We start from the raw sequence: 72,089 nt of genomic DNA on the forward strand, positions 1-72,089 counted from the left end.
CTGAAAAGCCTAAATGTCAACAAAATTATTAATAGAAAAGAATGGAATTCTCTGGATCACCGGAGATGGCCATGTTTGCGAAATGTATTAAATAGAATTAAATAGAACATGATATCTTACGAGATGGTTCTAGAATATCCAAAAGATATAAATACCCGTGATTTGGATTCAAGATGGCAGTTTTTGGAAGTTTTTAGTCAGAAGTCAAGCAGTTTATTATGAAAGTTAGTAGATTAGTTAGTGAAGTCAATTGTTCACAGTTTTAGTAAGTCAGTCAAGCAGTTTAATAAGAAATATGAAAGTTAGTTGGAGATAGTCCAATTGTTTAATATAGTGAGTTAAATGAAGATTAAAAATTATGCATATATTTAATGCACATTTATAATTATACACAAATAATTATTGAAGATTATAAAAGTATATTAGAAGAATATTGGATGGACATTGGAAGGAATTAAAATTATATTATGATTGGAGATTAGTATAAATCAACTTATAATAATTGGATATTGGTATATTGAAAAGAAGAATAAATATAAATGGTGTTTGCTGGTGGTGTATAAATGCTGGTGAAGAAAACTATATCTTAAATTGGTAGAATAGAAGCTGATAATTGGAAAAAGTAATTTAAAAAAAAAACAAGGATAACTGAAGTACGAAGACATTCAGTGGTGATTAGAATCTATATAGTGGAAAACAGTTCATTCAGGCATTCAGTGAAAGAAAGGTACAAAATTTTGTTAATATAATTTAGTTAGTGTCATAACAATTTCAATTTTGAAGATAGTTTGTTTAAATTTTAGATTGTCTATAGAATTTAATTAGTTTTATAAGAATATCAATTTAGAGATAGTTTATTTTAAATTTACATTGGCTAGGTTAGATATATATATGTGTTTCATAATAGTTATAATAAAGATAATTTAAAAAAGTACTTACAAACTAATTCTTTGAGAACCGCGATAAAAACCCTATATTATTAAAAATACTCATTGCTCATCATTCAAACAAAAAACACATCATAACAATATATATATATATATATATATATATATATATATATATATATAATATATATATATATATATGTATATATATAATATATATATATACATATATATATATATATATATATATATATATATATATATATATTTACATATATATATATATATATATATATATATATATATATATAATATACTACATGCTCTATTAAAATACCTAAAATATTCTTTTCTACCTATTTTACCCAACTATACTTACTCTTTCGAAATTTCAGAAAGTGAAGTGAATCAAATATAATTCCCAAATATATTATTAATCGTATCAATAGACTGAAAACTAAGTAGCGCCTCATATATTTCTTATCATGGTTTGTAGAATAAAGTACTGAAAATATTAATGTTTTTAAACTATAATAAAATGGCTTGTCCTTTCTTATGTCGTACATACTTAAAGGATAACTAAAATATAATATTTTATACGATTAGTAGAATATCTACCAAAATTAAAAGGAATATTAAATCACACTAGGTTAAATATTTGTTTGAAGTTTTTTATGGCCTCCTTATACGAAACTTATTATTTGTAGACATTTAATATATTCATATTATTAAAATGGAAGATGTGTTTACCCTAAAACAAGGAAAAATTAATAACCTCGACTTGATGATACCAAACGATTTTGTTTTATTGAACGTAGTATGCCAAATAATTAATTTTTTATTATACTAACAGATATTTAAATAATATAACGTGTTGCAGAAACAAAAAAAGTTTACTTCTAGGAGAAACCACAGAAAAATTAAACAGATGGTTTAAACTTCGGTACAAGATCTGTAATTCTATAATTTGTATTTAATACAGAACAACAAGTAGAGAACGAAACAAGAACTTTTCTTTGTTTAGCAATCACTTTTATGCTGCCTTATTCTTTGTTTTAACCACTGCGATGTTTGCCCTATATACTGTCTATTATATTATAGATAATAAAGTTGGTAAATAAGATGACTTTGATTTAGGAGCAGTGTCTAGTCTTTAAGCTTTAAGAATAAGCTGATATTGGATATTATGCTATTATATTTAGCTAATTTGATTTTAGGAATCTCACTTAGCTTAACTAACAATATAATTAAACACTTTTTTTATATAGTTATACAAAATTTAAAACTGAAAGCACCAAGTAAATGAAATCAAGTTTAAACCGTTTACTATCAGTTATCGATAAAATCTTTGGTCTTATTTTACTTTAAAATATTGTTTTTTAATTGTAAATAAGGCCCTTATGACATGGTGGGCGCTCATTTTTGTATAATGAGAATTACAACTAGCGTAAAGGTGTGCCATAAATCTTGTTACTTTCTTCATGCACGTTGCAGTACGTTCTCGTAGGTCTACAGTAGAAGCCACAGTTAGAATGCAGTGCAGGTAAGGTAGGCAATGTATTTCTTATGGGAGAACGGCCGACCACGTTGCCGGTTTGCCTCGAGCGGCACATCAGGACCGGATTTAAGAATCATAGCACTGGAATATATATGCACACAAGAATTGCCTAAATTTGTTTAAAAAATTGTATAAAAGACTATCATTATTGTTTCTAACTATAGCATGATTTACATCGATGTATAAATAAGAAAGTTATATTGCCGAGCTGAATAATAACATGAAGAAAAATATTATAAGAAAAGTAAAATATATGGAAAACTTATTGTCGATAGCTTATCTATATTTATCAATTTTCAATAGCTTCCATTGTAAACGCATTCTTTAGGAAATAAAGATCATTAGCCTAATAGCACACGTACGTCCAATGGACGTTCATAGTACGTCCCTCACGGACTTTAGGGACGTCCCTCGAACGTCCGCTTTGGTCCCAAGTACGTCCATTTAACGTCCTATATCGGTCCGAATGTCGCTGCGCCGAACGTCCTATGGAAGCCCATTTTACGTCCCGAGCGGACGTAAAATGGACGTACCGGGACGTTAATTGGACCTTAATCGAACGTCCGTAATACGTCCGGAGGACTTACTAGATGGACTTTTTTGATGTTTTCGGACGTCTATTTTAGCGCTAAGGATGTAAATTAGATGTCAACGCCATTATATAAAGTACTAAAAGTGGTGTCATCCTGTGCATATTAGGAATGTATTTTGGGAAATAAAACGTATATGTTTAATGGAACTTACATTTATTATTACATTTATTTATTATTAACAAACGGGAAAAATCCACTGTCAAAATTATACAAAAATGCAACATTATAGGAATATAAAATCATTTTGAGTAATAAAACATACATGTTTAAAGGACCTTACATTTATTATTACATATATTTATATTTATTCATTAATAACAAATGGAATGAAATGGAACCAATTCACTGTTAAAATTATACAAAAATGCAACATTATAGAAATATACACAAAATTACAGATAAAAATAAAATATACATGAATAAAATAAATAAGTACACATTTATAAAAAGTATCATTTTGCACTTTAGTGCTTCAAATAGTACCTAAAGCTATTGATACAAAAGATTCAGACCATACCTATTCTTGAACCATAATTAGTTCTGCGGTAAGGAACATGGAAATGTGAATTCTGACGCAGTGAATGAGGGGGAATATGAAAACAAACTAGATGAAGCAATTCAGGAGATTGGTTATTTTATAAAAAACCTTAAAAATAAAGATTGAAAGGTAACTCTTTTGGTAAGAGAATCCAGATTTAAGAAATTGTACATACCAGAATAAGAATATGGTCTACACAATTTACAAAAACAGTAGATGCTTGTAGAAAAGTCGTATAAATCTAATCGACATAAAAAATGTTTTTTAATGCTATTATAACATAATCAGTGTAAATTAGTAGAAGATGAACAACTAGACAGTAAACCATGCTGACCAGTATAAAGCTGATTCTTCAGATTTACTGTCAAAAAATTGATTAGTAAAGCCTCGAAAATTTTAGGAATAGCAGAAAGAATTATAATGGAATGATAATTAGGAATCAATGAGTTAAGGATAAAATCAATAAATAAATTGTGATGAAAAGTGACCCTGTCAGAGATATATTAAAAATAAGCCATAGAGGCCTACATAAAAAGAATACAGAATTCCTTAAAAATAAGTTGAGATATTGAAGCAGTCACAACTGCTAACATATAATTAATTAATATAATTTATTATTAAAATCCTAAAACCCCTCAGAATTCCGTTTATGAAACGTTTATGGGCAATAGACGATACGATGCGCAAGTGTAATCAACTAAAGTGGTCAAGAGTCGCTCGTCTAAAGTCAGTTTTGGCCAGCAACTCACACAGAGAGGTTTATTTCTCCAAGCCTTTACCGGCACTTTTCGTCTTAAAATCGGGTAGAAAATCTGGGATTGGATTTAATATTTTCCCCGAACATCAAGGGAGAAATTGGAACAACATAATATGATAAAGAATCTTGATTGAAAAACCCGGCTTCCAAATCTGCCGAAATGATTATTTAAAACCCGGCTTCCAAATCTGCCGAAATGATTATTTAAAACCCAGGTGAGCAATTAAATCATTTAGTTTTATAGGCCTATCATTTTATTGATATTTTCATTTTCTTTTGAAATATTAACAGTGTAAAATCCGAATTTTCTCATATGTATCATGTGGCCTTGAGCTTAGATCGTAAATTTATCGGACACCTAATTAGGGTTTTTCTGTTTTTTTTTTGTATACCTACTCGGTATAAAAACTTTCATGCCTAATTTACTAGATATTCTTTAAATGCGCAGACGCAATAAATAGACAGGATGACAGTCAGCTGATGAAATAAAACGTTTGTTTATTGTGGTAATTCGATGTAAGAGTATGTGTTGACAGTCATCTTTGGGTGCCTTGATGTTTCTCTAAATGTTATTTTTTGTAGATTTCACCCGATTAGGATAACGATTAATATTAGGATTAGTTTAACCAAACACCTACTTCAAAGCATTGGTAACCAGGAACCGATTGTCTCCAGAACCACAGCGTTCTCCTTCATTCGCTTTTTTCGGAGCCCCAAGGACCGTCAGAATCTTAAGGGGACTTAACCAGGACAGCTGTAGTGTTGTGACAGACATTAACATAAAGTTTCATAGGGTTAAGGTTTTTTCTTGTAACTTACAACTTTGTATATGCATATACCAAGGTTAGTACTTATTACAGTTTGTGTATCATCTATAAGAAGTTAGGTAAATGGTTATTAATTAATTAATTAGATTCATTGTTAGGGAAGGGGTTCATGATTTTTGTATAGCGGTTTTTAAAAAGGAAAGGGAAGAAATTTATGTATCAGGGTTTTTAAAATTATATATATATCTTTCTGAGTCTGTTGGCCATACTCATCACACTTGATCACTTTAGATATCTCCCAGCATCTATGTGTAAGCATAACACTTACACATAGATCTGGTGTTTAGCTGCTTCGACACATATTAGTCATATATTTGTTAGGTAAGGTAGTTTCTTTTGTATAACCGTCACGGTTTTTTTTAGTATTTATATTCCCTACCTTACCTATCTAGGATTTAACTTTAGTAACTAACCTTAGTGTTAAGATTTCGCTTCTCCCATGGACTTAAATTATATATTTACTAATACACTTTTTCGTTTGGCCCAGTAGTGGGTATATTTCATTTTGTCGTGGCTTTTTGGTCCTCGTATACCGTAGCCCCACTACTGTAATTATATTTTCTATATATATGTGTATATATATATATATATATATATATATATATATATATATATATATATATATATATAGGTGAGTTTTGTTAGCTGTTAATATTATAAATATATTTGTTACAAGTAGTTTTGATTTTATTTCAGTTCCTGCTTACAGTTATAATATAGCAGAACAAGGTCAATAGTGTCTTTTTCGTTTTTTTTTTAAATTATTACAGGTTATTATATCAATAGTACTTTATTCCTTGTTGTTCATAACTTCATTTATTTTTTCGGAAATTTTTCCTTCAGAAATTAGCTGGCGCCCATTTCAGTATTTTCCTAGGCATTTCCGAATATTCTCTTATCTTACCCCTTTTATAGTTCTAGATTTTCAGGTGCATTATTATATTGTATTCTTTTGGTTAAAAGATCTCTTTTCTCCTTATCTCAAAGCCAAATTCTAGTGTAGTGAGGCTAGCCCGAATTCTTGCTTGAGGTTTTGTGTCTCTGTGTTCTTTTGAGCTAAGCCATTCTTTTTATTATAACTTCTTTGCTAGTTCTTCTCTAATTTATCATCTCCTTCTCCATATACCCCTCACCTAAATTTTATTTAGGTTTCAATTATCTAGACCCAAACGTGGGGCCTCTTTTTTTTGCACGTACTTTTGGCTTTATATCTTTGGTTTTTTTTTCCTTCCACTTTAAGTTCTGGTTGTGTACCTTTGGTGTTGTATTTTAATTTTCAGCTGTGTTCTTTAACTTTTGGTTTCTTAACTGCAACATTGGTTTTTGTATTTCAATATTTAGTTTATCTACATTATCTATTAAATATACCCGTAGTACCCTTGTTTTGCTATATTGTGGGTAGACTGAATAAATTGTTTTTTTTTTTGATTAACTAAATATCCATATTGGATTAATAATAAATAACATAAGTATATATTAAAAAGGAAAATTATTTAAATATTTTAAATTTAACTATCTTAACACTATAAAAGTCCGGAGTAGCATCAAAGTAATTCACCACTGTCTGGAAGTAACATTTTTTGAAATTTCTAGGTTTCTCAGGGATTGTAGCCGTACCTTGCATCTGAGTTCACGACTGGATAAACAAGCAAACATTACTGGTAAAATAATTCAATTATAATAATAACCTGGAAACATAGAGTAAGTTAGACTTTACCTATTTTATCATAGTTTCCCTCATATATTTTCTGGTATATTTCCCAGTTGTACAAAATGTCTGCTTTCAAGGTAGAGCATCTGTTAGGTCCAGAATTAGAGTACGAGTTGAGAGTCCGTCACTTAAACGATCCATCTTTGACAACAGTGGAAAGGAAAAGGGTAGTGTTGCGTGGTGCATTAAAGCAAGCTGCAGCAAATCGGAGTTATGCTGTTCTGTCTGCTTCCCATCTTAATTTTAAGGACGAGATTGCTGAAATAGATGTTACTCTTGCAGATCTGGTGGTCAAAATTGGTTCTTTTGTTGGTTCTCCTAGTGATACTGCCTATGCTCGCTATACTTCTCGCTTAGGTCATGTTGCAGCTAGAGTCCATCTGTTAGAAGCTACACCAGAGGAAGAGGAGGAAGTGAAGAGGTCTCTTAATTTCAGGGTTCTGATTCTGGAAGGTGAACTTGATTGTAAAGTGATTCCACAGGCACAGTCAACTCCTCATAATGCTAGTGTTTCAGTAAATTCATTTCCTTTCGTTAAGTCTGCTCCTATTCATAAATGGGGTGTCCATTTTTCAGGTCAAGATAATGAAAATGTTGTTAGTTTCTTAGAGTAGGTAGAATGTCTGCGTATAGCGCGTGGTAACAACGAGGAAGAGTGTTACTCTTCTGCTGCCGATTTATTTAAGGATTCAGCCTTCACTTGGTATCTCAATAACCGAGGTAGTTTTGCTTCATGGCAAGAGTTAGTTGCCAAACAGATTTTTTTCCATATAACTCTGAGGACAATCTTCTTGATGAAATTAAGTCTCGAAAACAAGCTCAAGGAGAAGGTAACTATATTTGTAAATGAGATTGTTAGTTTGTGTAAACGGTTGGAGACTCCTTTGTCTAAGTCACATATCATAAGGATCATTAGAAAAAAATTGTTGCCATCGTATCATTCTAGTCTGGCACTTACAGATATTTCTTCAATTGCTGACTTAACGGAAAAGTGTAAGAAGTTAGAGGAAGTTTTGACATGGTCTTCTGATAACGTGTCTAGAGTCCCTATTCATCAGAATTTCAGAAATAATGACTCATCTTATTCTGATAGACCCAATTATTCACGGTCTAGTAATAGTAGAAATTTCAGAAATAACGACTCATCCTATTCTGGTAGGCCTAACTATTCTCGGTCTGGTAATGTCTCTTCTTTTAATTCGAAGCTTACCTGTTGGAATTGTTGTCAGTCAGGACATGGGTATTACGAATGTCCTGAGCCTAGAATTCGGTTCTGTTATGGTTGTGGACGTCAAGGTGTCCGTAAATTTGAGTGTGAATTCTGTTCGGGAAACGACAGAAGGGGTGGGTTGGCCCTGGCTCCTACTCCTCGTCAAAATACAGGGAATACAAACACTGTCCAAACTCCTCAAAACCAAGGAACCAGTTTCTCGAGTCTGGATGCCCAGGCTTCCACAAGCCAAACATCTCACGCTCTACCGAAAGACAAAAGACCACAGAACGGCAAATACCAACCGAAGAGAGGACAACGTTAGTTGAGCATGAACACCGTGATTCTTCTGTAGTTTCTTCAAGTAATCCCTTGTCTTCGTTTGTTGATTTAGATGTAAACTCATTGTTAGTTCGAAAAAACAAGGATAATCGTCCATATCTTGAAATATCTATCTTAGGACATTCTTGTTTAGCTTTACTGGACACAGGGTCCAATATCTCTATTTTAGGTTCTCTAGGTCTGGAATTTCTCCAGAATTCAAATGTAAATATAGGAATAGATCAAAGTTTGCAAGTGACTACAGCTGATGGTCAAGTTCAACCAATTTTAGGTCAATTCACTACTGAGATTTCTGTTAGTTTTTGTAAAAGAATGATTACATTCTTTGTTATTCCTTCAGTTAAGAATTCAGTCATCCTAGGTATGGATTTTCTGAAAACTTTTAATAGTGAATTAAATTTTACTGAATTTTCCTTATCTGTGTCTTCTTTTAATATCTCTTGTGTCAATGCTGTTAAAGATATGAGTCGACTTAATGCTCAGGAATTAGAGCAGTTAAATAGTGTCATCACATCATTCTCTTCTATCTCATCGAAAAATCAGTTAGGTCGAACTCATCTCATCAAACATCACATTGATGTTGGTTCGTCTAAGCCCTTCAGGCAATATCAATATCCCTTGCCTCAAGCCTGGCATGAAAGTCTAGTAAAGGAGGTAGATGAAATGCTTAAGTTAGGTATTATTGAGCCCAGTACTTCTTCTTTTTGTAGCCCTCTGTGGCTGACAAAAAAGAAAGATGGGACTTTTCGTGTCTGTTTTGATGGACGTAAACTTAACGGTATAACTATAAACAGAGATGCTTATCCTATACCTCGTATAGATATCATCCTAAGTAAATTACAGAATGCAAAATTTATTTCATCTATCGACTTAAAGAAGGCGTTTTTACAGATTCCTCTCAGCGAGGAGAGTAAAAAGCTTACTGCCTTTGCAGTAAATGGCAAAGGATTGTATCAGTTCACTACAATGCCTTTTGGTCTTGTGTCTGCTCCTCAGACTATGTGTCGATTAATGGATTTGGTAATAGGTCCTGCTTTAGACCCATTTTGTCAATACTATCTTGATGACATTCTTGTCATTACTCCTGATTTCGAAACTCATATCTCTGTATTGCAGCAGTTGTTTCAGCGTTTAAAAGACGCAAATTTGACTATTAATTTGGATAAAAGCAGCTTTTGTCGTGACTCTATTAAGTTTTTAGGATATGTTGTAGATTCTCAGGGTCTTCGTACTGATCCTGATAAGATGTCAGCGATTCGGGATTTTCCTGTGCCTAAAAATACCACTCAGGTCCGTCGATTGTTAGGAATGGTTGGTTATTATAAGAAGTTTGTTAAGTCTTATTCGTCCTTGTTGTCTCCTATCACAGATTTACTTCAAAATCGGAAAAAGGGACAAAATATTGTGTGGACTCCTGAGGCTAATGAATCTTTCATTAAAATCAAGGAGGCTCCCACAAATTCTCCTCTTATGGTAGCCCCAGATTTTACTAAGCCTTTTTATCTGATGACAGATTGTTCTAACACTGCATCTGGAGGTGTACTCTATCAAATGGTAGATGGAGAAGAACACCCTATAGCTTATACAAGCAAGAAATTAAATAAAGCCCAGAAAAATTATACTACAACTGAAAAAGAGTTGCTAGCTATAATTACTGGTATTGAACATTTCAGATATTTTCTTGAGGGTCGTTCTTTCACGGTCATAACTGACCATAGTAGTTTGGTGTGGTTACAGAGTATGAAGAACCCATCTCCTCGTTTGGCTAGGTGGATTTTAAAATTGGCACAATATGATTATAAGATTGTTCATCGTAAAGCTGCAGGTGTAGTAGTCGCTGATGCACTCTCTAGAACGTTCGATATTAATTTGTTAGATTTATCTTCCTTGCAACCAGATGACTGGTATCGAAAAATGTTGTATGATGTACAGAATGTACCAGGTAAATTTCCTGATTTTAAAGTTGAACATGGTGTTTTGTATAAACATGTCTTAAGTTCCATGGATGCCCTTACTGGAATGTCGGATTGGAAGATAGTCGTTCCAACTCCTAATAGAGCAGAGGTTTTGGCCACTTTTCATGACCATCCTACTGCAGCTCATTTTGGTTTTTACAAAACTTTCCGTCGTATATCGGAGCTCTATTACTGGCCGAAGATGCGTCAAACTATACGTAGCTATATCGCTAAATGCAAAATCTGTGCTACATGCAAACCGACAAACCTTCCCCAACCAGGTTTAATGGGTAGTTATCGACGGATTGATTTTCCATTTCAACTTATATCTTTAGATCTCATTGGTCCTTATCCTAGGTCTTATAAAGGTTCTCAGTATGCCTTAGTAGTTGTTGATTATTTTACAAAATTTCCTTTGGTTCATACTATGTCTAAGGCAACTACTTCATCCATTATTAAGTATCTTGAGATTGAGGTTTTCTTAATTTATGGTGTTCCACAGATCGTGACTTGCGATAATGGACCACAGTTCACAGCTAAGGCTTTTCGCGACCTCATGTCTAAATATAATGCCCAAAAGATCTGGTACAATGCGAACTATCATCCACAAGTCAATCATACCGAAAGAGTTAATAAATCAATCGTGACTGCTTTAAGGTCATATTCCTTTCCTGATCAAAGAGCTTGGGATACTCATATCCACTCTATAGTACAGGCTATCAGGACTTCTTCTCACGAAATAACCAAATGTCCTCCATCTTATTTGATGTTTGGTCGTCATGTTCCTCTTTCTGGTGATTATTTTGGTACAATTTCAGAAAATGCCAATAACTTTCCCACTATATCAGATAAATTACACCGTTTAGAAGATATTCAGCATCTTCCTGATATTTATGTGGATGTTCGCAGACGTTTGAAAGCATCTTATGCTAGAAATAAATGCCATTATGACTTGAGAAAGCGAGAGTTATCCTTCAGAATTGGAGATTCTGTGTTGAAAAGAAACTTTGTCAAATCTGATAAAGTGAACTTTCAATCAGCCAAGTTATGTCAGAAGTACATACCTTGCACAGTTAGTAAGGTCATTTCTCCTTAAATTTATGAGTTGAAGGAAACTTTCACTGGCAGGAAACTAGGAAGGTTTCATGTCAAAGACTTACTGGAGGACAAGACAGTAGGTCCACATAACTTGTCAGATAATTTGGATTCTTCATCTTCAAATGAAGATTAACTGGTCCCTTATCAATGCTGTACCAGTTTGGTTGTTTAAGATCGGTTTATCTATTTTATTTACCTGGCAAAACAATAAGATGTTGTGCTATTTTGCCTTCTATTTTTTTTATCTTATCTTAATGTTGGTTATTATCTTAGTTTATGGACTTGTTAATTGTGTTGTTTGTTTTCTCTTAAAAGTCTAACTGCATATCATAGGAGTACAGGATGGATATATGGGAATTTCCCCATCTTGAGTTCTGAGTTGAATAGATATTTACAGGGATAATTCGGAAAACATTCCAAATATTTTCTTTAATAGTGTTGTATGGTTTTGTGGACCATGGCCATAAAGCTTATGCATTCATATTCACTTATTGTGCCGGTGTTTTAGCGTGGGTTCAGGATTGATCACCCTGGATGTGTGCCCTCACTTGGCTCAGAAATATATCAATACATATTAGTTGTTCCTTGAGTGTCTCTTAGGTTGAAATTAGAATGTGTCATTTAGAATTGGATCGTTCTGATATTCAGCAGTAAGTAAGTCTGTTTAACTTGGTTTGTTATCTCCTATGTTGTTATCTTCTCAAGAATTTGAGTTTAACATATCTTAGTATCTTGAGTTTGTACCTGTCTACCTACCATTCGTACGGATTGGTAGATGTGAGTTTATCTTTACCTTGAGTGTATCTTTTTCTTTACCTTAATTGAGTTTATCTCGTACCTTTACCTTAATTTAGTTATCTTTACCTTTACCTGGATAAGTTTATTTCTTATCTATATCTTATGAATATATATCTTATCTTTATCTTGATTATGGAGTCCTAAAAATCTGTCCTTTACTGTTCTTGTCGTGAGTAAAGAATTGGACCACGTCAATAGTACAGTTTGGGTATTACAGTTAGGATCTCTTTTATCTTTCCTTCTACCAAGTGTATAGCTGGTAGAAGTGAGTTTTGTGCATATCCTCTACCATGAGTAGATCTGGACTTGCAATTATCTTTTACCTTTTGTGCATATTCTTTACTACGAGTTGGGATTGCAGTTAACTTACTTACTTTTTTTTTAGCATACCCTATACCATGAGTATATTGGGCTTGCTAGTATCTGGGCTTGCTAGTGCCTTTACCGATTGTGTGTTTTTCCTACCGCTGCTAAAGCAAGTAGATGTATTGAATTATCTTTTACCTTGAATTTTCGAATATGTTGCTGATATCCAGAACCATATCATATAGATGTTTAGGTTTGTAGTAATATAGTTTCAACTAGTCCTAATAAATTAATCCCTCATTGAACTCTTGAGTGATTAATAAAATCTGTTCGCTCTAGTGTCAACGTTGGGTAAACTTGACAGGAGTTTGTTTGAGTTTGTGTTGTGAATGGTTCTTGGTCGTATCTTTTAGAGGTTGTTAACACACCTCAGTAGTGTAGTTTATTTATAGTTTTACTAATACTTGGAAATATAGAATTTAAGTATTGTTGAAGGTTAATTTACTCTATATAAGGTTGAATTGAATTATATTGAATATATGGGTATTGAGATTGATATTGCTATAAGGTTATTGAATTATATTTAGAAAGTACCTAAGTGATTGGGTTATATGTTTTTTTTACTTTTCTTAATACTTTGTCTAAATAAATTAAATTATTTTAATTTTTTTGGTAAATTACACATTATTAAATAGATCACATGCTGTCTGTCTACTGTACGTCTGTCAGTGTCATTACTTTTATCCCATCTCCTGAGTAAACAGTGTGGCTGATAAGCTCAAAATCCTTGTGGTTGACACCACAACATTTCGGCTTCATCGTCTGGTTTGTCTTTAAGGCTAGATTGTCCTAGACAATAAAAAAAAAAGGAAACTTCTGGTAATTGGAAAGTTTTCCTTTTTTTTCTGGAGTTGAGGGAGGATGTAGCAGTCACAACTGCTAACATAAAATTAATTAATATAATTTATTATTAAAATCCTAAAACCCCTCAGAATCCCGTTTATGAAACGTTTATGGGCAATAGACGATACGATGCGCAAGTGTAATCAACTAAAGTGGTCAAGAGTCGCTCGTCTAAAGTCAGTTTTGGCCAGCAACTCACACAGAGAGGTTTATTTCTCCAAGCCTTTACCGGCACTTTTCGTCTTAAAATCGGGTAGAAAATCTGGGATTGGATTTAATATTTTCCCCGAACATCAAGGGAGAAATTGGAACAACATAATATGATAAAGAATCTTGATTGAAAAACCCGGTTTTCCAAATCTGCCGAAATGATTATTTAAAACCCGGCTTCCAAATCTGCCGAAATGATTATTTAAAACCCAGGTGAGCAATTAAATCATTTAGTTTTATAGGCCTATCATTTTATTGATATTTTCATTTTCTTTTGAAATATTAACAGTGTAAAATCAGAATTTTCTCATATGTATCATGTGGCCTTGAGCTTAGATCGTAAATTTATCGGACACCTAATTAGGGTTTTTCTGTTTTTTTTGTATACCTACTCGGTATAAAAACTTTCATGCCTAATTTACTAGATATTCTTTAAATGCGCAGACGCAATTTATAGACAGGATGACAGTCAGCTGATGAAATAAAACGTTTGTTTATTGTGGTAATTCGATGTAAGAGTATGTGTTGACAGTCATCTTTGGGTGCCTTGATGTTTCTCTAAATGTTATTTTTTGTAGATTTCACCCGATTAGGATAACGATTAATATTAGGATTAGTTTAACCAAACACCTACTTCAACCCATTGGTAACCAGGAACCGATTGTCTCCAGAACCACAGCGTTCTCCTTCATTCGCTTTTTTCGGAGCCCCAAGGACCGTCAGAGTCTTAAGGGGACTTAACCAGGACAGCTGTAGTGTTGTGACAGACATTAACATCAAGTTTCATAGGGTTAAGGTTTTTTCTTGTAACTTACAACTTTGTATATGCATATACCAAGGTTAGTACTTATTACAGTTTGTGTATCATCTATAAGAAGTTAGGTAAATGGTTATTAATTAATTAATTAGATTCATTGTTAGGGAAGGGGTTCATGATTTTTGTATAGCGGTTTTTAAAAAGGAAAGGGAAGAAATTTATGTATCAGGGTTTTTAAAATTATATATATATATATATATATATCTTTCCGAGTCTGTTGGCCATACTCATCACACTTGATCACTGTAGATATCTCCCAGCATCTATGTGTAAGCATAACACTTACACATAGATCTGGTGTTTAGCTGCTTCGACACATATTAGTCGTATATTTGTTAGGTAAGGTAGTTTCTTTTGTATAACCGTCACGGTTTTTTTTAGTATTTATATTCCCTACCTTACCTATCTAGGATTTAACTTTAGTAACTAACCTTAGTGTTAAGATTTCGCTTCTCCCATGGACTTAGATTATATATTTACTAATACACTTTTTCGTTTGGTCCAGTAGTGGGTATATTTCATTTTGTCGTGGCTTTTTGGTCCTCGTATACCGTAGCCCCACTACTGTAATTATATTTTCTATATATATGTGTATATATATATATATATATATATATATATGTATATATTATATCAATTATTATACTATTATATCAATAGTACTTTATTCCTTGTTGTTCATAACTTCATTTATTTTTTCGGAAATTTTTCCTTCAGAAATTAGCTGGCGCCCATTTCAGTATTTTCCTAGGCATTTCCGTATATTCTCTTATCTTACCCCTTTTATAGTTCTAGATTTTCAGGTGCATTATTATATTGTATTCTTTTGGTTAAAAGATCTCTTTTCCCCTTATCTCAAAGCCAAATTCTAGTGTAGTGAGGCTAGCCCGAATTCTTGCTTGAGGTTTTGTGTCTCTGCGTTCTTTTGAGCTAAGCCATTCTTTTTATTATAACTTCTTTGCTAGTTCTTCTCTAATTTATCATCTCCTTCTTCATATACCCCCCACCTAAATTTTATTTAGGTTTCAATATTCCGTCTGGACCAAGACCTTTATTGGTATTAAGACACTGTAAGCATGCTAGAATGTACAAATTTTAATAGTTAAAGAGTGAATATATGGCTGTGACTGATATAGGATCTTTGACTACACTTGTCTACACAGGAGAAAGAAGGATTGTGAATACTGCTAAAGAAATTGGCAAAATCGCTGAAACTGTGGCTCACTAAAAACAGAACCATTCAACTTCCCTTATCCCTTCCCATTCTGATTTCCCTTACAATTGTGTGGTCGGCAATTAAAAGCAGACAAGTCAATTGTTGAGTTTTAAAGTTGAAATCATAAAAAAGATCAATACTTAATATGGAACTTTGTCTGTTTTATTTCAGCAGTAGATAAATTTTTAGGAACCTATTTTTAATAAATAAAAATGTCTCAAAAATTGACTGTCCCTTTCTGTCCACCAACCACACAATTTAACCATTACAAAATTATCATATTTGCTAATGCAACATGCAAATTAAATATTATCTGCCCTCTCTTTAGATCTCCTCAGATATTTAATTATCAAGTTTCAATTTCCTTCCCCATGGCAACGCTGGTTTTGGAGTTTTTCCAAGCAGCATCTGAAAACAAAATTAATGTACATTCATAAATTAAACAAATTTCAGATGTAGTTCATTATACTTTGCTTATTGTGAATAAATCATCATTCAAAGGCGTAAAATTAAACACATGAATTTCAAGTGCTGTGGTTTTAATGAATCTCACCTGAACTAGAAAAATAACAACACAACCATTGGTATTTATTTCTAATAACCAAATGAGCAGTAATTACACTTTGATACTTAAAAAACAAAAATAACAGTGTATAAATAAAATATACGGCCAACAACAAACCTTCATCTCATATAGCTAGCTGTAGTTCTTAAAGCAATCTCATAGCCAGACCTGAACATTTGTGAGTTGGTAAATTTTGCCATCTAAATTACATATAAGACACAGTTAACGATATGCTTCATCAGCTGTATGTGGCCACTAAAGCGATAGTGTAAATTCTTAAATGTACCTTAAATTGATTTATGTTTACAAGTTACAAACCTTTTAAAATCAGAGCTATATGTGTGTCTTCAAAAGCTTTATATTGATTTTTCCCTAGCCAACTATATTTTCCTTGAATTTTATTGCAGATCAGCTTCTTAAGGCTTCTCCTAACAATTCGTTTATGGTCTCCTCACCAATTTTGGAAAGCTCATTATCCTAAAATATAAATCAACATGTAACAGTAATCTAACTACCCCACAAACTTGATCATCCATGCTTAATTATTTTAGCTTAAACTATCTAATAAAAAAACAGCCTCTGTTACAAAATCAATCAAACATTCATTTGCAACTTTTGGTTTCTCATAACCATGGTAAATGCCTATTAAATCTACAATTTTAGGATATATAAACAAATTACACTTTTTTTTGTGACGATAAAAATACCTTTAAAATTTGAATCATATGGATCAGAGTATTTGTTCTCTGGGTGAAGCAAGAAGGGTTCTAGCATCTGAAGGCAAATGAGAAAGATCAGGAACTTCGTTATGAATTTTTAATAAATCACCTAGTATTAAAGGACAAAGTCCAGTTGCATAACTTATTGGAAAAATTAAAAACATCTCGATAAGGTTCTCCAGAATTCTCGTTACAACCATATTTAGACCCTTCTTCAGTTTCATTGAAAGAAGAGCTTTGTAAATGATCACCAGAATGGTCGTCGACGTGGTAATTTGGATTATTTTAGGTACTTAACATGTTCATAAAAAGTTTAAATCGGATGTATTGTAACCTGAACTATTTGAACTGAAACTCTCATCAAAATGATCAGTTAGGGATTCCGAAGAAAGGTTTGAATATGGAATATCGGGGTTATTAATATTTTCAACAATATTATCTACGTTTTTCGTAACCATCCTCTGTTGATGACGCTTAGAAACAAATCGTTTTCTTTTAAACATAACTAATTTTAGGAAAAGAAAAATTACACTTACCTTTTTGTAATAAAATAAAAACCAATCTCGGAAGTAACCTAACAAATAGTACCAAACTTTTAACGATATACTAAAATATAACCAAAGCAAGCCCAAGCATAAAAAAAGTTGCTAATTCACACCATTTGCACTTTATACTGCTTAAATAGAATTCTTTTGTTTCTTTTAAGCATTAATAATATTAAAGAATATAGACGCTTAAGCGTCTATATTCTTTGATAATATTATTATTAAACTGTGCCATTTGTTTAAATAGGTATGACATGACAATGACAATTAATTTAATCATCAATGACATCAATCATCATTACTTTGCGCAGCCAGAGTATATACGACCACTTGTTCATCTTTTCAAAGATTATTTCAAGATTCATCTTGTTGATAAAAATCATATTTTTACTTATTAGAATTAGCAAACATTATATCATCGTGATAACTAGAATAACAAAACAATTGTAACGAATTATCTAGAAATAAAAGATTTTTACAATTTATCTAAAAACAAAAACATGTGGATATATTAAACAATACAATTTTTAATTAATCATGATTTATCCTTTTCGCTTTTAATTATTTTATTAACGTAAATAATTTTTTATTTTATTGAAATATTTGCTATTTGATCCCATAATTGGTAAATGTCGGACGTCCAGAAAACGTCCGAGTTCGGACGTCCAGGGAACGTCCGAGTACGGACGTCCAGAGAACGTCCATATTTAGTCCACTCAAAGTACGTCCCACTTCGTACGTCCAAAGAACGTAATAAAAATAAAAATAAAAATAAAAATAAAAATAAAAATAAAAATAAAAATAAAAATAAAAATAAAAATAAAAATAAAAATAAAAATAAAAATAAAAATAAAAATAAAAATAAAAATAAAAATAAAAATAAAAATAAAAATAAAAATAAAAATAAAAATAAAAATAAAAATAAAAATAAAAATAAAAATAAAAATAAAAATAAAAATAAAAATAAAAATAAAAATAAAAATAAAAATAAAAATAAAAATAAAAATAAAAATAAAAATAAAAATAAAAATAAAAATAAAAATAAAAATAAAAATAAAAATAAAAATAAAAATAAAAATAAAAATAAAAATAAAAATAAAAATAAAAATAAAAATAAAAATAAAAATAAAAATAAAAATAAAAATAAAAATAAAAATAAAAATAAAAATAAAAATAAAAATAAAAATAAAAATAAAAATAAAAATAAAAATAAAAATAAAAATAAAAATAAAAATAAAAATAAAAATAAAAATAAAAATAAAAATAAAAATAAAAATAAAAATAAAACGTTTATTGCCCTAATATTTACATTTCAAATTTAATATTTCATTTTCTTCTTTCCGACGTCCCGCTCTTGCACCGCCTGCTTCTGGATATTTTTCCTTTTGGATTCCTGGTCTTCGGTTGGTGTCTTCCTGTTGTCTTCTTTTGTAGGTACTTATTTTGGCATCGTACCTACTATCCTGATTCGTTGATTTTCGGCAACCATCCGGCTAGACCCTGATCAGGTGGTCGATCAGTTTATGGGTATGTCTATACATCCTCTTGATCCTGTTGGCCTGGTGGAAGAAGTATCTTGTTCTTTTCTCGGCCACCTCCCTCAGTGGTGTATACTGGAGCCTTTCTTTAATGGTTGCTTAGCGTGCAAGTAAAACGCGTGGTGTTAAATGTATTGAACTATCATCTGAACTTAAAAATGGTGACAGCTTAACTATTACCGTGGAAAAAGTTTCGAAAATGTCCAATGTGAGTGTTCGCAAAATTTATGACATCCGCGAAGAGGCCCAACGACGCGAAATGAAACCAGTACAAAAAAGGAAGAAAACAGTTTTCAGTTCAATTCACGTGAGAATACTTACAATAAGGGAGTGAATCTCAAATAAGGTAAATTGGCCATGATGTTTGTTTGGGAAAACACACCAATCGTCAAAAGCATAAGGAACAAGGATATATAACATTTTCTAAAGACCATATTATGGATTTTGATAACATTAAAATTTTGTGTAGTGAAAGTAATAAATTCAAAAGGACTTTTTTGGAAATGGTTTGTATTAGCAAAAGTGATAATAATTTAAACAAAAGATCAGAAATTCAAAATCTAAATAAAATTTATAATTATATTATTTCTTTATAGTTTATATATGAAACCAGTAAAATATCACATTTTGATTTAATTTTCCATATATTTGTTACATTTTTTCAGACATCTATCAATGGTGAAGAAATCTTCTTCTTTTTTGTTACTAAACAAAAAAGAATTTTTAAACAAAATTTTATTTTTACAATATAATTGTCAACAATAAAAATTTTAAGTTGACATTTATGACATTGAGGCTTAATTGTAATTGGTCGCTATTCTAACTTATTTATAAATTCAATTGTTTTTGTGTTAAGAAACTTTTTCAAAATTATATTTTCAGAGAAACATTTATTAGATAAGAACATTTTTATAATAATTCTTTTTGAAATATGTTAGCAGCAATTTTATTAACCAAACTAATTTTATTTGGTGAGTTAACAAAAAATTTTTTTCTTTCTAGTTCAACTTTGTAAGATATTTTGTATTTTTTAGCAACTCTTGATAATAATTGTAAACACAATTGAAAGCTCGTTGTTGTATCTTTACTCTTGTGAGGATGCTACTATAAAATTAACAGGATAACTTAACAATTGACTACATTTTATTAATTTGCTTTTCTTTTTTCTCTTATTCTAAACTTATCACTAAGGTCTCCATGCCCCTTTTTTTATATGCATTTTAGGTTAGTTTGACAGAGGAAGTGCCTATGCTTATGCAAACCTTCATCGCATATTTTAGCAAAATATATGTAAAAATCTTTCGTTTGCACTTATTAAACAAGCAACAGAGTTTATTTTACTAATTAAGAAGACATGAACCAAACACAAATAAATTATTTTTTTATTTCATTTGAACTTGGAATAATCCCTCTGATCTTTTTAATTTTTGTGAGAACTTTTATATAGTTGTTGTTTCTTCCATTGAAAGAAGATTACAGTATATAACGAGTTGCGCGTACTTATCTTGACAATCAGAGTAGGCATTCTGATTGTTTTATTATTCTGTGTCCGAGATCTATTCGCTATGTGGAAGTTCCGAAGAGCGACATCTAGTGGCAATAATCAGCGAGGGTGTTAGCACTATTATATTTTAGTCCTATATTAGCTGCAAATAAAGTGCCTTAAAATTGTTTATTTAATACAATAATTATTGTAATATATTTCAATAATTAACTTGGAAAAATTTTGAATTGATTTTTAACTGTAAAAATTCGTAAGTATATTTTTTACGTTTAGATTTCATTATTTGACATTTAAGATTGAGGTTATGAGGTTATTGAAAAGTAAGCATTATATGTATTAAACAAAATTATTTATTAATAAATTGCAGTATTACTATTAATATTGATGCAATAATAAAAACTGGGTTCCAAAAAATAAATCATAAAATACCTTTTCAACCAACTATCATATCCACTGTAAAATACAATAATGATTGTATATCATATCAATATTTTGGAGCGATATTAACGCTCGATTTCATAATGAAAACCTAAAGTACACTTTATCAAATGTTCATTTTAGACTAAATTGCATAACTGTATCTTTTGTCAATCCAAACCTTTCAAAGAAACATACATCACATTGGTTTAAATAATTAATTGTTTTCCTCACAACTTTTGGGTGGCGTAATCCGAACTTGAAGGAATAATAATAAAATTGTAAACAAACTTGAACAGACATGATTATTATTGAAATTTGCACATTACAGTAAACTTTATACTATTGAAATTTACACTTAAAGTGAACTTTAATTTAATGTTCACCTCAAACTTATTACGGAATCGGGCGTAAGAATGCAGAATTTGGGTTATGTTACTTACTTCTACTTTATTATGATATAAATCAGCTTTTCTCATTGCTTTAAGTTATCCTTAGAAGTTGGAAACCGATAAAACTTGAATTTACTTTTTTTTTGTTGTATTTTTACAATTTATAACACAGCATTTGCGAAATCTCATTTTATTCAATAACTTCTTATGCAATATGCTAACACGGTTGCAAGATTTCACCGATGCACGCGCACGATCGTTTCCCTATCCCCTCTAAGGCCGGCTTCACACATGGGATCCAACGTTGGCGCCAACGTTGGGTCAACTGTGTTCCCACATTCGGTGAGGCATCCACACATTGGGTTGAGTATTGGGGCAAAATCAGTCTGTTTCCTCTAGAGCCTACGTCAACATGTCCGGAAATTGCAGCGGCTGCGACTGTCGTGATAATGAGTGCATATGATTATATTTTGCTATAAAAAAGGCGAATTTTATGTCATTTTGTCTACAGCGTTACTTAAAGTTAGTAGATCTTTAGAGATGCCCTATTTGGCAACTGCAGCCTGAATATATTTATGAGTATAAACCTGACGTCGATCTGAATTACATTTATCCTTTTAGTAACTCAATTCCCAAATTTCTTAGTCTCCTGTTTTGGCTATATTTTGCATCAAACTTTAACTGACTTTTATCCACAGCCGATATATGGAAGTACATATTTTAAAAGTTACATGACCACACGACGGTGGTCTATTAAGACAAAGTGATCTATATTTCAAAATTAAAAGCATATACTTTTGTAAAATAGTTAGAAAGTACATTGTTTTATGAAGGTATTTATATACTTAGATATATTTAGATAAGTACCTGAAGACAAGGACACTTTTTACAAACTGTGTCTTGTCATTGGTCTATTTTCTTTTGCTTTGCCAAATTGTGCAAAATTAGATACCTAATTTTATGCAGTATGTGGTTGGCATCAACAGCAACACCAGTATTGGCGCCAATCCCTTTGATGTGTACGCAAAAACCGACAGCCCACGAAAAACTCCCAACGTTGAAGCAAGTCATGAAAATGTTGGCGTCAACATTTTCCCCAACACAGTTTTGTCGCTACACACATTGGACGAACGCTGTTGGGGCCAAAGTTGGCCCCCATGTGTGGAGCCGGCGTAAGCACTTGCACACAGCGAATATGCCCACGTCCCAAAGATCACCGTTGTATCAATCAAAACACCTGAGCCCAAGTTTGCAAGGTGAACATACTTTCAACCAAGAATTCTCTTCTCCCTTTTAACCCCTTAATAACCCGTCCGGACAAGTTAGGTTAAAAGTTTGTTTAGTGTGTTTGTTAATCTGTTTGTTTTATTTACTTAATGTACAAAGGCTATACAAACTATGTTTGTCTAAACAAAATAAAGGATTAATTTTTTTATTATTTATTTATGACTATAATAATATACAAGTCCATAAGTGTGTTTAATTCAGTTTCTTGTGTTGTTTAGAACCATATTTTGAAGGTCGTCATATTAAAGAAAATTTTAATTAAGAAGTTTTCTGAATTAGCGTCATATAGGAAAATGAACCCTTCATGATCTGAAAATAATATTATATATATATATATATATATATATATATATATATATATATATATATATATATATATATCTATATATATATATATATATTATATATATATATATATATATATATATATATATATATATACTATACATATATAAATACTCAGACTGTAATACATCCAACTGCGACAAAAAACTGGCATCACGTTTCTTCTAACACCACGACGGCTTAAGTTGATAACTACGTTTTGTCAACATAAACATACATATTTGCCTTTGCAAATTTTTGTATTACTAGCTAATTTTGCTAAATTGAGTTTGTACTTTTACACAAAAAGTCATATAAAATGGGTTCGGTGTGTGCTATGTACGGCTGTAACAATTATAAAGAGCAAAAGGAACACAAATGATTTTTTAGAATGCCAAAAGATAAAAGTGTGTACGTAGAAATATTTATTAAGAGTTTAAAATTTTTTGATTTTAAAAGTATTCAGTAGTATGTATTTTAAATGTGGCCCTAAATTCTAGTTTAAAACAATTGATTAAAGCTTGCAAGCGACAATACCTAGACTTGCTAATCAAAGAAAAAGAACCTGAGCATTTTAATAAAAGCTATGTGATGTGCTCAGACCAGTTTGACATACAGTGATTTAGAAATAAAAGCTTATTCAGCCAAGGGTATGTTCTTTACTTTATGTTAAAGTATTTGTTAATACATTGTAAGTTACTCTTTAACTAAACATTTTGCAGCTTGTTTCCTGGATCGTTACCAACTCTTAATTTATATCAAATTCAAAATGCTCCAAAAAGAAAGATTCGAGACATAGTAGTAACTTACGAAAGGTTAGCTATTAACGTTTACTTTATTCTGTAATATTTTATGCAACAATAATTATAATTTTTAGTCATAAGAAAATTAAATTAGCAGAAATGCCGATGGATTACACAAACGCCCTAACTTGTGCTGCAACAACTAATGATGCATCAATTAAAGATCTAATTGAAAATTAACAAAAATAAAATGCAAATTTAAAAGTATCTATTGCCATGAAAAGAAAAAAAATTAAGGAACAGAACCAGATTATTATCTAAATACAAGAGAAAAATAAAATTTTAAAGCGAAAACTTTTAAAAACAAAAAACATTAAATTTTGTCGATGAAAAGTTAGAAAAGAATAAAGTTTGTAACTAATTTATTAATAGTCAATGAAGGTTGTCAAGAAGACATAAACTACTACTACACTAGTTCAAAGTTCAAAGTAGTAGTTTTTTTTGTCTTCCAAGTTTAACCTCGTTACAATCTTGGCTAAATAATTTACATGTACGTTGTGGTATAAATGCATCTGTATTAGAATTGTTAAAAATTAAAAGCCACAAACTCATACCACATGAAAAAGTAATTTCTATTGTATTTGATGAATTGGCTTAACAAGAAAATATAAATTATAATGCTTGAAAAGATATTTTTGAAGGGTTTGAGAACTATGGTGATAGAAGAGATAATTTTTTGAAAGCATGCAACACCACGCAATGGTTTAATGCGTTTAAGGCTTATACTTAGATTTCAAACAAGTAGTGGGATATTTTTGAAGTTATACTTCTATACGCGCGCTCCACATTGGAAATTTGTACGGGAGTGAATCGGTGAAATCATTACATATGTAAGATAATGAGTAAGAGAGAGACAGAAAATATATTTTCTCTCTCTTCCTCTCTCGAGAATAAAAAAGTTTCTTTTGTATATTTAATATTATATATATATATATATATATATATATATATGTATATAATATTATATATATATATATATATATATATATATATATATATATATATATATATATATATATATATATATATATAATATTTATTAATATTATTATTTATGTGATATGTTTTGTATTATTTATTAAATGTTCATAATTATTTTAGTCTTTTGTATTTCAAAATAATAATCTCAATAAATCACTGTATGACCGAGAACTGTCAATTTTGAAATCCGTTTGTGCCATGTCTAATTGGCAAATAGTTTACGTGTTTGGTTCATATGCTGGTGTATGTGAGTTCGAATCCCAATACGAATTTCTTTTTTTATTTTTGAAATATTTAAAAACCCAACGTTAATTTTATTAAATATATGTAATATACGCAAAAATGATAAATTTTAAAATAAAATGAAAATTTACAACATAATCCGAGTTGTTGGTTTTTGAAGTTATACTTCTTTAGGCGCGCTTGACTTTGAAAATTTGCACGGGAGTGAATCGGAAATTTGCACAGGAGTAACAAGCCTCGTTAGGCATGTTAAATTATAAATTAAAACTTGTAAATATCTCAAGAAAGTTCAAATGTGTACTTATATACACAACAAACAACAATTAAATATTGTATTTGTCAATGTCAGATAAATTGACAGTTGTATCACCAAACAATATTTTGAAGTTATACTTCTATACGCGTTAATATATATACGTTCCTTTTGTATATATATTTAATATTATATATATATATATATATATATATATATATATATATATATAATATAATATATATATATATATATATATATATATATATATATATATAATATAATATATATATATATATATATATATATATATATATATATAAATATATATATATATATATATTAATATTATTATTTATGTGATATATTTTGTATTATTTATTAAATGTTCATAATTATTTTAGGCTTTTGTATTTCAAAATAATAATTACAATAAATCACTGTATGACCGAGAACTGTCAATTTTGAAATACGTTAGTGTCATGTCTAATTGGCAAATTTCTTATGTGTTTGATTTATACACTGGTAGATATGAGTTCGAATCCCAATATAAATTTCCTGTTTTATTTTTGAAATATTTAAAAACCCCACGTTAGTCTTATTAAATTTATGTAATATACGCAAAAATGCTAAATTTTAAAATAAAATAAAAATTTACAACATAATCCGAGTTGTTGGTTTTTTATTTTTATCTTCCACAAACATTTTTTGAAGTTATACTTCTATACGCGCGTTCGACGTAAGAAATTTGTGTGTATTCGTATTATTGAGTGAATCGGCAAAATCATTATATATGTAAGATATAGGTAAGAGAGAGACAGAAGATATATTTTCTCTCTCTTTCTCTCTCTAGAATAAAAATGTTCCTTTTGTAAACATATTTAATATTTATTAATATTATTATTTTTTTATTAATATTATTATCATGGTAAATTAAACGTATGCGTAAGTTATGTATATTGTCATTTTTAAATGCTTATGAATATTGCCTTTTAATTTGTATTGTATTATAATATTGAATTATGTGGCAGTGTATTGTATTGTATTTTTATATTAATAACAAAATTAACAATGAATTTTACTGCAGAGTATGCGTAAAAAAATTTTTTGCATTTAACTTCTTTTATACATATATGAAAAGAAAAATATATAATTTCATTAAAATATTGATTCAATCCTTAATTTACTTACTACACTCCTATTACAGGTCAAATGTTTATATACAGCAAACGATGCACCATATACCTGTATACCTAATTCTTTTTCTCTTTCTGTTCTCTCTTACCTATAGCATTACATATGTAATGATTGTGCAGATTGGCTCCCATATAAATTTGTAACGACGAACGCGTGTATAGAAGTATAACTTCTAACGGCAGTCCCACTGGACTGCCACACCCGTTTTTTTTAAGTAAAGAATGCATATCAGCAAATGTTTTCAAAATTTTATTTTTAGAAACTTCTAAAAAACTGCAAGAAACTGGTTTTATTGTTAAAGCTAAAGTTGGCGATCTAGGATCTAATAATGTAAAATTAAGGAAATTATTGACTGTCACTGTTACTGATTCATACGTTACAATGAATGAAGAAAAAATTTACTTCTTTTTTATCCACCAGATCTGTTGAAATCTATCCGCAACAATTTAAAAAAATACGATTTTCAATATAAAAATGAAATTTATTCATGGTCTCATCTCAAAGTTAACCAAAAAGTGTATTATTTTGCCCCCATTCACCCCGAAGATAGTGTGTTTAAGTAGCTGCAAAAGTTTTAAGTCATGCGGTACACGTAGTCATGCTATGCCATGTTGCGTTAAATAAATAATTACTATAACATACACTGCTAACTTTATTGAGAAAGTGGACACTTTATTTGACATTGTCAATTCTTCAAAATATAGTGACAAGAAATTCAGATAAAATATTCATATTGATTAAATATAAGAAGAGTTAATTCAATATGTATCAATGAATGGGTATAAAATAGTATTTCTCTGAAGTCGCTTTGGAATGATTTAAAGAGCAATTATGCGATTAAAGTTCTTTTTAGAAGAAGACTAACTCAAGACTGAATGGAAAATTTGTTTTCTATAAGGGCTAAGGGTTTTAATAGTAATGCACCTGACAGTATAAAATTTAGGTGCAACTTGCGATCTACCATGGCAAATTAATTACTGCAACCATCAGCCGATAACAACAGCGATATTGATGCTTGTTCCTTTTTAATTCAAAAACATGAAATTCTTAAAAACGCAATAAATTGCTTAATATTCCTGTCGAACATTGCACTGAAAACGATATAAGGGATAACAATTACGATATGATGGAAAAAGTTCTTATGTGTTAGGATGGGTTTGCAGTCAATTGCCTCACGACCAATGTATAAATGCGTACATATTGTTATTAGACTTTTATAGATAAATATTTTAATGCGTTAATAAACGATTATGTAAAAAAAAATTAACGACAATAATAAGGAAAATTATGTAAATTGAAATGTAAAAATATAAAATTAAAGAAAATAACTCACAATTACGCTTATATATAAATAACTTGCTTTTAAATGCATAGTTTGTGGTTATCAACTCATGGCGCTATTTGTTTTCCGGCCACAAAAATAATGGGAAATGTCAACAGGTGTGTGCATTATAGTATATTATTTCATTAGGAAATTATATATCATTAGGAGTGAACTATTAAATTATAATAATTAAAATATTAAATATAATAATTACTAAGTATATGGAATTTAATAAATTCTAAACAAAAAATTTGTCCGAATTGATTAAAAAGAATATATATATATATATATATATATATATATATATATATATATATATATATATATATATATATATATATATATATATATATATATATATATATATATATATATAAATATATATATATATATATATATATATTATATATATATATATAATATATATAATATATATATATATATATGTATGTATGTATACACAAATATATATATATATATATATATATATATATATATATATAGGGTAGTCTTTAAGTAATTGTACAAAAGGAAACAGTAGATTCTACACTTTAAAATATTACGATTTAAGACAAATTGCTTTAATAAAATATTGATATTAAGAAAGATACAGGGTGTTAAATTGCAAAATTAAAATTTTATTTTTCGCTATAACTTTCATGTTTGTAAACATTTATGTATAAAAGTTCACAAGTGGCTACTTTTAAATATGAAAAATTATAATTTGATGCACACTTTAATGTAACTGATAGAGGGCGCCACTTATACAACATATGTGGTATAAATTTGCACTTAACTTTTTTGCTCTTTAAGTTACCTGTATTTGGGATAAACAATATTAAAGATACATTATTTTACCAAAAAGGTATACTAGATAATAACTTCAAAACTCAACAGTTTTCGAGATAATTGCATTTTAAAAATCAGCTGCATAATTCTGATCTAAGGTAATTACTCCAGACAACGAAGAAAAAATAGACAAAAACATTAATACTTCTGAATTTTGGTATAAAATACCTTTAACTAAAGTTAATAGTTAACGAAATATTAAATAAAATAAATATATCAGCAGGATAATTAATAATAGGATTTGACAAAATAACAGAATAATGGGATTTTACATCAAACATTTTACGTTTTATGTTAAATTAAAGTCATAATCAAAACATTTTGTTTACAAACCAAATTAAGAAATAGTTAAACTAAATAACATAACTTTTTGTCAAAGTAAGTGTTCGATATGTCCACCATTTTTTTTAATTCATTTGTCAATATATTCCATAAAAGATCGTCTCATATTAAATAGCATCATTGGTTCTAAAGAAACTGCTGCAGTATTTATTTCTTCCCATAGTTGGTTGCGAATTGCCTATGTTTATGGGATTCTTATAAACACGTTGTTTTAATGCGCCCCATACACCAAAATCAAGCGGATTAAATTCGGGACTACGTAGTGGCTATAATGTATAATGGATGAATATATTATTTTGGATAAATATCCAAATCTTATGCTATATTATGGAACTACATCTTATTTGTCGCAGAAGTTAAATAATGTATTAAACGTGATGTGTCTCGTTCATTGGTTACTTATATACACACGGAATAACCTATCGATGACATTACTTATTTATATGATTGGGTTACAGCTAACGAGTAACTATAATTACATCTCGAACAAATGGACTATTATGATTTACTAACGAACTAATATGATGCTGAACTAAATTGCCTGTGTGTTTACCATATTTATAACAATATCGGTTATTAGGACAACGATGATGTTTTTGTAAAAATGCTGAGTCTTTCAGGTTAGATTTGTAGCAAAACTATTATGAAACATGACACATATGTTTTATTCAATACCTGTGCTCTAGTTTCTATTTGTCCTAATAAAAATGGGTAAACAATTTACATAATAAACAATAAGTATTATTTTCGGATTTTTTATAAATTAAATAATTATATCAATATATAACCACATTTCCAAGGAATACCACGACCCATCCAACGTTCAGAAAAGTTGTATTTAAGTATGTTCTAACTGCCTTCTCTCTAGAATGTGGTGGTGTACCATCTTGCATAAACCACATATTTTGGGTTCTTAGCATTTTAAGCATTTTACAATAGAGAAAAAGTAATACAACGCCATTATAGAAACTTAAGAAGCTATAGCAAAGGAAAATTGTAAACATGACGGCCAAATACGGCACCTAAAGAAGAAGATGAAATATCTTTTCTCCAATAAGACATTTATCACCCATAACAAAGCATTTTGTGATGTTACATTATCATCTTTGAGTTGTTTTAATAAGAATAAACTATGAATTATGCTTATGTACAGGTATTCAGTGCTTTACCGCACACATATCAAACTAAGAATTATTGTGCAGCTGACTTATAAAATGCATTTATCTCGAAAACGGTTGAATTTTCAGGCTATTAACAAGTATACCTTTTCTGTGTAAAAATAATGTATCTTTAATATTTTTTAACACAAATAGAGCTAACTTAAAGAGTAAAAATGTTAAGGGCAAATTTATGCCACACATTAAAGTAAGTATAAAATTATAATTTATCCTACTCAAAAGCATCCAACTGTAAATTTTTGCCCAAAAATATATACAAACGTAAAAGTTATAGCGAAAAATAAAATTTTAAATTTCCACTTTAATACCCTGTATATGTCTTAATATCAACATTTTATTAAAGCAAGTTGGCTTAAATCGTAATATTTTAAAGTGCAGAATCTACGGTTTCTGTTTTGTACAATTACTTAAGGACCACCCTGTATATATATATATATATATATATATATATATATATATATATAAATATATATATATATATATATATATATATATATATACTTATTTATATATACATATATACCATAAGCAATAAAGCAAAATTAAGTTGTCCCAATGGTAAGGCTTCCAAATAAAGTTTAATGTTGCTACTCATCAAGATAAACATAACATCCTTTCTTGTTTTGACTTCCATCATATACCACGACGAATTGTAGACTGCATCAGTTATATCTTTATTCTGAAAAATCAATAATATGTAATACTATTCAAACTCTATATTCCAATAAAATAATAATAATAAAAAAATAAAAAATAAAAATAAAAATAAAAAAAATAATATTATATTGGACAATAATACCGTAAAGCCAAGATAACCGAAAATAAAACAGAACATAACCGGAAATTACTAAAGACCTGATAATATCGAGAATGCGCTTTTCAACTTCTGCAGGATCACTACCTTCATAACACAGTTATTCTAACATTAATACAGTAGGCGCCAGTTACGAAGATCTGCCGCAAATCCTTATTTTCTTACCGATTCCATTCGAGTGCCTTGCTTACATATTAATCCACGTGGTCAGTAGCGGGGCGGTAACTATTTGGTGCCGTTAATTATATAAAAAGAATAATCACGCCACTGTCCACCTGTTCGCATTGAGTGGGCACACGCTACATGCACGAGATTGGATCTTCCAGTGTGGCTTTTACAGTTATAGGTTTGCAGTCAAAAAGTGGCCGCAAATATTTTTAATTAGTTTAATAATCATCAATTTTTGATAAAAAGTTTACTTTGTTCATGTATTTTTTTAAATAAAATACTGCTGCTCATGACGTATATGCATGTTTTTTATATCAGTTTAAAGGTAATTTTTTTTATTATTATGACGACATAGGTTTCCCTGAGAAAAATATGGTCGAACATGAGGGTTGCCAACTATTAAAAACGCGAGGTATTAAAAATATAACAAAAGACAGCGCTACTGCACCGGTTTGAAGTGTCAGTTGTGTGAGTTTTTAAAGCATGCGTCGGTAGATAATATACATATTATCACTTGTCAAACCCTTGTTGTTGCGCCTTAACTCTATTTTATTTTATCTTTGCCACCTCGCGTTTTTAACTGCTGGCAACCTAATTTTCGACCATTTTTTAGGCAACCTTACATCGTCATATTAAGAAAAAAATTAGCTTTAATTTGATGTAAACAACATGCTATAAGTACGTCATAATCGGCGTATTTTCTTAAAAAATAAATGAACAAAATAAAATGTTTGTCAAAAACCAATAAGTATTAATTGAATTAACAATATTTGCGGCCCACTTTGACTGGCAACCTATTATAAATGTATTTTCCTAGTTCCAAACGTATGTAAAAATGTGAGTTTGATGAACTACGTTATGAACGTAGTCATCATGCAAAGGGATCTTGCACTATTTCTGCTTAGCACCATTTACTTTCTTTTAGGTTGATAAAGCTTTTAAGTTTATATAAATTTTAAACAATGTTGAAGAAAGACAACATGCTTGTCTCAGATTCATTTTAACTTGAAAGAATTCTCAGCATCCAAATCGCGTCTTGTTATATAACGAATAGAGTTTTCAGCATAACGTAGACTTTTCAAAATTCGTTTCTTTTGACGATAATTTTAAAGACTGTAACATTATAAGAAGATTTCTGGAAGGCCGATCCAATGTCAATTATTATAATTTAAAGCAACTAGTAAATAATATTTAAAAAAAAATCAGGCAAAAATAATCGATTATTTTTCAAAAAAAAAACTAATTCTGTTGAATGTAAAATAAGTACATATACTTATTAGTATATGCATGCATAGATAGCGTAATTTAGTATTTTAATAAAATATTTAAATGTATATAAATGTACATTTACCTGTTGAGATATCTTCTCCCCAGCTTGACACAGAATAAAAATTGCAAGAAGAAATCCTAAAAAGGTTAAAGTTCCTCCAACAGTATTTTCCTAAAATATATTTAAAATAACTTACTATTGTTATTGTCTATAAGTCTACAGGGAAAAATAAGGTATGCCAATAATAAAAACGGTACAATGATTATGTTTTTTTATTTACTTAAATCTAGTTGTTATTAGGGGTTAAAAATAATTTTTTATGTTGAATTACTAATAACTTGGCTCTTTACGATGAAATATAAAAGTAAACAGAGGGCTATATCAAGAAAAAGTCGAGTTTTAATCTCAGTATATAAATACATTTTGATTTAGGGTTCTGAGGCTTTTGAGGGTCCCTAAAAAATTTTGAAAAAAATTAAGTGTCAATTGCAATACAAATAGAGTAAAAACAAGACGTTGGTGTTCTCCTGCAATACCTTATTTTGTCGTGGGTCTGTAAGGGATAAACAATATCTTTTAAAATGAAATTTTACAAAAAAATTAATTTTTTATTTGAAAGTCAGATCTATAATGAATTATTTCGTCTGTAAGTAGATCAGGTTATCCTGAACTGGATCTTGTGTTGATTCTTTTGAAATTTACTATTTTCCAGCAGTCTCTAGGTTTATTATTGAAATTAGTAATAAAATCACAGTAAGCTGATTTTTAATCATTTTATAATTGCCGATTATATTTAAACTTTTTTTGGTTATATACTTTGAACAAATTGGGACACTTAGTAACATCCACAATGTATTTAATAAGAGAAACATCTTTAAGACCTTATTTCATTATTAAACCATCTTCTGTAAACCAGAACGCTCAGATGCTCAGAGTCAATAAATAAAAATTGAGCTCGATGGTCAAGAAAATCAGGTTTAAATACGCCCACTCTGTAAATATTTTTGGAAATGTTTGTCATAATGTTGTCGATGCAACTACTAGACTGGGATGTGATTCTAGTTTAATCGTTGATAGTTACTTTTAGACCAGACGATATAAATTTTGAATATCAAAATAAGGGTCAGATTCAATTTCAAAATTTATAACAAAATCACCAAGCATGATCAGTTTATCTGCTTTACTAAGCAAGGACGTTATGATATTCTCAAAAATAAGTCAAAGTCAGCCTTACTCGATCTGTATACAGTTGAAGTATTGGTTTTTATTAAAGGTACATAAATTGCACAAAACTTTAAACTTTGCTCTACATTATATTTATTTAGATTAAGAGACGAATACATAAGATTTTCTTTTACATAAATTGCAACTCAACCTAGTTTCTTTTTTACCCTACAAAGAAATTAGCTAATGAAAATCCGGAGATGCTAGTTAACTACATTATGTATATACAGACCAAACAAGCATCTGAGGTTCCTAGTACTTTCCATTGATAGAATAAATAATTAAATATCTAAATAATAATTCTAAAATAAAAAGAATATACTAATTTAAGTATTTCTCATCTGTTCATCCGCACAGTTGATACATTATTAATGTAAATAAAAACTTATTTTTTAAACTAGGTTTAATGTACTATTTTTATTAATATGAGCAGAAATATAATAATTTATTTTTACAATATAAAGTAACCAGGAAGGAAACATATTTTCTTACGCGCCAATGATCGAATTTGAAGTTTTCCAGAATTCATGATTAACATGTAATTTTGGCTGATATTTCACCATCGAATTAGAATCTATGGAGAAGCTATAAGCATTAACGTATATATTATTAAAAACGGCGTCAGATGGTGTGATTAACGATCATACCAATATGGCGGTGAGATCAGGGCCGGACTCAATAATATTAAAACTATACAATTATGACTAGTTATCCAGAATATTTAAACATAATCTAAAAAAGTGCAATACATTTTTAATAGACTATATTTATTTAATCAAAGTTAAAGGGGTTGTCATTGGATAACTATTAAAAATCGTGTGATGGACATTAATTTACTAACTGCGCGAGTATGAAAAATGTAGAAGACAAATTGATTAAAACGTAGAAATAAAAAATACACATTGAATAAAAATATATGAAGAAGATATGGGCTTCACTCTGGTAGAGGTGTGTTGGTCGGGGTTCGTCAGAGCTAGACTACAAGAGATTCGCGAGTGAGGTAAATACACGTAAGAGAAGAAACTTTTGGGCACCACCCTATTTTTGAACAAATAGGGAAACCTAGTAAATACGAGAAAAAATAGAAAATTACGTAAGAGCGATAACGTGAAAAATATGGAGTTACGAGAACAGTTTGAAAATAAAACAAAAACAATACGAGAAAGATGCAGATGGTTACTAGAAGGAAACCAAAAGAGTAGGGAAGAGTAATTATATCATGCTATAAACACTAAAAATATGTCATATATACATAATATAGAAATAATAATTAATACAATCAAATAACAAGTTTAACCTGAAAGAGAAAATAATATAAATAATATTTTAAAGGGTAAACTAAATATACGGTATAAAATAAAAGAAATACGTTCGTTTTACAACTTATGTATTTAATAACTTCAAATTCACTGAACGCTGTGCAAAGTTCGTTACATACTTGACCAAAAATCAGTTCAATTAACAAAGTTAGAAAAGTTATTATTAAACAAAAAACAATGAATATCTACCAAATATCACAATCGAAATGCTGTGTAGAAATAAAAAAAATTATGTTACCGTATTTAATATTGAAATTTTAAGTTATTTAGATTTAACATATTTAAATAGTCTCAAGAGTAGCACGAAAAAAATATCTCGGAATTTAATTCTGTCAAGGTTTAATAACTATATACAATTACTAACAAATAAGACAAAAATACATATATACTTATACAGTAAATATTATTAACAATTATTCTTCGGCTGTTTATCACGGTACTTTTATTATCAATTGTCGATAGTCAAAGGGAAAACTTTACTATTATAAGAGAATAAATAATTAAACTGGAGTCTGTAGTATCTCTGATCATAAAACTTTCGGCTTTTGGTTGATTTGAAATAAAACCTAAAAATACAATTATATGTATCACTAGGCAAACAAATTTATATTTCAAATAAAAAATATGATTTATGAACTCAAAAATATTATAAAAAGCTTAGAAATTGTTTATTAGTATCTTTGTATTCTGTGTATTCATTATTTCTATTTTATTGGAAGTGAATGTTTAAATTACTATTTTGTAAACCTTTTAAAATATTCAATAATGACTGAAAAATTAATCGAGAAACTGATCTACGTTACTTATAAAATTTTTTATGAATAATATTAATTTATTTTCTGATGTTCGGTCCATTACTTTGTTTACATATTTGTTTATTAACTTTTGAAACGTTATCCATGAAGATTTTTTATCGATATTGCTACTGCTACTGCAACTACGTTGAGAACAAGAAACTATTATTATGCACTATCACAATATAATATTACAATTACTATAAAGTATTAAAAATATAAAATATTCTAAAATCAATAAACGTAAACAATCATACATGATCTGACACAACGATCATAACAATATGGCCGAAGTGAGGTCGTTGTTAGTAACCTGATGCCCTCTCCATATATTCTAACTCGTTGTATTGAACACTTACGATGTCTGATTTTGGACGACTTATTTCATTTTTTATTTGCTTACTTATTTACTATTCTAATGTTTTAGCAACACTGTGGGGTTCTGACGTCGTAAATATTAAATGAGATAAGATGATTTGTGATGAAAATTTCTATATCTAATACTTACTTTGTTGTGTATTTGATTAATAACTGATCCAAATAATAAGGCAGCGAGTAAAGAATATATTCCTAGACACTTTTTTGTTAAATAGTTTAATTGGCGTGATAAGCTAAAAACAAGAATGTTACATGTAATTTTTTTACAAATAAAATGAGACTAAAGGAAATAGTGTATAAATATTTATACTTGTATTGAATATTATTAAAAATTCTGAAACAGTTCACTGAATATAGACGTTCATAGAACTCTAATGCCCGGCATACACGACAACGATTTATCGTAGCGACGTGATTGCGCAAGTTATTTGTTCAGTTTTATCGATGATGTGTTCGAAAATTGGCACAGATTTAGCTTCCTTCACAAATTACTAACGTTTGATTATATGAAATTAAAATTTGCAAAAACTACAGCAAGCAATACAATACTAAAGAAACTCTTGTAATGAAAATATTCTGTACCTGAATTTTGTCGTATTTGAATTTTGTATGTATTTTCAATCAATGGCACCCACACAGTTAGGATACTTACACTTGTAGTTGAAACATTTTTCAACACGGTTCCATTCTTCTGCAGTATAAAGCCAATACTTTTTACCTATTACAAAGTATTTGAATATCTCGCAATAAGGGAAGAGAACAATGGTATATAAAATGCAGGGCAACCGTTTATACGTAAGTTAGCTAATTTGTCTGATGATTATAATTTTTTATTGAAAGGATATTGGTTCAGTTTTTCAATTAAAAAAAATAAAATTTTCGATGATCTATAAATAGGACCCTGGACTTTATTGCGGGATATCATTTTGAAAATTTAATTAAAAAATTACAGTCGATGAGTATTGTAATAAAAGTGTCCTTTAGAGAGTTTCGTTTCAATATAGTTTTTCACGTGACGGGAAAAGTTAAAAATTGACATTAGGTTTAAAATTCAATAAAGTAATGCGTTTTCACAAGAATGTTTTGTTACGTTCCAAATTTAAAGTAGAAAGTCCCACCTCTATTTTATCAAAATTTAAATAATTCAGGACGTGTAAGAGCGGTTGCCTATAATATATTATAAGCAAGGTGGCGAAAATAAAATTAGTAATTTTCAAATAGGGGTAATGTCTGGCAAATTGTGCTGAAGTTAAGGGAACACGTCCTCTTTTTTGTGAAGAAACTAATTTAGATCGTTCTTTCTAGAGTTATCTTGGAAGAATTGGGATCATAAAATTGAAATTTTTGAATCTCGGTACTATTCGGTGACCTCCGTGTGTCAAGTTGTCAAGTGTTCGGAAAGACGACGGAAAGAAAGTGATTCCAGGTTTGAGAGTGTTACTGAAAGGTTGGGCTAGATTAAAAACGGCATTTTGTTTTTTTGCTTTTGCTGCTGTTCCATGTGGGATCTGGACTAGTCCGAACCGTGTGGATATTCAAGGGGATTTGCTGCCTTCGTGGAAGGGTTTTTTTTTGGAATATCCACAATTTCGCTAAAAAAAAGCGGATCTACAGTACACGTGAATACCGGGAGTCGTATTTAGATCAAGAAATTAGCCTTAATCACGAGTCCAAATAGCCGGCTACGCTTCGGTCCAATTTGGGATATTTCAAACCCCTAATCTGGCTAAGAAGGGTGAGTGTTAGAACATTTCGTTTTTAATTAATTAAAAAGTTGTAGTTATTTTTTTTATCCCATCTCTAAAAAGCTATTCACATTTTTATCAGTTTTCATACATTCAAGTTCGGAGACAAGTTTTTTTTTGTATTGCTCCATTATCGCCAAAAGGCAGATAAACAAAGTGTTAAAAATCAATATATTTATTTCCAAATAATTATTTTAGACACAGATGGTAATTAATGTTTTCTTGCTTCAGGGTTGGTTTGTTTGTTTTTTTCTGCTTCTTCTTCTTCGTATTTTTCCATCTGGCTGTAATTTTCAACTTTTCAACATTGTCACACAAGTCTATGTACATCGGCAATCGTATGGGATTTTGGATTGAAGACACGCTGAACTATAACTGGAATTCCACACGGTGAAGTATATGAAAATTCGAGGTATGGATCGATAATTAATTTTCAACGGAAGATTTAAGCACCGTCTAATTTGGTTTGCGGAATACAATAGTTTTTTTAAAGATTATTTGCTGTTAGTTTTTATTTTCATATTTACAAATACTTTACAGATTTTTTTTAAAGATAATTTGCGGTTTATTTTATTAATTCAATATTTACACATACCTATTTTAATTTTGTAAACTGCGTCTAAGGGGGGGGGTTATATATTTGAGATTTATTTTTTTATATTATTTTCTGCGCACGCACTTGAGCTCACGTGGTGTCCTATTTGCGTTAATTATTTTTTTTGGTTGGTATTGAACCGCACACCCCTTAGCGTCCGGTACTTTTGATACGTCCTACCTTTCATTTTGTTCTGTTAAATAGAAATAACTTATGAATTTTTGTTAGGCAAGCAGAAGCCGCATTTTTATATTATTTTTTTATTAAGCCTATGGTAAAGTTAAATAATATTGTAATATGTAATATGTATGTATTTATTTTCAACTATCTTGGGAATCTATTTATTAAAATTGACTAAATTCTAATCTGACAATTTCATTTATTTTTTTATTTATTCAGGTTGTATACTGTTACTTAGTATTTTAGTAGTAAACCTATTGGTAAGTTGGTGGTTTATTGAATAGCAACGTAGGGAAGGCTGTGGGCCAATTTACCTGGCGCCCCTGATATAACTTCGGATTTTTTTGTTTTGTGGACCGCACGACCATCTCCACTGTTTTGTCTAGCCGCGAGCCATTCCCAGACTGTCACCGTATAGTACTTTTCTTTCCGGGTGTACGTCTGATTTATATTTGGTACAATTTGTAATTTTTTTATATAGATTCGGTTTTGTACGCCACATATTTTGGCGCCCAACGTGGGGCCCTTAATTAATTAACCTTTTTTTTGTCAACCCCTTGTGTAGATTCCTTTTAATTAGTTAACCTAACGTGTTTGGGCTTTAATTGACTAACTTTGATTTATTTACTTTACCACTGGTTTTGCACTTAGTAGTAGTCTTAGAACTTCGTGTTTAGTGGAAGTGTATGCCAAGAAGTGCTTACTAGTTTTTTTTTGTGTGACGTGAAGTTGGAAGAAGCCAAAAATGGAACTTTAAAGAAGATACTTTGAAGTGGTGTTGTGGAACTTAGAAGAATTATGGATATATTAGGACTTTGAAATATTTCTATTTCAGTTGGAGTTCAAATTTATTTTTTTTGAGAAGTTGGACTTCGAAATTCTACATTGTGGTTTAACTTACTTATGTTAGGGAATGTAAAATCTTTTTTTGAGATTATGTTGGGACTTGTAATTTGTTCTGAAACAATGAAATTTTGAAAATCTTTTGTGAAATTTTATAGATTGAATAAAGCGACTATTACTTTTATTTTGCTTTTGGTTTGCTCCCATTAATAAAATAAACTGTACCTGTGTGTTAATATTTTTACTTATATCTCGATTTTGTTTGAATATTTGCTCCTTTCGGTTGATACATTTTTTTTTAAATTTTGAACTTTGGCAAGATGGTGCGAAAACTTGTACCCAACTACTTAAGGAAAGAGGAACTGGAATATGAACTCAAAATTCGTGGAGTGTCTACTGGCACTGTTGAGTCTATGAGGTCTAGTCTGTCTGATGCACTTAGTCGTGAGGCAGCAAATGAAAGCTTTAGATATCCTGAGCACCCATTCACCTTTTCACAGGATAAAACTGCAATTGAGACTAAACTTGCGGAGCTGAATACGGCTGTTGGAAAGTTTGCCGGAACTCCTACTTGTGCTGAGTCCTTGAGATTGCGGACACAGATTAACCATGTCTTGGGGAGAATTGATCTTATGGTATTGCCAACAGGTGATGATGCAGACGCAGCCCAGGTTGTTAAGTCAGACTTTCTTGCTGAGATTTTGAAGTTGTCACAGGATTTACATGATAAGCAGCATCCAATCGGATCTGGTTCGGTACCAGTAGCGCTCGATGTGATTTCGGTTTTAAATCAGTCTTTTCAGGCAGGGGTAGGACAAGTTCATGCTTCTTCTCCTGGAGCGATGTCACAAGCTGGTAATAATGTTCTTTCAGGGTCTGTCTCTAGTTTTTCTTCTGGGATGATACTTCCTCATAAATGGGGAATAGAAAAGTTTTCAGGTTCTGCTAGGGGTATGTCTATTTCTGCATTTTTTGAGATGGTGAATGAATTGAGTCTCGCTCGTCATGTACCAGATAGTATACTTTTGGAATCAGGTATAGATTTATTTTCGGATAAAGCCTATCAGTTTTATAAAGATGTTCGTCTACGTGTAGGGAGTTGGGCTGAATTAGTTGAAGAGTTTCGTAGGGAGTACCTGTCAGCTCACCATGGGGAAGCGCTTTTTGAAGAGCTTCGGAGGAGAACTCAGCATTCGTCTGAGACTATTGGAGTTTACTTGGCAATAATGAATAGTTACTTTAATCGCTTGCGTTGTCATGTTCCAGAGGAAGTTAAATTGTCTATAGTTATTAGGAATTTGCATCCGTTCTATCAAGATAGATTACGTGATCCTTTGCCAGCTACCTTGGAGGAACTTCGTGTTCTATGTCGCAGTATGGAGGAAAGACGTGATTGTATTAGGAACTATGTTGAACCGAATAGTAGGAAAATGAATACTTTGGAAAAGGACCTAGCTTATATCAGTGTGGATGCTGAAAGTTGTAGTAGTGTTAGTGAGGGTCCTGTTGTTTCATCCGAATCGGAGTCCGCTAGAGGAAAGTTTAGGACTTTAATCTGTTATCGTTGTAATCAGTCAGGCCATAAGGCAGTAGGGTGTCTAATGAAGAAGGAGGCTGTTCACTGTTTTAAGTGTAAGAAAGAAGGGTTTACAGTCAGAACTTGTCCTTCGTGTAATTCGGGAAACGGAAGGAAGCGCACCTAACTGGTCGAAGAGGTGTTGCCGACGTTGACTCGACCAACCTACGTCCTATTTTAGACTTTATTTTACATCATTCCGAAGGAGATGAACGTCCATATTTGAAAGTTAAAGTCTTAGGAAAGGAAATTTTGGGATTATTGGATTCTGGTGCTTCAAAGACCATTGTAGGAAGAACTGGTTGGAAATTTTTACAAAACTTGGGTTTAGAGTTGGATACTTCGAAGAAGACCGTTTGTAGAGTGGCGAATGGTCAGATGTGTGAATCGTTGGGGGAATGTTTAGTACCTTTCATGGTTAGGGATCGCTTGCGTGTCTTGCCAGTATTAGTTATTTTGGACGTACCGCACATTCTGATTTTAGGATCTGATTTTTGGCGTGTTATGGGTATCGTTCCAGATTTGAGGCATAACGAATGGTATTTTTCGGACGCTCCAGCAATGGTAGGTTCAGTGGATCATCTCCGAGGTCAAACTATTTTGACCGATGCAGAGAAGTCGCAATTGGAGGAAGTTATTAATAGAAGTCGTGAACTAATGGGCACTTCTCTTGGTTGTACTGATGTCACTGAGCATGTGATTGTTTGTAAATCTGCACCCATAAAACAACGTTACTATCCTGTATCCCCAGTAATCCAAAGCCATATTGATAAAGAGCTAGAAGATATGTTGGCGAAAGGAGTAGTGGAGCGATCGAATAGTGCTTGGTCGTCCCCGATTCTCTTGGTGAAGAAAAAGGTTCCAGAAGGTGAAGAACCAAAATGGAGGTTCTGCGTAGACTATCGAAAGCTTAATGCCGTAACAGAGAGGGATGGCTACCCATTACCGTACATCTCTAATATTTTAAATAAATTAAAGAACGCGCATTATCTTTCCACCATAGACATTAAGTCGGCGTATTGGCAGGTACCTGTTGCTAAGGCTTCCAGGCCTTATACTGCTTTTACGGTTCCTGGTCGAGGTCTTTTTCAGTTTTGCAGAATGCCTTTTGGATTACATAATGCCCCGGCTACATGGCAGAGGTTGATAGATCGTGTCCTCGGTCCGGAGTTGGAACCCTATGTTTTTACTTACTTGGATGACGTGGTCATCGTGACGTCGTCTATTGACGAACATGTAACGATCTTAGAGGAAGTCTTTAGACGCTTGAGAGAAGCTAAGTTAACCGTTAGCTGGGATAAATGTCAATTTTGTAGACCGGAACTAAAGTATTTGGGTCATGTGGTTGATAGGAATGGACTACATGTTAATGGTGATAAGGTCAAGGCTATGCTACGTATCCCAACACCCACATCCGTCAAGGAAGTTCGTAGCATCATAGGCACATTTTCCTGGTATCGAAGATTTATTCCTTCCTTTGCGACACTACTAGCTCCAATTACAGCGATATTGAAGAAAGGAAGAAAATTCAATTGGACCCCGAGTTGTGAAGAATCTTTTCAGAAAATAAAAGAATGTCTAGTTTCTGCTCCGATACTTAATTGTCCTGACTACAATTTGCCTTTTGTTGTCCAATGTGATGCCTCAGGAGATGGAGTGGGCGCCGTGTTATTGCAGCCAGGCCCGGATGGTGACGAAGTAATTAGTTTCCTGAGCAGATCACTAACGCGTCAAGAAAGGAATTTTTCCACGACGGAACGGGAATGTTTAGCTGTGTTATGGGCAGTCGAAAAACTGCGTCCTTATTTGGAGGGTGTTCCGTTTACGGTCGTGACTGATCACGCATCCCTCGTATGGCTTCAAAATTTGAAGGATCCTACTGGAAGATTAGCTCGATGGGCGGTAAGATTGCAACAATATGACTTTAAGATTGTGCATCGGAAAGGAAAAGAACATGTTGTCCCCGATTTGTTATCTCGTTCAGTTCCCGTGCTTGATATGGTTGAAGAGGTTGTACCGCTTCCTAGTGGTGATAGTTGGTATGATAAACTTTGTAGAAAAATCGAGTCTAATCCCTTGAAGTATCCTCAGTGGAGAATGTCTGGTGGCAAACTTTATAAATACATCCGTCCCAGTCATGGATTTTTGGTCGAGGAAGTGGACAATTGGAAGGAAGTCGTTCCTAAGGGTCAACGATTGGAAGTGCTGAAGTTGTGTCATGATAGTCCTTTAGCAGGTCATATGGGGATCCTGAAAACTTATAAGCGTATTAACGAGAAGTATTTTTGGCCGAAACTGCGGAGTGATGTGTCTCGTTACGTTGGACGTTGCTCACTGTGTGCCATGCATAAGGTGGAACAAGGTAAGCCCAAAGGCTTTATGACTCCTCAACCTAAAGCTACTCAACCATGGGAGATAGTAGCAACCGATCTTATGGGACCTTTCCCAAGATCAACTCAAGGCTATAAGTTTATCTTAGTGGTAATGGATGTGTTTAGTAAATTTTCTTTGGTATTTCCGTTGCGATCCTCAAAAGCCGTGCATGTCGTTAAGAAAATAGAAGAAGAAGTTTTTCTCGTATTTGGAGTTCCACGTCTGTTACTATGTGATAATGGTGTCCAGTATACTTCGGGTATTTTCAAGAAAATGATGGAAACCTATGGTGTCTCAGTTCGTTATAATGCGTTGTATCATCCACAGTGCAATCCATCTGAACGCTATAACCGAACCCTTAAAACAATGATGGCAACTTATATAGCTGACAACCATAGGAAGTGGGATGAAAATTTGGCCAAACTAGCATGTGCTACGCGCACTGCATACCACGAGTCGACTGGTCAAGATCCCTACTTCATAAATTTCGGTCGGAAGATGGTAGTGGATGGACGAGATTTTTCCCGAAAGGACAAACTCGGAGACCCGGAGGACGAAGTAGCTAAAATGGGATATAATCGATCGCGTGGACTCCAGGAATTATTTGTTGATGTTAGAAAACGTTTAGATAAAGCTTCGGCTAAGTGTGAGAAGACCTATAATCTACGGAGACGTCCAGAGGAATTTCAGCCCCATCAGTCAGTATGGCGGAGAAATTTTGTGTTGTCAGATGCCGCTAAATATTTCACGAAAAAGTTAGCTCCTAGATGGATAGAACCCTACTTCGTGAAGAAGAAAGTTTCCCCCTGGACATATAGTTTAGAGGATGAAAATGGCAAGGATCAAGGTATTTGGAATATTAAGGATTTAAGGATTAGTAACCCGACTGGTGATCCCGATAGGATTTAGGTCGGAGTAGAACGGACTAGCAAAAGTTTTGTCTAGTCTAAGTAAATTTAGTTAGTCTTCTGAAATTGGTTGTATTTATTTTTTTTTGTTGTGTCCGTGAAGGATGACTGAGTGTTGGCTATGATCGGTTCTTAGGATGTATTTGGATGGTCAACCGATTCGTTTTTTTTTTGTGTTAGGTAGCCAATACGAAGTCGTAGGGTTGCGGTAGCCTTAATTTCTTTTGATTTATGGAATTGAATGTCACTTAGGTTTGGTCAGAAATATGTTGTCTTCGATGATATGGCGTTGGGATTTGTTTTGATGTTAGTAAGCCATTCTATTTAATTGGGATTTTTTCGAAGCCACATAATTATGTTTTGGTGAATCTTGTTTTATAATAGCTTAGTTTTGGATGATTCACTAAATTTCGTTGTATACGGATTTAAATTCTGGAAGACCTATCTCATTTTTATTTTAATGAACAATTGGAATTACACTACTGTTTCGGTAGATGTTTCTCGCAGTATCAGTAAGAGTGGAATGGTGGAGAGTTTCTTATGGACTCATGTTATGCGAGGTATAGTGAAGTACTAGCGATGCCCCAGAGCTGGGAGGTCGCGAATAAGGGCAACATCCAGTAACCGACCTAATCAGTGTTGTCAGATTGACGTTGGAATTTGAAACTATTCTACTTGATCTCATACGATGAGAGATGACTGTTGTGTGGAAGTGGAGTAAGTGTTGTAAGTAAGTTGTTGCTTTGTGCGTGTGGTTTGAGATTGGTATGTCTTTCGTTGTCCAAGTACTTGCGCATGGTGAAGACGGTGTGGATGATGATTGTGTTGTGGACTTCGCTCGGAGTTTAGGTAGTGCGTCGCTAGCGCGAGGGAAAATTTTCTTCGTCTAGTTTTTCCTCGTAAATTTTCCTCTGGGAAAGGGAGGTGTTGTTACGTTCCAAATTTAAAGTAGAAAGTCCCACCTCTATTTTATCAAAATTTAAATAATTCAGGACGTGTAAGAGCGGTTGCCTATAATATATTATAAGCAAGGTGGCGAAAATAAAATTAGTAATTTTCAAATAGGGGTAATGTCTGGCAAATTGTGCTGAAGTTAAGGGAACACGTCCTCTTTTTTGTGAAGAAACTAATTTAGATCGTTCTTTCTAGAGTTATCTTGGAAGAATTGGGATCATAAAATTGAAATTTTTGAATCTCGGTACTATTCGGTGACCTCCGTGTGTCAAGTTGTCAAGTGTTCGGAAAGACGACGGAAAGAAAGTGATTCCAGGTTTGAGAGTGTTACTGAAAGGTTGGGCTAGATTAAAAACGGCATTTTGTTTTTTTGCTTTTGCTGCTGTTCCATGTGGGATCTGGACTAGTCCGAACCGTGTGGATATTCAAGGGGATTTGCTGCCTTCGTGGAAGGGTTTTTTTTTGGAATATCCACAATTTCGCTAAAAAAAAGCGGATCTACAGTACACGTGAATACCGGGAGTCGTATTTAGATCAAGAAATTAGCCTTAATCACGAGTCCAAATAGCCGGCTACGCTTCGGTCCAATTTGGGATATTTCAAACCCCTAATCTGGCTAAGAAGGGTGAGTGTTAGAACATTTCGTTTTTAATTAATTAAAAAGTTGTAGTTATTTTTTTTATCCCATCTCTAAAAAGCTATTCACATTTTTATCAGTTTTCATACATTCAAGTTCGGAGACAAGTTTTTTTTTGTATTGCTCCATTATCGCCAAAAGGCAGATAAACAAAGTGTTAAAAATCAATATATTTATTTCCAAATAATTATTTTAGACACAGATGGTAATTAATGTTTTCTTGCTTCAGGGTTGGTTTGTTTGTTTTTTTCTGCTTCTTCTTCTTCGTATTTTTCCATCTGGCTGTAATTTTCAACTTTTCAACATTGTCACACAAGTCTATGTACATCGGCAATCGTATGGGATTTTGGATTGAAGACACGCTGAACTATAACTGGAATTCCACACGGTGAAGTATATGAAAATTCGAGGTATGGATCGATAATTAATTTTCAACGGAAGATTTAAGCACCGTCTAATTTGGTTTGCGGAATACAATAGTTTTTTTAAAGATTATTTGCTGTTAGTTTTTATTTTCATATTTACAAATACTTTACAGATTTTTTTTAAAGATAATTTGCGGTTTATTTTATTAATTCAATATTTACACATACCTATTTTAATTTTGTAAACTGCGTCTAAGGGGGGGGGGTTATATATTTGAGATTTATTTTTTTATATTATTTTCTGCGCACGCACTTGAGCTCACGTGGTGTCCTATTTGCGTTAATTATTTTTTTTGGTTGGTATTGAACCGCACACCCCTTAGCGTCCGGTACTTTTGATACGTCCTACCTTTCATTTTGTTCTGTTAAATAGAAATAACTTATGAATTTTTGTTAGGCAAGCAGAAGCCGCATTTTTATATTATTTTTTTATTAAGCCTATGGTAAAGTTAAATAATATTGTAATATGTAATATGTATGTATTTATTTTCAACTATCTTGGGAATCTATTTATTAAAATTGACTAAATTCTAATCTGACAATTTCATTTATTTTTTTATTTATTCAGGTTGTATACTGTTACTTAGTATTTTAGTAGTAAACCTATTGGTAAGTTGGTGGTTTATTGAATAGCAACGTAGGGAAGGCTGTGGGCCAATTTACCTGGCGCCCCTGATATAACTTCGGATTTTTTTGTTTTGTGGACCGCACGACCATCTCCACTGTTTTGTCTAGCCGCGAGCCATTCCCAGACTGTCACCGTATAGTACTTTTCTTTCCGGGTGTACGTCTGATTTATATTTGGTACAATTTGTAATTTTTTTATATAGATTCGGTTTTGTACGCCACAGTTTGAAATCTTCAGCGAAATATCTGGTAAACATTATCACACATGGTATATTCCTTATTTAAAATTAAAGCTTTGTGGTACTTGAAAAAGGAGGATAAGTAAGAACAGATATCTATATCGGTAAAAGATGTCCCTGTTGAAATAAACATCGACCTGTTTTCGGATTTTCCTAAAATCAAATAAATAGTGTCAAATATCAGGATGAACTATTTTGAGTGGCCGACCGAAGTATTTCATAGAATGAATTGAAATATTAAACTACTAACCACTGAACTGCTACTACTAAACTACTGTAATTTATACCATAAGTAACCGTTTGCCACGTAATATAAATGGAAAAAAAAATTATATATAATATATATAAAACAAAAATTTTAATAACCAAAAACAAAAAATATTTAACTATATTATAATAAAATAATAAATAAAAAAATAAATAAATAAAAAATAACTAGATAAATAAATATTTACAAAAACATTAAAAAAACACTGGAGGCGGAACTGGATAATAAAAAAACATAATCACTGGATGCATGGATACGAAACTGAATACTATTAGAAAATTTTATACGAAAAGGAATACATGATTTGTAAGTCTACCAATTGTATAATGTAGAATTTTTTTAAAACATTAATAATATTAATTTCAAATATTAGTAGACTTTATTTTAATTTTTGTCTTAAGAATTAAAGTAAAAAATGATTAGGCGAATGAAACTATAGGTTTCGAAGTCAATATCCCAACCATATCTACAAATATACAAAAAAAAATTTACTCTGGCGATGATTCGCCCCACCTGATACTAGGTGTTTTTAAATTGACTTGGTATCAGGAATGTTAAATTACTTGAATATAATATGAAACTTAAAACTTTATCAAAAACAATAAATATTTTATATCAATCGTGTAATTTACACGATATTTTATATACCTTAAGATATGTAAGTGATACGATAACCATAAATTAAGACGCCTTCGTCTTTCCTGTATATCAGCAATACGAAGTATACCTTCAAAACTTTGTTTTAAAACTTCGGTGTGCATTATAATCCAAGTTGAAACTTCCCATACCAATAAAGTAATCGCAGCAGCTGAAAAAGAAGGGAAATGATAAATAAATAATACCAATACAAACGTCACCATTTTGCAAAATCCAATATTTTATATGAGTCCAGCCCTAGAAAGCATAATGATAGCACTTTTTTCAATAAAACTTTTTTTTATTTTTATTATTAGGTTTGCTATACTATTAAGGTATATCATGAAAATTAATCTGCCAATGGCACTTTTTATATAATACTCACCATGGGACAGGCGATAGAAAAGAACAAAGAAAAAAATATTGAAACACATATGATTTTTATTGACTTGGAGAAAGAATATGATAGCGTGCCCAGGAAACAACTATGAGAAGCAATGAGAAGAATGCACGTTAGAGAGAACTGGGTGAATATAACACAAAGACTGTATAAAGAAACAGAATAGCAACTAAAGCAAATAAAATAACCAAAACAATTATCGTAACAAAGGATCTCAAACTAAGATGTGGTCTATCACCTACACTTCTTAACGTTTAATTTTTTTTAATAATTCAATTCAGCTATTGGGATTATGATATGAAGAAAAAGAAAAACTAGTAAATATAAAATGAAAAATTATGCTAAAAAATTGAAGAATAACGTAAAAAATCACTGTGACCTAGTATCAAATTTCAACCTTTGAACACAAGTGACAACCTTTCCTAGTATCAAATTTAGGCATCAAAAATGATTTAAGCTTATTCATAATGAATCCGTCTCCCTCTGTGGCGTAAGAAGTACTTGCTTCTGTAACTAATTTGACACACATTTTAGTGGATTGTTTATGACAGTGAACAGGAAAGATTGTTTTCACGTTCAGAGCGTTTGTAAATAGCCGCTCCGAAGATTCCTTTTAGGAGTTAATACGTATAAGCGGATATACAGACGCACTGTACGTGAAATCAAATCTTAACTGTTTTTTATTTTATTTCAGTATACTCTTTATGAGTACTAGAAACCAATTCCCTAAGGATTTTTGCTTAGTTGAGGAGATATGTTGTGGAATGCAATTTTACATTCCCCATGTCTCTAATTACATCTTGATCAACGTCTGTTTTGCCTTGCAATTCTTAGAAGGCACAGATTAAAGCAGAAATCTGAATTTGGTTTCGACAATTAGTTTCCGGATTTATTATCAGATGTCGCTATTGCGTCCATATCGAAGCCATTTTAATGTTGCTTCTTCTACGAGAGGAAAGATTGTTTTCACGTTAAGAGCGTTTATAAATAGCCGCTCCGAAGATTCCTTTTAGGGTGAAATACGTATAAGCGGATATACAGACACACTATACGTGAAATCAAATCTTAACTGTCTTTCCTTTTATTTTCTTTCGGTTGATTTAAATATTTAATCCTTTTTCGTACTTTAAATATACATATTTTTTAATACACGGTTGTTATAATCACTAACCGTTACCATCGTCTTCGATTTCTTACGGTTAGAATTTCTTTACTAGCTAATAACGAATGATATATATATATATGTTTACCTTGAAATTGAAATATAATTATTTAAACATGGCTAAAACCACGTCAATTAAGTAATATGAAATATTTTTGAGGATTTTTATTTTAAGAGTATACCTGTTAAACTAAGGCAACTGATTTATCTGAAGGACCAAAAAGGGCAGTTTGGAATACAGTAGATATAAATATAGATAGAGATATAGATATAGTAGTAAGTACCAATTTTTTCAATCTAAATTTGATATAAATCAGAAGTACTTTTTCATCAATACTTTATACAAATGTAGGATGTAAAAAAGATTAATAAAAACAGTTAAAGAAAATTTGTGCTGAGTATATTGATTGATATTAAATCAATGTTCTTGTGAGTTTTTTAATTGAAAAGAATTTATAGCTTTATAGGAACAAAGTATTATTTTTCTTTGAATTAAACCAGTTAGAACAGTGTGGTTTATTTTGGACTTACCTGTTTTTTTTTAGAGAAACATGTTACCCTCTAAGTATAAATAAGTAATAAACTCAGGGATAAAGAAATTATATTTATTGGCAAAACATCTTTTAGCATTTTGTTAAAAGAATTAGGATTTAAATAAAACAATGGCAATATTCGAAGAGCATTAATTAATCGGACCAGTATTGCTGCTTTAAGAGCCAAGTTCTTGCGTAAATATATGGAAAATAATAATAGTTGGCGTCCAGCAGACCTTATTTTTTAGACGAAACGTGGATTTATTCATGGAAAAATAAATCAATTTCCTGGCAAGACAACAGTGTTAAAAGTGTACGTAACTCAGAAGGGTATAATGGTAAACGTTTAGTAATTGTCATAATTAGTATGAAATTGTTAAAGTTTACTAACGCTTCATTTATATTTTTGTTTAATACATCATATCCGTGTCAACCATCTTGAACTTTTGAATGACATATTGTTTTATTGTTAATTTTTATTATTCCTGAATCGTACCATTGGATTTCGGCGTCGCTAATTCCTAATATGTATATTGAATCTGTCCATTTCTTTGACTGCATTATGTACTTTTCCAGGTTGATGTAATCTTGTAACATTCCTAGTCGCTATTCTGCAAGATTTTTGCATGTTGACGACCAGGGAAGCCTTGCAGTTTTGTGATTTTCCTTCTCTACCGGATCTTGTTTTCGGAGTTTCACAATCAGTAGAGTATTTGGTTATATTTTGTTAGTCATGATGATTAGCTAAAGATACTATTTAAGCATTTAATGCATTGGTTTCCCGTTGCCTTATGCATCTTCAGGCCGTTGACCATTTCTGATTCGTTCTCCTTTGGAAATCATTTTCCGTGTAGAGGACAACTATTCCCATCCGAACCTGTTGGTCAGTAAGTAGAGGATTGCTTATACTGTCAACGACTCTGTCGTCCGAGTCTTGTTTGTTTTCTAGAAGTAGGTACCAAATAATCTGGTCTATACTGTAGTATTTTTTTAAAGAATATTGTTGTTCTAATACTAGAAAAATATAAGCATGTAGTATTTATAGTTTCTAAATTAAGAATACCCATAATCTGCGTAAAATTAAAATATAAATAAGAAAGCGGATATATAGCGGAAAAGAAGATATATTTAGCTTAGGAATTGTGATTTTTATTATTATGTAAAAATTATTAGCTATAATTTTTACTAAATTCCGTAGGTAGGTAACATTCCCTTAGAAAACCAAGGTTCAAGTTAAAGCAAAAATTATATTACCTGGTGTAACGAAGAGAATTAGACATAATAGTTGATATCCATAGTAACACCATTCAGCAACTTTATTTAGTTTCCAAGGTAACCAAGCTGGGACAACTCCACATAACATATTATTATTGAGCTCTTTTCTCAATTTGAAACAGTTTTTGTTATAATGGAAGGCTAAAAATAGATGAAACATAATTATATTTTTAGAAATATGAATTATAGTTTCATTAAAAACATTATTTTGTTGATTACACTTTTCGCATAATTTTTTAAATATCTTTTTTGAAACCGATTTCCGGAGTGTTAATAACGTCAAACGTTATTAACAATGTAATTTTTGTTACAATCAATTGTGGCTTAACTCCCTATACCCATATTATTTAACATTGATTTTATGATTGAATAATCTATATTCAAAAGTTTGTATTATTTAACTTTACGTAGCACAATTTGATATCAAATTTATACTACAGCCAATGATCACATGTGAAAATTGGAAGAGAGGTGTCAGAAGAAGTGGAGATAAGGAGAGGGGCCAGGCCGCTATTGTTTAATTTTTATTCTAAAGAAATTATACAAGAAGCTTTGGTGAACGAGACAGTCGGCATAAAAGTGAACGGAAGTTTAATTAACAACATTAGGTATGCCGACGGTACAGTCATAATAGCCGACAACTTGGAAGACTTAAAAAGAATAATGAACAAAATATTAAGATATAGTGGAGAATACGGACTCTCTCTTAACATCAAAAAAACCAAATTCATGAAAATTATCAAGAACAACAATACAAACGAAATATTAACGGTAGGCGGTCCGCAGATTGAGAGAGTAAAAATATATACTTACTTAGGAATGATAATCACAGAAAATAACGATTATACTACAGAAATAAGAGTCAGAATTGAAAAAGCATGTGCCAACTTCGTGAAAATGAAAAAGATTTTATGCAGCAACGATCTGACATTGGCCCTCACAATAAGGCTAATTCAATGCTATGTACTCAGTGTACTCTACTATGTAGCTGAATCATTGACATTAAACCGGAATACAATAAATCGACTTAACGCGTTTGAAATGTGGACATGTAGAAGATTGTTAAGGATTCCATGGGTAGATAGAGTCACGAATACAGAAGTGTTAAGGAGAATAGGCAGAGAAAGAGAAAATGGAAAATACAATAAAAGAAAAAAAATTGCAATATCTCGGACATGTGATGAGAGGCGAAAGATACAACATCTTGAGACTCATAATTCAAGGAAAAGTAGAGGGTAGGAGAAGCGTAGGAAGAAGACGCGTTCCCTGGTTGAAGAACCTGAGAGTGTGGTTTGGTTGTAGCTCAAGGCAATTGTTCAGAGCAGCTACCTCGAAGGTCAGAATAGCCATGATGATTGCCAAACTTCGTCGCGGAGATGGCACTTAAAGAAGAAGAAGCACAATTTGGCCACGTTGTTTTAAATTAAAGAAGGGAAAATGGTTACCAGCCACTTCACGAAATTAACTCCTTAATGGTCTTACAACAAAAGAGCAGTCAACAAGTCTCGATAATTCCATTGTGATACAAGATAACCAAAAAACTTGGAATTCTACAGGGTGATTAATTGCTACGTGGTATAGCAAACTTACAATTTGTTAAATAGGACACCCTATATATTCTTTCACATTTATATTCCTCTCATAATTCTTGATCTAATAGTATTGAGGTTTACATTATTATACAGAGTATTTAACAAGTTATGATCATTTTTATTTCGAAATCACTATAAAATCAACAACATATAAAGAAGTAATGCATAAACAATTGTTTATTTTATATAATAAGGTAAACAATATATTTTTGTTTTTAAATTAAGTATAATTGAAATCATTGCCTAAAATTTGTATACAGTGTGAACTACAAAACGAAATTATGATTTTCTCAATTTTTTTTAAATGGATCACCCTGTATTTTATTTTCTAGAAATATGTCAGTTATGATACTCTTTTATTTTTATATAGTATTCCTTATACCTAACCTCATTATTTTCCGAGATGTTTTTAGTTTTCTTCAAATCTCGGGAATACATTAAATTTTTGTAAGTAGAAATAAGTATTGAGTATTAAGTGATAATATAACAAAATTATTTTTATTCAGTAAGTAACTAACAAAAAAATAAACCATATTAATATGTAATGAATGTAACAATTAATGTTGTATTAAGAAAATACGTCTAAAGTAAATGTTCAAAATGTCCATCTTCAACGTCTATACAAGTTTATAACAGATATTCAAATGACCGAGCTACATTTCTTAACATTTGTAAGTCAACTTTATTAAAAGTTTATTCTATTTTTCACATAATCTGGCGTTGTTGAAGGCTTCTGGTATACAAAGTCTTTTATCTAGACCCACCTAAAAAATCAATTTTGGAAAGTTCCGGTGATCGAGGTGGCCAAACAGTTGGTCCTCCTCTGCCTATCCACATCTCAAGGAAGTTATTATTTAGAAGATTGTGAATAGGACCAGTGTGGTGAACTGGAGCACCGTCGTGTAAAAACCACGTTCATTGTCGAATATTAAGCGGTACCTGCAGTAGTATTGGCAAATAAATATTTACAAAATCCAGATATGTGGCACCATTCACACGACCGTCAAAAAAATGTGGGCCAATTACAAAATTCCCAATAATACCAGTCCAAACATTTATAGACTACCTAGTTTGACTATGAACAAACTAGGGATTACTAGTAATAAAAATTATGCCAATTCACCGTTCCATTTTTGTGAAATGTAGCCTCATCTCCAAAAAGCACACAATAATAAAAATGGGTCTCTTTGCACTTGCTGCTGAGACCATTGACAAAAAGCTAATCTCCGTTGATATCCATTGACTGTCAATTATTGATGTAACTGTATGCGATAAGGATGCAGTTTATGTTTACAAAGAATTTTTGCCGCCGAAGTTTGACTAATGTTATGTTGACGTCAAATTTCACGAGTGCTGATGTGGTGATCTTTAGTAGTAGCTATCAGTACATTATTCCTTTTCTTCACTTAGAACAGTTTTGGTTCTCTCATTTTTTCATATACAACTGACTCAGTGCAAATAAAACGACCCATTAATTATTCAAAAGCTCTTGCGTTTGGCTTCCTCCGTTCAGGATATCGCTCGTGATATATTCTGGATGTAACTTAGCAATTTCTCGAAATTTCTTCTAATATCCTGATCATATAATATCGATTAACTCTTCTACAAAGAAATTCATTTTTAACAATAAAGACAAGCCACACAGACCGGTTAAAAAGGTAGAAATATGAAAACTGTCATTTTCAAAGCCTACCGTTTCCGGTTTAATAATATGAAAACTATCATTTTTTCAAAACCCAATATTTTACCTTTGTAACTGACATAAATGGCCTTTTACTTATTAATAACTGCACGTCACAATCGGCAGTTAGGAATGTTTTATTAAAAATTTCTGGCTTAGAATACTGTTGATATAACAATCTAAAAATTGTCACGACGAGACGCCAATTCTTTTATCATAAACTGATAAAAAAATTTTTATTGAATTTTATGCATCACTAATTTGTTTAGAAGTATGTTTCCTTCAACATAATTATGAGGTATACAAAATATTCATTATTATTTTTAAAATTATTGCGTCGAAAGAATTTTGTCACATAAAGAGGCTACACGGGCCCGTCGGACCCTATTTGTATTTATACCTAAAGTTAAATCTTTGTTAACGGTAGATGAGCAACCAGGAAAAACATAACGGTAGATGAGCAACTTGTTCCGTAGGTAGTTGTTCCGTGTTCCTTCAAGCAGAATATGCCTTTGAAGCCAGATAAGTATGGCATGAAAATATGGTGGGCCTGTGACTCGGAAACATATTACCCTTCAGGTGGAATACCATATACAGGAAAAAACGGAAATACGGTAGCCAAAGGTCTCGCATTTGTAAAGCAACCCGTTGATCCTTATTATATTTCCAAGAGGAATGTGACTTGCGATAACTATTTCACTGATCTTTGTCTTGCACATGAATTACTGGCAAATTCACTCTTGTGGGCACAGTGAAAAAAAATAATACATTTGTTCCTCGGGAATTTCTACCAAACAAGAACCGTTTAGAGAAATCTTCAATTTTCGGATTCACTCCAAAAGCATCTCTTGTTTCTTGCGTTCCGAAAAAACAAAGAAGTGAGTCCTGTCTACCATGCATTACAATGCTTACTGTACATATGATGTTGACAAAAAAACCAGATACAATACTCTATTATAATAGTACAAAATGTGGTGTCGATACGCTCGGCCAAATGGTTCATAAATATATGTGCAAACGACGAACTAACCGTTTGCCTTTTGCATGTTTTATGAATATTTTAGACGTGGCTGGGGTAGGCATCTAAACATTCCGTATATGTATTTGGCATCTAGGACTTTTCTATTGATTCTTTGCGGCACGCGGCAATGTTTCAACCAATAGGCGGCGAGGTGCCAAACACGTATATGGAATAGTACGTTGGTGCGAAATGCATGTACGGAATGTTAAAAATATTCGTAAACCAAAATAGATGACTTTTTATTAAAATCAGTTAAAAGAATACCGATTCGTAAATATTTGTTAATGTATGATTAAGGAAAACTAAAAGAATGCAACGGGAAATAAAACAAAATATATTTAAATAAATTAAAAACAATTTCAAATGTTTAAAATGTAATATTTATGCGTAATTCAACGCCCTTCCCCATGTTTAGTTGCATTTCTGCGATATTGGACGAAATATTGTAACGACTTTTTAATCTTTTTTTAGAAGGTTCATCTTTAGGTGGTCTTCCAAATAATCTATCTATTTGACCCTCTAGTAACTCCCAACTTTCTTCGACTGATTGAAGTAGGTTGCACTCCTATATTGACCTTGTGTCCAAATCGCCTTGCCCAGGAACTTCCTGTCATGATTAAAAAAATTTCCCAAGGCGTTTTTGTTTGACTATGGGATAATCTTTCGTGTAGTAATTTTAAAGTTGATGAATCAGTTCCAAATGTAACATTTTTATCTTGTAGCGTATTAATAAAATCTGTAAACGAAAATTCTTTTTGTTCATCTGTTTCATTTTTGTTTAGTATATCTTCTCTAACAATATTTTCATCAATGTTATCAATGCTTTTAATAATATAAGGTTCTGTAATACATTTATTGGATCCTGCAAGCCCGCTATAAAATGAAGAAGGTTGAACTTTTTCGCCAAAAGCTAATTTAGCTACGTCGTATCGATCTTCAGGAGTAGTAGCTGGAACGTTGCAAAAAGATATATTAAAAAAATGTGCAATCGCAGCTTGATGCTTGCATAAAGCACCCAATCTTCCAATTTCGCAACTGCAAAATCCTGTTGCTATATCGACTTCGTAAAGCACACTATTATTTTGCTCACTAAGAACTCTGTATAAATTTTTAGATAATTTACTTATATCTTTTTGTTGTAAATATTTAATATTTTCTAATTGCCTTTTAAAGAGTAATCTTGGGACTGCATCTCTATTATTTGCAAAATTTCGAAGCCGTCTTCTATTTATAATGCTCCTAAGGCAGTAAAGCTAAAGTCTATTAAAGCTACAACATTATAAGCTTTGTTTCTATGTAGAACTATGTCTTTAAAAAGCCTTACTGTTATTTTACTGAAATTATTATTGGTTTGGTGGCCATGTGTTGATGCGTCCCTAAAAGAGAGGGAGATCTTCCTTTCTTTTCCAATAGTCAGTAATATATTTCTTCCAGTGCGGAAATCGTTGGTTTTCAAGAATAATCTTAAGTAACTCTGTGGCATTCTCTAAAGTCGATGCTGATAATATAGTTTGAAATGTTTTGAATAAGAGTTGTGGTTCGTCTTGGGGTATTCTATTTCTTTTTTCACACATCCAGCGTCAAATTGATTGGCATATATGAAAATGGCATAAAAGTGTCTGGATGCTGACCAAACACGTTTTAAGGCTTTTCTTTCCGCGTCACTATAATCTGTAATAAATATTTTAGGATAACCCACTCCACCGGAGGCATTTGTTATTGACCCTTTAAGCAGTTAGTATGCCGCAGCATAATCTTCAATTGTTTGACCTTTGGTAATAATAACTGCCAAAGTCACTAATCCTATTCCACAAGGGATTAATATAAACGAAACTGAATGGTTTAATGCATCGCAAAAAGTTGTGGTATCTGGAAAAATATCTTTTGCAAATGGCAGATTGTGTGCTCGTTGCATAATAGGTGTTACAAAAATGACGGCAAACGGGTTTTCATTATATTTTACTAAAATTCCTTCTGCTTCATAAACCTCAATTTTTTGTTTCATTTTCTAAAAAAAAAACCTAAAAAGTCAGTTATTTAAGAGACTTTTACCGAGACTCTCTTTAAATCCAAAACTCCAGTTCCATCGCGGGGTCCCAAATTTTCAGTTCTCCATATATTATGCCAATGCTGCACTGTACGATATTTTGGATTAATTTATGAATTTGCTAAAAGTTTATTGTCAAAGCCAATTTCAAATTCTAATTTGGACTCACGATAAACTAGAGACTCTTTAATTCCCATTTCATTATCACAATAAGAAAAATATTTTTCTTTTGTATCAGTGAATGGACGAAGGTATGAAAGGCTTCCAGCTGATTCCAAATTATGATTATGCTCTCCAATTATACTTATAATACCTGGCAAACCGTCCTTAAAAAAACGTGTTCTGATTATTTCCCATTATGTATGGAATATAGTATATATCTGGGTAAATATCGACTTTATACAAAAAAAAATTATATAAAAATTTTTAACAGTTGTTTTTATTACATAAAACAAATAAGTAACGAAAAAAAATTGACGTTTTAAATAGCAATGTACCCTTTAATTGGGCTTTTTTCAATGACGTAACATGTTAGTATCCTTCTACAAAAAAATGTTCCAAAAAATGTAAAAACATTTAGTCTTGATTAAAAGTAATATTATTTATATATATATATATATATATATATATATATATATATATATATATGTATATATATATACATATATATATATATATATATATATATATATATATATATATGTATATATATATATACATATATATATATATATATATATATATATATATATATATATATATATAAATATGTTTTGGATGGGTTGGAGTCCATAAAAGGGGCTATTGGCTAACTCTTTTTTATCTCGAGCTTTCAATTGTGTCTACAATTATTTTCAAGAGCTGCTAAAAAATACAAAATATCTTACAAAGTGGAACTAGAAGAGATATTTGTAAGATATTTTGTATTTTTAGCAGCTCTTGAAAATAATTGTAAACACAATTGAAAGCTCGAGATAAAAAATAGTTAGCGAATAGCCCCTTTTATTGACTCCAACCCATCCAAAATATATTTATATATTTTTTCCAAACGAGTCACAAGTACTTCTTTTTTCTTATATATATATATATATATATATATATATATATATATATATACATTTATATATATATATATACATATATATATATATATATATATATATATATATATATATATGTATATATATATATACATATATATATATATATATATATATATATATATATATATATATATAGTTAAATATGACTAGTACATTTCAGAACAGTGGTGGGCCCAACGGACCCGAGTTGTCCAGTTACGTAAATAAAATGTATTGCCCGAATAAGGAATAAGAAAATATGATATTTCCATAATATGATATTTATTATTGATTGCATATTGTTATGGTTTATATTTTTTGTTAGTTACTTACAAAAATAATTTCGTTATATTATCACTTAATACTCAATACTTATTTCTACTTACAAAAATTGAATGTATTTCCGAAATTTGAAGAAAACTAAAAATATCTCGGAAAGTAATGAGTTTAGGTATAGGGAATGCTATTTAAAAATGAAATAGTATCATAAGTACGATATTTTTAAAAAATAAAATATAGGGTGATCTATTTAAAAAAATTGAAAAAATCGTAATTTTGTTTTGTAGCTCACACTACAAATTTTTATCAATCATTTTAATTAAACTTAATTTAAAAAATAACAATATATTGTTTACTTTGATTATATAAAATAAATAATTGTTTATGCATTACTTCGTTAGGTATATATTTTATGGTATTAATTTCATAGGGGTTTCGAAATAAAAATAGTCATAACTTGTTAAATACTCTGTATAGTAATGCAAAACCCAATACTATCAGTTACAGACCCACAACAAGGTAAGGTTTTGCAGAAGAATACCAATGTCTTGTTTTTACTCTATTTGGGTTGCAAATGATATTCAATTTTTTTCAGAATTGTTTAGGACACTCACGACGTTTTAAGGACCCTCAGAGCATTTAAGGACCCTCACAATTGTGTGCCTTGGTTTCATACAAAACACTCTCACAATTGGGGGATAGTCACAATTGTATACTCTGGGACCTAAAAACTTCTGAATAAAATAAAGAAATAAAGACGATATTAAAATATTTTATTCAAAAATATTGACAGAAGATATATTGAACAACTTACACAAAATGTAAACATATATTACTTAAATCTATCGAGTATAAAATGCTTTAAAACAATTTTTGTTGTTACTTTAACATAAGTAAACATTACATTTACTACAACGTATACGTGAACGGCTTTGGCAAGTTTCCAACCGATAACAAAGTGGGTTATGTAAATCATCATTCAGAGGCCAATAATCATAACCATCGTAACGTTTATCTTGTTCAGGTAATTTAACCGGAAATCATTTCATTTTTTTTTTTAATTTTTCCCAAACTCTCTTCATTTTCTCCGTCTTCGCTCCCTGCACCTTCTGTGTTATTACTTCTTTTAGGTCTCAAACCTCCAATCAATAACTCTCCCTATCCTGAATGACAGAAAATCCATTACATCGTTCTTGTGAGAAGTATTAGCCCAACAGTTCCTAATATATTACATCCAACTGTTTACTTATGCTAAATCGAATTAAGTGTAGGATTACTTTGTAGTTTTGAAATGTGTTCCATATAATTTCATCATTTGGTCGCATGTATTGACCCCACCCATATTCTGATTGTATGTTTTAATAATATTAGGGCATGATACTTTGACAAAACGTTTCTCAGATTTACACGATCTTTTTACTACGGCTTCTGGCTCGATGCTAATTGCATTAGACAACATATGGACACCTTTATTGTCTTTCCACTTAACAAGACTCTTTTTTTTTATTTTTCAAGACTATAGGTGCTTGTAATCTGTTCATCATAACTGTACCCGTTCCATACACTCCAATTTTATTTAATTCCTCCATTAATGTTTCAGAATTGAAATATATGTCAAAAAATATATGACTTTCTTTCGGTAAAGTGTTCGGCGAAATGTAATAAGTCTAAAATTTTGATTGCCAGTACATAAGTATTATTGAATATTTGATGCATCCCATAAATGCAGTTTTTAAATTTTCTCAGAAGTTACATGTGGTTTTATTAGATTACAATTTTTGTTTGTGTAGTATTGATTTGTACGTACTGCGGCCAAATCAAAAAATGCTTGTGGTAAATGTTTATTAAAATATTGAAAGGGCGATAATATTTCTCCAATAGCCTCAATTGCTTCATTTAAAATATCTACTTGATGAAATGTTCTTTTCTCTAACGTAAAACGTTGCTCTTTTTAATGACATTTCTTGTTTTTATTTTTATGTTTTTTTGCGATTGGATTTAAAGCATTACTTGTTGAAGCAACATTTCCATTTATCATCATCAGAGTCACTATTTTCTGATTCATAAGTAGGACATGTAGGTTCAAGTGTGGGCTGCAACTCATCGTCGTCTTCATTTTAGAACTTAAAACCAGAATCAATATCATCCAAAACATCATAGATTCTATCCGGATTGGCTCGTATATCTTTTAAGTTAATTTTGGAACTTGAACCTGTAACAAAAAGATTTAATTTATTTACACACATTTAGGTAGGCTACGTAGTCATTGCGACCCAAATGTAACAATTGTGACATTCATGTTAATGCGGTTCTGTGTGACCAGATCTTAAACTTGTTATTATTATTTTTTAAAAGCTGTAATTAATAATTACAATATTATCTCCATATCAACGCTAAAAATACACATTGAAAATTAAATAAAAGCAGTACTTACGTTTTGATGCCATGACAACACATAAAACACTACTTTGAGAAACACATTCTTAACATAACCTCACTTTAGCCCAAAAACGTAGGTATGCGTTATTCGCTGTGTGCAAGTACTTGAAGGTGATACGAGAAACGATCACAGCGCGTGCAGTGGTGAAATCTTGCAACTTCGTTAGCGTATTCCATAAGTAGTTATTGAAGAAAATGGGATTTCGCAAATGCTGTGTTATACATTGTAAAAATACAGCAAAAAATAGTAAGTTCAAGTTCTATCGGTTTCCAACTTCTAAGCACAAATTGATGCAACGAGAAAAGTGGTTTTATATCATAATAAACCAAAAGTAAGTAACATAACCCAAATTCTGCATTCTTACGTCCGATTTCTTAATAAGTTTGACGTAAACATTAAATTAAACTTCACTTTAAAGTGTAAATTTCAATAATAATCATGTTGGTTCAAGTTTGTTTACAATTTCATTTTTCTCTCAAATTAAAAAAAAAGGCTAAATATTTAAAAAACGGTAATTATTGATATATGTTACAATAATTATTGTATTAAATAAATAAGTTTAAGACACTTTATTTGCAGCTAATATAAGTTAATAAAAAGTTAATAAAAGTACCTAAGCTAAAAATCGAACAACAATCGAACACAATCGAACAATTCCAGTCTGAACCAAGTCATAAATAATTTAGACCTTTATTTAGTAGTTTGTTATGACACTCACGGTTGTGAGTACAGGGTCTGTAAGAGCTATAAGGACAGAAATTATGAGAAGAATACAAATTTAAAAAAATATATAGGGTGTCCCATTTAAAAAATTGTATGTTTGCTATACCACGTAGTTATTAATCACCCTGTAGAATTTCACATATTTTCCAAGTATGTAGAATATCATTGCCTATATTTTTTCTAAAAAGTGTTTTTTGGATATTCTATATATAATGGAATTATCGACCGATTTCGCAATATATATAATATATATATATATATATATATATATATATATATATATATATATATATATATATATATATATATATATATATATATATATATATATATATATATAATCTTTTTTGGTATATTTCAGGTTCTGTCGGTCTAGAATTAACACAATTCAATTTTTTTGTCACTTAATATTTCGCCAACTGATCAAACGTGCACTACAAATTGACTAAAACAAACAAAGAGATAAGCAACATTAAAATAAAATTACATAAATATTCACAAAGTAGATTCACAAAAAAAACAAGATAGATATGTATTTGTACTACACTTTTACAATTAGACTAACAAATTTAAAAAATGTTAAAATACATATAAAACAACAAAAAGTGTATAATGGGAAAAACGAGTTTCTTTTTATTTGTATATATAAAATAAAGTAGCAGGTAAGTACATGGTAACTGATTCTTACCTGCTTTGTAATTTTGTAATTTATTACATTTTTTGTGTTGGTAAGATTATAACACATTTCGAGGCCTGTTTTTATAATAAGTTACTGTTTGTAGGATTTCAACATTAGCATAGTCAAACTTGTAACCTGTGATGATGAAGTGTTCGACAAGAGCGCATGTGTGTTTACCTTTATGGTAGCCACTTTTGTGCTGGGTAATACGTTTTTTTTTAACCATTGGTTTGTTTGTCCAATATAGCAATCTTAGCAGAATAAACACGGTATTTTGTAGATTGTATTGGTAGTGTGATAGACTAGAATGATAGGAAATGGAGCGGAAATAATATTAACTATCAAAAGACGAAAACTTGAGTACTTAGGACATGTGATGAGAGGGCAAAAATACGCATTATAACAACTTATTATGCAAGGCAAAATTTGAGGAAAGCGAAATGTGGGAAGACGAAGAATATCCTGGCTTAAAAACTTAAGAGAATGGTTTGAATGCAGTAGTGCAGAACGTTTTAGAGCGGCAGTCAACAGAGTCCGCATAGCTATGATGATTTCCAACCTTCGATAGAAGATGGAACTTAAAGAAGAAGATTGGTAGTGTACGTTACTGTTGTCTTATCTTTAACATAAGGGGCGACGGGCAAAATCATGGTAGAAAATAACAACACTGCGTTGCAAGTAATGCCTTCTGCAATTAAACTTTCTTACTATTCTTTGCGAGAAAGCCTGTCTTCATTTCTGAATAATAAAAACATAGATACCACCCTTATAAGTCGTTTTAAATCAAACCAAAACTTCATAGTTTATAACCATCAAACAATGATAGGATGATTTGGATTTTTTTTATCTACAATGAAACTAAAAAGATAATTCATTTATATCATTTGTTTGCGCTAGAAAACGAAATTAATGTAACAAAGCTCTTACATCAGCACATTAATCTCTAAAAAACAACTTACCAGAAATTGCATAAAGAAAAGATGCAATCAAACAATAACTCCTGCATATTAACGACAATCTATTGTGTAGCTTTGTTTTCTCCTTAAGCTTACGAGGTTCGCCAAAAAGTGTATATTGAGTGACATCATATAAAAGTTTTGACCATTCTTGACTATAAAAGGGAAAAATTGCTTGAACTATTAAAATTCCATTACCAGCTATCCCGATAAATAAATCTTGACCAAAGTTTAGTTCAATAACAGCTATAAATATAATAAATTCATTATAACATATACATATATATATATATATATATATATATATATATATATATATATATATATATATATATATATATATATATATATTATATATATATATATATGTATATATATATATATTATATATATATATATATATATATGTATATATATATATATATATATATATATATATATATATATATATATATATATATATATATATAGCATTCCACAAAATAAATATTACCGAAAGTGAAAATTATATTTATTTTTTAATTTACATAATTTACATATATGTAAAACTTTGTAAACATTTATGCATACATAATTTACATATACTTCCATAATATACATATAAAACGAAGGGAGATACGGTAGTCACAATGTACATAGAAAAGTTAAAGAACTCACAGGTGGACTAAGATGGAGACAGAAAGAAAATCTGATTCTGATAAAAACAGTATCTTGGACACACAAAGTAAAATAATAACGCGTAAAGAATAATATTGCTGCAGGAAGTTTATTCTGCAATAACACAGCTATAGGATGACAAAGCATCAGGCCCCGATAATATACAAGAAGAACTACTTAAACTAATGGACAACAAATCAATAGCAATAACGACAAAGATACTCAACAACATATACAACTTTGGAAAAAGACCAACAGAATGATTGAGGTTGGAGTTTATTGCACTGCCAAAAAAACTAGGAGCCAAAAAATGCAAAGAGTATTCTACAAGTCTCATGAGTCATTTCCTAAAACTTTTCTTGAAAATAATCTATTTATAAGCTGTGTGAAAGTTAAATTTGCCCCAACGAGTTCGGGTTCATAAATATTGCTGGTACAAGAGAAGCTTTGTTCTCAATACAAGTCGTATTCCAAAGATGCAAAGACATTAATTACGTATACGCATGTCTGCTTAATTGCGAGAGAGCGTTTGATAGCACGTCAAGATAATTAAAATAATAAAAGAAGCAGGAATTAACTACCAAGATATAAAAATAATTTAAAAAACTAAACCCATTATTTCGTCCAATTTCGTGTAATTCACAATTTTCACGATTGTCATGTTGACGTGAAATTTCAAGCGTGCTGATGTGGGGTTCTTCAGTGGTAGCTATCAGTATATCATATTTCTTTTCTTTACTTAGAACAGTTTTGGTTCTCTCATTTTTTTTCATTTACAACTGATCCTGTGCGAAGAAAAAGATTCATTAATTATTCAAAAGCTCTTGCGTTTGGCTTCCTCCGTTCAGGATATCGCTCGTGATATATTCTAAATGCAAGTAAGCAATTTTTCGAACTTTCTTCTAATACCCAGATCATATCCGTATTCATTTTTAACAATAAAGGCAAGCCACACAGAGCCAATTAAAAAAGTAATCATATGAAAACTGTCATGTTCAAAGCCTACCGTTTACGCTTTAATATTACGAAAACTGCCATCAAAACATATTATCTTGTAGGAATTTTAGAAATCTTGTATTTCATTAAGGAGATATGATATTTCCATAATATCACGTTTATTAATACATTCATTGCGTATTGTTATGGTTTATTTTTTTTTGTTAGTTAATACTCAATACTTATTTCTACTTATAAAATTTAAATGTATTTCCGAAATTTGAAGAAAATACAAAATATGTCGGAAAGAAATGAGTTTAGGTACCGGGAATGCTATATAAAAATGAAAGAGTATTATAAATACAATATTTCTAAAAAGTAAAATATAGGGTAATCCATTTATATAAATTGAAAAAATCGTTATTTTGTTTTGTAGTTCACCATGTATACAAATTTTTGTCAATGATTTTAATTAAAGTTAATTTAAAAATTACAATGTATTGTTTACTTTATTATATAAAATAAATATTTTTTATACATTACTTCTTTATATAATATGGTGTTGATTTCATAGGCATACGTCAAATAACTGTCAAAGTGAAAATTTGAATTTAAAAGTTCTCCGATAAAAATTATAGTTTTTAATAATTTTAAACAGTATTGATTTAAAATTTAAGTGCAAAAAACATAATAAACTAGCCGGTTTTCTAATTAGTATTGTGATTCACTTTTTATGTATAATTAGGATTTTAATTTTGACCATATAGTTAAACGACAAGTGTTGTACAGTTGTAAACTTATATTTTGTTCCCCCAATGGGGGACACTAGTGCAGGGACGTCCTCGTTGATGCAAATGTTAGTAGATAATAGTGAGGACCATTTAAAAATAACTAATAATCAAAGCATGACCATAAAAATGTCAACAGTGTAGGTGCTGTCATGGAACCGGAAAAGAAAACCTTCAATTTACGCTCAGATAAGTATAATATTAAAAATATTTGGGTTTATATTGAAAAAGTAAATGTTGAAAATTTAGGTAGATTACATCCGATGACTGTTGGTCACATATTATTCAAAAAATTAAAACTTACAAATATTTTAGCATAGGTAGAAATCGCATCAAGGTTTTGTTAAAGTCTTTACTGGAAGCAAATAATTTAGTAAATAATCAAGCATTACCATTGGAAAATCTTAAGGCGTACATACCTAATCATTTGCTGGAAATCAAGGGTTTAGTACGGGATGTAGATACTCAGTATGACGTAGATTATTTAATAAATACTATAGAGTCATCTTCTAAAGTTATTAATATATATAGAACTAAACGTAAAGTTGTTAATAATAATAAAGTTGAATTCATAGATAAAAGACAATAATTATCACATTTGAAGGCAACATTCTACCGAATTATGTTTCTTTTAATACGGTATTTTGTCCTGTTGAACAGTATATTGGAAAAGTCGTCCAGTGTTATAAATGTCTTAGATTTGGACATGTATCCAAACAGTGTAAAAGTACACAAGACCGGTGTATTCAATGTAGTGAAATTAAAGAAAAAGATCATAATTGTAATAGAGAAGTTGTATTTTGTATTCATTGTAAAAGTAGGAACCATCTGTCGATATCTAATAAATGTCCACAATATGAAAAACAGAAAAAAATAAAAAATATAATGGCTGAACAAAACATATCTTTTGTAGAAGCACGTAATTACTGTGAAAAGTCCTTTTCAAATTTTGTAAGTAACAATTCCTTTGAATGTTTAGCAGAATATGAAAGGGATTTTCCTAGTTTGCCTACAACTAGTAAAATAATTCTGGTATCTAAACAAGTTTCAAACAAGCCAAATTCTGTTTTTACTCACACTTTGAAGTACTATGAAAACATTGAAATTAAAAGAAATGTAACTGAAAGTCTTTCTACTTTTATATATCAGCTTTTACAAAGAATACAAACTTTTGATGATATACGATCTATAGATAAACAATTAATAGTCAATAATATTGAACAGGTATTGGAGGGTACTCTGATTAATACTAAATAAAAACATGTCTTGTCAACCTAAGTTAAAAATAATGCAGTGGAATGCTCGTTCTGCTGTCTCAAATAAAAATAGGATGATGCATTATTTAGTAACTAACAAAATAAACATAGCTCTTATTAGTGAAATATGGTTTAAAAAAAAATGTATTATATGATTTTAATGGGTATAATCTTGTTCGTAATGATAGGTTGGATGGTTATGGTGGAGTTGCTATACTTATAAATAAATCAATTTGTTTTACTGAACTAAAAATTGAAAATAATAATTACAATAATGAAATACAGTTATGTGCTGTAAAAATTAAATATGGAAATAGTCAAATTAGTTTTATGTCACTATACAGAGGCCCGAAAATAAGATGCACGATAAATGATTGGATTAATATATTTTCCCAGTTACAAAAACCAATTATAATAGGAGGTGATTTTAATGCCCATCATACTATTTGGGGTTCAAGTACAAATGATGGAATCGGAATACAGCTGATTAAAATGGCAGATGATCTTGAATTTACAGTTTTAAATAATGGACAACCAACAATACTAACTCAACCAAACCAGAATTACTCAATGATTGATGTAACTTTCTGCATTCCGGATGGACCGAAACAAAAAATATTACCAAAAAATAAATGGAACATCAAAAAAGCTAATTGGCCTTTATATACTTCTTTAGTACAAAACTTTTTTAACCAAAATACTGAAATTCCAAATAACACATCAAGCAAATATGAACATTTAATTAATAGTATAAATTATGCTGCTCATATTGCAATACCACAATATAAACCTTTTAAGCCAAAAACTCGAAACCCGCCACCTTGGTGGAATTCGGAATGTGACACTATTATTAAAAACCGGCAATATTCACTCATGAATTATAAAAAAGAACGTAATTTTGAGAACTATATAAAATGTCAATCAAACATGGCAAGTACAAAAAAACAACTAAAAAGTATTGCGAAACAAAGCTGGGTCAATTGGGTTTCTTCTCTTAATAAATCAATACCATCATCAGTAATTTGGACTCAAGCTAGAAAGTTATACAGAAAATCACCAACAAAAAAAAAAGATATTTGGATAGAAGAGTTTTTTGATATAATTGTTTCTCCAACAGTGATATCTATGCCTAATAAACCTAAGAAAATAGTAACCGACAAAAACCACTTTTTACTTCAACTGATTAGACAGACAGAACTAAGCTATGTTTTAAATAATCGTCCTAGCACCAGTCCTGGTTATGACCACATTAAGTTTCCTATGCTTGATCTGCTTCCTCCAATCGCTAAAGATCTTTTATTGGAAATATTTAACGAATTTATGTCTGCAGGTACGGATGAATTTAAAGAAGTTATTGTCATCCCAATTTTAAAGCCAATGAAGGATCCGAATCTGGCAAAATCATACAGACCAATTTCAATTATGTCTTGTGTTCTCAAAGTATCAAAAAATATTAAAAGTAAGACTTGAATGGTGGTTAAGTGAGAAAAAACTACTTCCAAATTCTCAGTTCGGTTACAGACAAGGATGTGGTACTTTGGATGCTCTCGCTACCGTAGTAACTCACATTCAAAATGCATATTCTCGCAATACGTATGTTCCACTATTATGTTTGGATATTGAAGGTGCATATGACAGTGTTAATATAGATATGCTAAAAGAAAAAATGATTCAACAATTCCAAATACCTTTCCTGCTTGCCCAAAATATTGTCAATTTCTACAACAGGAAAATATATATTAGGATGGACAACAATCAACTCATTGGACCACGTTTTAATAGTTCGGGTCTTCCACAGGGCTCAGTTTTAAGTCCACTTCTATTTAATTTTTACACAGCCGATTTTCATAATATTAGTATCGAAAAAATTTCATTTAATACAATACAATATGCAGATGACTTCTGTATCTATACTGAATCTAAAAAATACAATAACGGCTTAAATACATTGGAATGTGTTCATGAACATTGCTGTAGGTGGTTTAGAAAAAATGGTTTTGAGTTGGCAAACAACAAGTCTAACATTTGTATATTCACTAGACATAACTTGCCTCAAAGAGAACAAATAATATTAAATGATAATTATTTTCCCCTCTGTAAGTCGATAAAATATTTGGGTATGATTTTGGATACAAAACTGACCTGGAAACTGCATGTTGATTTTATGCGTGATAGGTGTAATAAAGCACTAAACTTTCTCAAATCAATTACAAAAACTTGGTGAGGTGCTGATGTTGAAACTTGTCTTCTATTTTATCGTTCTTATATCAGGTCCATTATAGATTATGGCTCTGTACTTTACGGATCCGCTAGTAACAATATTTTAGGTCTTATAGATGTTTTTATAAACACAGTTTTGCGGTGTTGCATGGGTGCTATGAGATCTACCCCTATTGAACCACTTTATGTTGAGACAATGGAACCGCCCAGTAAATTTAGAAGAGAATATCTCAGTCAAAAATTTCTCCTTAAAGTTCGTTGTTACAACACTTGTTTATATAAAGATATTAGTAGTTTAAATTATTTCGACTTAACAAATAAATATTGGACTCACAAGAATTCTTCACCCTTATGCGAAGCTTTCGAAATACTGCAAATAAAGATACTGAACTTTCAGTTGCAAATAAAGTGGTACATTTTAAAGATTTCTTTGAGTTACTGGATCAAGTACATATAATACAACCTATTTATCATGAGAACCCTTTAATTAGTCGTATTGTTTTAAACAACTATCTAACACTGTTTGTATTTATACAGATGCATCTAAAAGTTCAAAGGGTACTGGTTGTGCCTTTTATATTCCAGATAAATTTATAGAAAAAACGTTTAAGCTGCCCACAAATTTCTCTATTTTTAGTGCCGAGGCTGCGGCCATATATGAAGCTTTAATTTATTTTAAATTTGCATCATATAGTTCAGCAGTAATTTTATCTGATTCATTATCTGTTCTTACAGCTATTCAAAAACCGCAACTAACATGTAGTACTTCTAATCCATACATTTTTTTAATTAAAAAAATGCTTATTTGAAATTAATAAATACACCCAAAAATACAATTGATGTGGATCAAAGCACATTCAGGACTTACATATAATGAACACGTAGACCAGTTAGCTAAAAATTCCATCATTCATGGAACACTAACCAACTATCATCCTTGCATTCTAGATGCTTTTGCTTGTTCAAGAACTGAACAAATGAACAACTGGAAAGCAAACTGGGAAAAGTACTGTAGTATTTCAACAACACAATATAGTTTGATACAACCAAATATTCCAAAAAAACCTTGGTATAAGAATTTCATCCTCCCTCGCAAATATATAACTACCATCAGTAGACTTAGATTTGGTCATGCATATTATCCTGCACATTTATTTAAAATAAATATATTAGATTCCGATATTTGTCAAGAATGTCAGATTAAAAGTGACTTAAACCACATATTTTTTGAATGTCAAAAGTATAAACAACCCACCAACAACCTAATTAAAAGAATGATGGACAAGAACATCCCACTTCCTGTTAATATTCTCTTTTTACTATCGCTTAATGAAAAGAAAATGTTTGACTGCTTGATAAACTTTTTATCTGATAGTAAAGTATGCCTGTAATTAGATTTGTAACCTATGTTTAGAAAAAAATAAAAAAAAAGATTAAAAAAAGTACTTAAAAAAAAATTAAAAAAAAAATTGATTAAAAAAAATTAATTAAAAAAAAATAAAAAAAAAATAAATAAAAAAAAAGGATTATAAAAAATATATTAAAAAAAAAATAAAAAAATAAAAAAAAAGAAAAAAAAAATAATAAAAATATAGTAAAACAATCACTAAGAGGATCTAAACCTCCGAGGTGTTAAATCGGGTTTATGTCCTAACGTAGTGATTAAAAAAATATATTACCATAGTTGTATTTATTAACATAGTAGGTAGAAATTTTTATTTGTAGATGTATACACTATGTATTTCACGTGTGTCAATAACTGAATTATAATAAAGGTATAATATAGTATTTAATAACATAGTTAACCCTTTATAGGGCAGAATTATTTTTTGGTAATATAAACAAATTCTTTGCAGATTATAGATAAGGAATGATCCGTTATTGAACTTTCATTCGTATTTTCATTTTATTTTCACTTCTTATTGTTTTTTTTAGGTGGTTGAAATTTCGACCACAGCCTGATTAGGTATGTTGACTTTGGTAAATGTAGTTGTGGTTCCATAATCGACCACAGAAAAAAACACATTAATTAAACATTTTTATTATGAAATAATGGAAAACATTGAATACATAATGCAACCTGGCAATCTGAGCATTTAATACTTGAACGTTTTGGCTTTGCTCTCGTTGAACAGAGTGCACAACGTCTTGATGTTTCTTTTTCTGGCATGTGAGTGCCAACATCGCTTAGTCTCACCGTGC

The 72,089-nt window shown here is 30.8% G+C and overlaps 1 protein-coding gene across 1 annotated transcript; it reads right to left on the reverse strand.

The window, feature by feature from the left end:
• Window positions 1-30,692: 30,692 nt before the first annotated feature.
• Window positions 30,693-55,849, reverse strand: LOC140442223 (odorant receptor 82a-like). The gene is made up of 6 exons (XM_072533300.1): window positions 55,834-55,849; window positions 51,510-51,671; window positions 48,173-48,332; window positions 36,285-36,387; window positions 32,521-32,610; window positions 30,693-30,866 (listed from the first exon to the last, which is right to left on the reverse strand). Exons 1-6 carry the CDS (start codon window positions 55,847-55,849, stop codon window positions 30,693-30,695), a joined length of 705 nt encoding a protein of 234 aa, XP_072389401.1.
• Between the last annotated feature and the right edge of the window lie 16,240 nt (window positions 55,850-72,089).

This window comes from Diabrotica undecimpunctata, chromosome 5 (assembly GCF_040954645.1).
Source record: "Diabrotica undecimpunctata isolate CICGRU chromosome 5, icDiaUnde3, whole genome shotgun sequence".
Lineage (NCBI taxonomy): Eukaryota > Metazoa > Arthropoda > Insecta > Coleoptera > Chrysomelidae > Diabrotica > Diabrotica undecimpunctata.

Excerpts from the sequence above, each read along its gene's own strand:
- LOC140442223 (XM_072533300.1), bottom strand. Across the intron at positions 48,333-51,509 it reads AATTCTCTTCGTTACACCAG|CTGCTGCGATTACTTTATTG; the intron begins GTAATATAATTT and ends CTTCTTTTTCAG. Across the intron at positions 32,611-36,284 it reads TTAATCAAATACACAACAAA|GAAAATACTGTTGGAGGAAC; the intron begins GTAAGTATTAGA and ends AATATATTTTAG.